The 72,089-nt window shown below is 41.6% G+C and overlaps 1 protein-coding gene and 1 long non-coding RNA gene across 2 annotated transcripts; both read right to left on the bottom strand.

Moving 5' to 3' along the window:
* Positions 1 to 53,326: 53,326 nt before the first annotated feature.
* Positions 53,327 to 57,485, bottom strand: LOC118559341 (NLR family CARD domain-containing protein 3-like). Its single transcript, XM_036130006.1, has 3 exons — positions 56,584 to 57,485; positions 54,888 to 55,027; positions 53,327 to 53,496 (listed from the first exon to the last, which is right to left on the bottom strand). The coding sequence occupies exons 1-3, from the start codon at positions 57,483 to 57,485 to the stop codon at positions 53,327 to 53,329; spliced, it is 1,212 nt and encodes a 403-aa protein (XP_035985899.1).
* Positions 57,486 to 59,083: 1,598 nt separating this feature from the next.
* LOC118559342 lies at positions 59,084 to 61,755 on the bottom strand. The gene is made up of 4 exons (XR_004928796.1): positions 61,727 to 61,755; positions 60,076 to 60,195; positions 59,835 to 59,954; positions 59,084 to 59,428 (listed from the first exon to the last, which is right to left on the bottom strand). It is a non-coding gene; the product is annotated as an uncharacterized LOC118559342 (long non-coding RNA).
* Positions 61,756 to 72,089: the final 10,334 nt, after the last annotated feature.

The raw sequence follows: 72,089 nt of genomic DNA, 5'->3' as shown, positions 1-72,089 counted from the left end.
AGGCAGCCACCACACACCACACAATATATTATATATAGTAATCTATATATAATAGTAATAATGTAATATAGATATAATAGATTATATATAATAGATATATAATATATATATATATAGATAATAGTAGATATATTATATGGAATAATACTATATGTATATATATATATATGTATAGTTACTATAATATATATGTATCATACGTATATTATATAGTATATATATTATACCTCCATATATCTAGCTGATATGTATATACATATATAATATATATAGATATATATAGCTTATATATATTATTGTCTCTATATATAGTATATATAGTATATAGCATACATCTAATAGCTAGTATCTCCTATCTCTATATACATACAGCTATATATATATATATATATATATATGTGTATATATAATATATATATGCGTGTGTGTGTGTATTTATTGCAGCACAGGAGTGAGGCATCTTTTCTGATTCACGTTCACAATACCAGAACTCGACTTTTTTCTGCCACATACAATATGGCGGTGACGTTGACGTGCGAACCTGCGCCCTATGACGCGTCTACGTATATGATGTCTATGATTAGTACATTCAGATTGTAGAATTACATGTGAAACGTTTTAAAACAGCCAGAAAACTGCTTGTTGTTGCAACCAAATCCTGTGGGATTCTGTGAGAGTAAGGTGTAGCAAGATGGTGGCCAGTGACTTCAGTTTTTCGGCAAAATCAGCACTCCAGTGTATAATATAGCTCATGAATTTCCTACACAGAGGCAGCCATTGAATGCATCGTGAGTCTGGGTCAGAGAGCGCAGCATGAGAAACTGCAGAGATCCGGTTCTGCGGCCATAAGTCAACATCTCCATGTTAAGCTGCTTGTCTTTGGACTATAAACAGTAATGTGTGCCGTGGTTTGTCCCCACGATGATCCACAGTGAGTAAGTGAGCTTCAGTCCGAGGTAGAAGACAGAGAAATTTCTAGTGGAAGCTTTTTGGACTGTTTAGCCATAGCAGCTAGCTGATGCTAACAAGCTGACTGACGGACTCTAGACTGCTGTTGGCTAACTCAGCTGGACCTAGGAGCTTGGAGAGTATCGTTATCCAACCGGACAACCAGAGATTTACCCAAAATGCACTCTGAGGATCTCTGGGGACGTTGGAACAGGGGCCGTTTCTCAATATGCGTTCTTGAGCGGTCTTGTGTGCTCGTGACACGTCATCAGCCTCAGCCCGAGAACTGTTCCGATTGCCAAGAACGCCAAAGCGAGAATGCGCCGATTCCCCGGATGTTCTTCTCGCCTCGCCCTCTTTATCGAGCATGCATCAGAGCAGACTTGTGCGTTCTTCAGACTGACCGCTTTCCCAGAATGCACCGCGGCAAGATAATTTTTAGGCTTTTTGTAAAATTAAAAATGTTGTTTTAAAAAAAATGCAATAAGATTTATTGTGGTTTAGTATATAAATAGTTTTGAATGTTAAAGAAATGCTAAAGAACTGTGCGTCTCATGATGTCACAAGTACGCTTCTGTTCCAATACGCCATACGTGCTGCGTGCTCGCGTTCTTGTCAAGTCTGATCTTCCTGTGTTCTCGCCAAGACCGGACTTGACGAGAACGCGAGTCCGTACTCGCGTTCTCGTGAATTGAGAAACGGCCAATGACTAGGAGTTTGTGATGGGTGTGGACACCGCAGGTGGCCTAGTATAGGAGTGGGAGCCGTGACTGTGGGAAGCGAGTTTTTTTCCACTGGAGAGGAGGACTAAAGGGAGCAGAGCGTTTCTTTTAGCATTATTATCCATCGGGACCAAAGTTCCTTTTTAGTTTATTATTTGCTCTTTGAGAGAACCCACCACTGAGTTTAGTCTCCATGTTAACAAGCATAGAAACAGGCCTGCAACGTAGGGTTAGCTTGGGTTTTACCGCCTTTAGCTTTAATTAAAAAGCATTTAAGCAAATATTATTGAACTGGGATCTCAGATTGACACCCTGAGGGGTTTTTATTTTGCTGTTGTATGCAGAGAAGTGCTTGTTACTTGTCTTTATTTAAAGGTCCTAAAGTACATTTATTTTATTCATCTTTTTATTTTCCTAAATAAAGGGGGGGGGGTTATTGTTAACAATTTATAACTTGTGTCAAATGGTGATTTAGTCTGTGGCTTATTATTCCAGTGTTCAGTGTTCAGTGCTAAAATACCATGCATAGATCTGTAGTCCATGTTTGCACTGCAAGTTTGCTGGTTCAAATCCCACAGGCTCCTGCCCTGGGTCCCTGAGCAAGACCCTTAGAGCCAGAATGCTCCGGGGCGCCACCCAGTGGCAGCCCACTGCTCCCTGAGGGACGGGTTAAATGCAGAGGACACATTTCATTGGTTTCCAAAGATGTGCTGAAAAATGCAGATGATTATTATTTAGTCCAAAGCTCTGAGCTGCCCTCAGGTCTTCAGGAAGGCTGATCCACAGCTGAGGGCCGCAGTTGGAGAAAGTCTCCTCATGGTAGGTTTTAGTTCTCACAATGAGCCACCAGACACACAGAGACCCACTGAGAACAACTGAGCCAGTATAATGGAGAACAGCAGCAGAACATGGGACCAATGTTCAGTGATCAGGGACTGAAGGAGCAGAACTTTAACCAGACGCCATGTTTCCTTAGAGAAAAGCCTTCATGCAGGCTGCTGCTTTAGCTTGAAGATGAATCCAGAACAATGTGAGCTGAAACTCTGTTAAATGATCCATGTTTAGAACATTCTGGCTCTGAGAACCACTGTTCTAGCAGAACCCTGAGCCAGACTAGAAGACAGCAGCATTTTAAACAGATGCCAGAGCCATCACACTTAAATATCCAGCAGCAGCAAGTGATCATGGATGTATTTATGTTCAAGGAGAGTTTATTGTTGGCTATTAATCTCCAAGCTCTAGTGCCCCCCAACCCTAAGCCCAGAACATCTTCATCACCAGCCGCCACTGCTGAGAACCACACCTTGATCTGGACCTTCACACGTCATGATAACATGTTCTGGTTCTGCTGGCTTTAACTCTTTAAATCAGTTCTACTGGATCACATATCAGACATCAGTTCATCATGTTTCTGGGACTTTTACATTCAGGGACATTCATTTTCTACATTTTATCATTTATTTGTTCATGTTTCAGTTTTAACCTGCATCCTGGTGGCTTCAGCTCACATCTTTCATTCTTTATTCAGATTGTGGCGCTGCAGTTTGTCAGAGATCAGCTGTGATCATCTGGTATCGGCGCTGAAGTCCAACCCGTCACATCTGACAGAACTGGACCTGAGTGACAACGACCTAAAAGATTGTGGAGTGAAGGAGCTCTGTGGTTTCCTCCAGACTCCCCTCTGCACACTACAGAGACTGAGGTCAGACTCCATGTTTTAGTTCTGATATCTGTGATGTGAAAGTTGTGTTGACACTAAACTGCAGACATCTGGCTGATATTCTACTGATCCACTCTGAGGATCTTCATGGTAAAGTCTGTTTTCTTCTTTACTGCTTTGCTCCACTTAAAGTTTCTTTCTTTTTCTAACTTCCTGTCAGGATTTATTCAATAATCAGCAGAAAACATGAAACAATGAGCTGAATTTCAGTTTAGAGTTGCAGCTTTTATCCAGAACTGAGGAAGAGGAAGAGAGAAGAAATAAAATAGTGATGTTTGATTTATTTGAAGGTTTTTAATCTCTTTAAACCTTCATCAGGTCAGTTTTTCTCCATTTTCTACAAGATGATGTTGAAATAGTTGAATAAGTGGATGTAATTGAGCTGAAAACCAAAGTTCAGATCTTCTATTGTAATAAATCTTTGCTGCAATTGTTCCTGGACTTGGAGCCAGTTTTTAATGTTATCTCTGTGTAACTGAGTCTGAGCCCTGATCTCAGGTCAGAAGCGGACAGCATTGGGACCCCCAGTGTGTAGAAATGCCCCTCATGTGAAGCGGCTCAGAGGGGCTTCAAGCCAGTTTAGAAAAGTGAATTTCAGCTCCTGGAATCTGTCTGACAGGAACAAATCTATAATCCCTGATTGATGCTTCAGCACTTTTAGAAGCTCTGCAAGGATTTTACTGACTAAAACACTCAGACACAACATGTCACAGTAGCAGGTTCTGCTTCTGGGAGCTTCAGCTCCTAAAGTCAGTTTATATGAAATATTCTCCATGACATCATGTTTTTATGGCTGTGGAATCATTAAAATAGTTTACATTTATCTGCATTAATCTCCATCTGTTCATATTTGCTCCACAGTTGCTGCTGACTTGTTTGTTTTCTGTGAAACTTGAATAATTTGGCTGCAGAAGCTGAGTTTGTATTGATGGAGCTGCTGGTGGAGCTGACAGAGGTGAAGAGCTGAAGTCAGCAGGGCTGTCATTTAGAAAGCTTGCTGACACTAAATGGAGCTGAAATGTGCATACGCCACTTTCCACCAGAGGTTAGGATCTCTAAAAATTAACTTAGGGAAAATGTGTGGTCCTCATGCCAGCTCTGACCCAGGCGTACGCTCATTTTGGAGATGGGGAAACTGGAGACGCAGATGGTGAAGTGGTGAATTACAGCTAACCTGCATGAGGATTCCTCTCAGACGTTCACTTTCACTCCATATCAGACTTTAATCATAGATCATCTTGATCAGAAGCATTAAAACCTCATTATTATTCATTCTCCTGCTGGTGACTCTTAAATCCATCTGGGACATTTCAGATAAATCCAAATGCCCATAAGCCATCTTAAATGTTAAATCAAAGTCTGCTAAAATCTTCTCTAAGTTTTCTACCTTCACATTCCTCTCTCCAATGATCACCAGGGTGACGTGTTCCACAGATTATTGTGACGAGGTGAGCAGAAATCACTTTAATTGCTGCAAACAGTCAAACACACTCGTGTGTAATGCTGCTGGCTGAATGCATTGGCACTGCTGGAAGACCATGCAGATGGAGAATTGAGGAAACGCACTTTCAGGGATCAAAGATTTCCAACCAATAATGAGGACTGGCCAATATCCTGCTTCTGACTCCCAGCATGCATTGTGCTGTTCCCCACAGGGGAAAGTTGCTCCACCTCCCTGTGAGAAGCTGAAAGCCAGCTCTCCACCCCCAGAAAGCAGAGAATGAGGCTTTCTGCTCACACCCAGGCAGTGATCACCCTTTTGGGGGGGGGGGGGGGGGGGGGTTAATAATGGTTGGGGAACCTCTCTCCTCTGAATGTGGATCTGAAACCACAGCCACTGGGGAATTTCACCACGGAGCACAGCGTGGTTTACTTTTTAACAACTTCTTTTAACACCTTATTAACAACTTGTTTTAATGTGGACAACATCTGAGCTTTTACCTATGATTTCCACATTTAATAAACGCCTCTCTGGGAAATTTTCCCAACATTTCTTTGCTTTTTCTCTGTGGCTGCCACGTCACCATGATGAAAAAATGGTCAGCTGACACGTTTTCTACACATTAACATTCATGAGGTGCTTTGCATCGAGCGTTTCTGCTTGAATCTGGGCGTGTAGAGGGCAGAACCTGAGCCAGAACCTGCTACCAAATGTATCGCTACAGCTGGGATCTAGAAAGGAAAATGGCTGCTGCTGTGCCTGAGCATGGTTTGATTCATCTGAATATTTTTACCATACTCCATTTTCTTTTTGTTGGCGTTCACTTTTAGTACGGATTCCACTCAAAGATTCTAAATGGGAGCCAGGACTGTAAAAACCGCTAAAGACGTATTAACTATTAAAAGTTCTAATATTGTTGATTGTTGAAGAGCTGAAGTCAGCAGGTCTTTATTGAAGCAGCAGCTTGTTGTCATTAATATTAATGAGAGTTCTTTAACTGGTTCTGTTGGACTGTTAGAACCTGCATCCTGGTGGCTTCAGCTCACATCTTTCATTCTTTATTCAGATTGTGTGAATGCAGGTTGTCGAAGATCAGCTGTAAATATCTGGTATCGGCGCTGAAGTCCAACCCGTCCCATCTGACAGAACTGGACCTGAGGTACAACAACCTGAAGGAGTCAGATGTTCAGCAGCTGCAGGATCTTGTAGAGAGTCCAGACTACAAACTGAAAACTCTGTAAGTAGATGGTTGGAGTGAGTCCAGCTGCTGTCAGCAGAACTGTTCTGAACCCAGTTGGTACCAAAGCAAAGATCCAGTGTTTCCAGTAAAGCTGCAGCTTCTCAGTGGGAGGAGAATGGTGACAGACTTCCTGATTGGACACAAAGACAACAATGAGCCAATCAGAGGAGCCAGCAGCTTGTTGTGTTCCTGTCTTTGTGTCCATCGGTCCGTTCTTCGTACGTCGCTAACTCAGCAGGATTTCATTGTTGACGATTTGGCATGATCTTGGATCGTTTGGTTCTTCGAAAGACATCCTGCACTTGTTGTCATAGCAACATGTGCGCCAGCTTAAGCCTGCTCGAGAGCAGGCTTATTTCATGTAAACAGGATTAGATCGCAGCTGTATAAGCGTTGGAGATAGGGAAGTCTGCCGTAGCCATGTCCATTTTTACGACAGCAACCTGTTGCGGAAGGTGCAAGAATAATTTGCAGAGTTTTTCGAATTAATCACGTATTGCGCAATAGACAGGATCCTTTAGCGCAGCGTGACAGTGTAATTGTAGAGAGATTTTTCTTGGTGGCTGTTATACACAGACAAACACATCATTTAACAGTGGCTTTTAAAGAGGAAAAAGTGATGTTGGAGCCATAAATCTAAAATATTTAAGTTATTTGTATGATAGTTTGCTTTTTATTTTTATCATATTCAGTAAGATTTGTTCGGGCCATTTTATTGTGAAGTTTAGTTTACTTTAAAAGGCTTGCTTCCTGTCGCACCGTATATTGTATTAGAAAAAACTATGGATGGATTTTCTAGACACGGAGCAATACAGTTTTACCGTGTAAACTGTGGATGACTTGGAAAAGGAAGATTTTCATTTTTTATGGATAAAGATTTTTTTGTTAAAATTCCCAGTTTGCACATGTCTTTTACTTCCCATCTCTAAGGAATGACACTGAAATTTGGATCTCTTGACATAACAAGTGTCTTTTTAAAATAAAGTGTAATAATTAAAGGTTACCATTTTGTAGAATATTCTTGTATTTCACTTTTACTTGTCCCCATGTTCTAGTGGGTCCCGTGGAGGCTCTGATATAAAATAACAAAGTAAATATGAGATTATTAAAATGCAAAAATTAATACTGTAGTAAATGATAGAAACATCTACCATGGACAGTGTTTACGCATTAATTTGTCTGCTGCTTTTTGCCAGCTCTCTCTCCTGGCTTTAACAGATTTTGAGGTGTTTTAATTAATGACTCAAATTCAGCATAACTTTCCAAGCTCTTGTTCTGCTTGGGAGATAAACTGTGGGCGTTCTTTGGCCATGCTGATCAGCCAATAGCAGCGTTGCTGATCAATGTTTCTACTATCGATGCATTTCCCCTTTTAAACAAACGCATGAACGCGCAGTTGTCTCAGATAACTCAATCCAGCCATACTAATCGTAAACAACAGGTGTGTTCAAAGAACCCAGTTAGCCGGATCATGATTAGCCGGATGATATCATCTTGGATGTCTCATTTGATCTCGGATGTTTTAAGCAACGTACGAAGAACGGACCCATGTGAAGATGACTGTTGTTGTGTTCATGTCTCCAGGAAATGCAGCTGGATTCCAGCTGACAGCCTTCCACCATGTCTAGAGACAGTGGTCCTCATTCATCAAGCTGTGGAGCATCAGATCTGATCTCGGACTCTTTGTTCTCTCATTTCAACAGCAAACAGCTGATCAGTTTCATCTTAGTCACAGCTCTGAGATCAGTCTGACTGCAGCCTGCAAATCACTGATTTCACAGGCCATCATTACATTTAGTCACCATGTGGTCTTTCTACAGAGCAGAAGCTCTGCTGAAGTCCACTCAGCACATCGGGACATGTGTCCTTCTCTCACTAGTTTCATCCAGATGTGTTCAGGGACAGCCTCCATGTTTCTTAGTCAGCTGATGTTTCAGGAACAGATGAGATGTTCATGTTCAGCTTCCAGAGGCTGAAACACTCACTGATCTCCTCTGTTGCTCTTTCTTCTCTCTGCAGGAGGTGGAGGACACCATCTTGGATGAGGAGAGAAGCTGAGCTGTCCTGATGATCCAGAGGTTGAAGCTGCAGCAGTTTGAGTTTAAAGAGACTCTGACTGGATCCTGATGATGAACTCTGACCTTAGAGATGTTGATCCTGTTTATCTGATCATGTCTGTCATTTAGTGTCTGATATTGTTTGTCTCTGTGGACCAATGAGGATCAAATGAAAACTAAGCTGCATTTAGTGGCTCCATGTAGTTTTGATCTGAATCTGATGAAACTGCAAAGTTTATCATTTTTCTTTCTGCTTCATTTTCAGCCTGTAACCAAGAAATCTGAAATAAAGCTCAACTCTAAAGTTTTCAGGCTGCATCTTTGCTTCATTGTGATGCAGTTTCTGCAGGTTTTTCAGCATATTTTAGATGTTTTCTGCAAATGTTTGGGCAGCTCTGCTCCTTTTATCTGTTGCTGCAAACAGCTCAGTGAGTAAATGATGGTTTCTTCAATCAGAGGATGAAGCTTTTCTTCAGGATTTCACATCAAATATTTTTATTTCCTTCTTTCTGAAGGTAAAATCTAAAAGTGAGTAAAGATAAAGTTTGATCTGCTCCAGCTTCTCCTTTGCTGAGCATGGAAACACTTTCTGCAGCAGCTCAGAGACTTTCAGATCTTATTTGGAGGATTTTCTCTGTTCTTCCCGCAGAACGGTTCTGGTTCTGTTGGATCTGAGGCTCATCATGCAGCTCTGCTCTGCTGAGGTCAGAACATAGATTTTAATCCTGTTTAGGGACTGTGGGGGTAAAACCTTCACCTGCAGCTCCTCATGAAGTCCACTGTTGACGTTGGAGAAGGAAAAGAGATTTTCTCTTTTCATCAGAAATTCAAACATGAATCAATAGACCCCTTGCAACCACATGACTCCGTTACCTAGAACCCCTTGCGTGGCGGCCATATTGGTTGGCACGCCATTTGACGAAATGACGAGTTCTCCACGTATTTTTCTTCTTTAGATAACGTATCACAAGATCGTTTTAAGAGTAAGTTGATGGTTGATGGTATCAGATTGCCAGATCCACACAGCAAAAGCCTGAAGGGACGGAGCGAGTCTGTGAAATGCTGGCCAAGGGTTTCATACCGCGAAACAGCTGCTTTATAAACATGGCAGGCCAGTACGGACAAGAGAGCACGAAAGCCCCTGAAACCACTGGACGGCTGCAATTATTTTATATCAGGAAAAAGGCTCCAGCAAACGCCCGCGATGCCATGAGGGATTAAGCAGGTCAGAAAATGGATGGATGTTCAGACATGTTTGTGTAACAGCACAAAGCAGAGAGGAAGACCCGCCCGGTAGGTTAAAAAAACATCACTCACTACGGATTATTTAGGTGTTTTTGTCTTGTTAAAATGGGTGGGGGTGTCGGCGACATTGCAGCGTAAACACAGAAGGCGCGTGAACGGGCGGAGGGGAGGTGGCGATCGCTACACGGGCCGGAGAGCCGCCGCTGTCTGCTGCTTCAGACAGCGGCGGCTGCTGTAGCGATCGCTACACGGGCCGCTTCTCCGGCCCGTGTAGCGATCGCCACCTCCCCTCCGCGCTATTTAAGTAGCACAATGACTAGAGCAGAATTAAGTTGTATTTACCGGAGATGAAGTGTAGACTGCAAATTCTGTCGTAGTATGATAGCTCCCCCAGTCCATTGGGAGTGTCTGCCTGCGCTCTTTTCATTGAAAATATCCATTTCTTTCTTCTTTCCTCATCCTTTGGTAAACGACAGAAACGTACATCCAACGATTTGGAATGCCTCTGTGTGCAACCAGGAGCACAACAAGTCGTAGGCATTGCTTAGATTCCAAAAATAAACTAACTAAAAGTACGCTCTAAATCACCCGTTTTGTCATGTAGTAGACGGGCTGTCAGGCTAGCGTGCCCACCGAGATGGAGGCGCGCAACCCCGATCACGTGACTGTGACGTCAGATGCCCGTCCGTCCGTTGTCTTCCGCTTATCCGGGGTCGGGTCGCGGGGGTAGCAGCTTCAGTAGGGAGGCCCAGACGTCCCTCTCCCCAGCCACTTGGGCCAGCTCCTCAGGAGGAACCCCAAGGCGTTCCCAGGCCAGCCGGGAGACATAGTCCCTCCAGCGTGTCCTGGGTCTTCCCCTGGGCCTCCTCCCGGTGGGACGTGCCCGGAACACCTCTCCAGGGAGGCGTCCAGGAGGCATCCTGACCAGATGCCCGAGCCACCTCAACTGGCTCCTCTCGACGTGGAGGAGCAGACGTCAGATGCAAGGGGTCTATTCCTTTTTTTCTCATTTCCTGGACATTTCAGACGGACCAGAACCAGAAGCTACTCTACAGAACCTGAATCCTCAGATCGTCTCCCTGTTACATAAATAACTTTAGAACATGAGACAGACGACATCTGGCATCCCAGCAGACGGGCAGAAAGATGGAATATAATTTTTAGATGTGTTGAATTTTAAAGTTAAAGTTGGGTTAAAATAAAGAATTGATATAATTATTTATGCATCAAACAGGGATTACTAGATTTAGTCAGAGCTGAGTTTAAAAGCAGAAGTTTAACAAGTTATCTGGATCCGTTGTTTCAGTTTCTAGCTTTAAAACATCCATTAGAACCAAAGATCAGCAGGTGGTGTCTCACTTGATTCCCACTAAAAATCCCTGAGTGGAAATGAAAAGCTGGACTGTCAGTGTGGTTCAGTCAGAGCAGCTTTAGAGACCATTCATCTGATGGAAGCGTGGGAACCTTACAGGAACATTTCTCTGTTCATTTGTTCTGAAACATTTGTTCTCTGGATGTTTCCTCTGGTTTCCAGCCTTCATTCTGTCTCCATCAGGATAGGAGACCAGCAGGTGGCGCTGCTGAGCAGCTTCAGCTTTCTATGGAGCCACATTAGCGGAACCTTAAATGGATCCAAACTGTTAGGCCAGATCCAGGCGGCCTTCGTGTTCTCTACATGATCTGGGATGAAGAGAAAAGCTTGGAGCACATTGTTGGAAACTGCGGCACAAAGAATGGAGTGAATCATTTCTTCATGTGCAGGTATGTACCTAGAATGAAACATCTGCTACAATTTGGCTAAATAGCTTTAGTCCCAGCAAATAAAAAATAAGCTGAGCCAGCAGTTTATGTCCGTAAACATGAAATGCAGCTACAGCCATGAAGAAACCTTTAGGAAGAGCTTCTCTGGTTTTCTAACCAACACAATACAGTGAGTTATTAATATGAACAGAAATATTGAGTCAAACATTCAGGAAGATGCTCACATGCATCTGTGAGAAAGGTTCCCACGCAGCGTCGTCTATGAAATGCAGATGAATGTTTTTGTCCTGACATCTTTTTAGCAGTTCACCGATGACACATTCTGGATCTGCAAGCCTGTTTCAAGAAGAAAAAACTGATAAATACATGAGAAAATATGAAAAATAACAGAGAATTCAGCATTTCTGGACAGCATCTGAGGGTTTTCCATCTTTAACCACAGGTAATGACTTCTGCTCAGATTAATGAACGCACCTTTCTCCACCAGTTCAACAACATTAATGGTATTTCATGGCGGCAGCAGCTCCAGATCCACCAGTTACGTCACGTTTGCTTTGCTGGTTCTGGATCAGAGTAAATCTGCAGCTTTGAAGTTGCTACAGTCCTGATCAATGGAGAAAACAGAGGTCGTCAGTCAAGCTATTATAACTGGAACAAAATCCAGATTATGTCAAAGAAACTCAGGATCCCAACACTGAACGTCTTTGAATGCAGAAATCAGTTTGTTCTCTATCAGAAACATCATTCAGAGACAATGAGGACAAATGACAGCAATGTCAGCAGAAATATGACAATATTTTCTCCCTTCAGTTGGTTTGGAGCCATCAGCATGTGACAGCAGATCTTCTTCTCCATCTTCATCATCCTCACAAACATGCTGCTACCATCAAGGCCTCTGTCCCACTTCTTCAAGTCTGCAACTATGTGGCCTATGAACTGATGTGGGAAGTGACTATGAAGCTGTGAACTATTACCAAGTCCACATCTGCTCAGAATCTTCCTATTCTTTCCTTCTGAGGCAAAGCAGCAGCTGCGGTGATCTTTGTTCAGCTCCAGGCTGTCAGGCAGGAGTTTGTGGATGAAGAGCTGATGAAGACGCTGGTTGGACTTTGGAGACCAGAGAAGCTCTTTAGTCCATGGAGATCTTTGCTGTATTTTGTTGCTTCCAGGTTAGGGATGAGTCTCTGCCTCCAGCCAAGGAGTTCACATGATCTTTGGTGTCTTGTTCCTGTGTGATGGCAGCATGGAGCAGGATGAAGGGCAGACAGCTGGAGGCTTCATCCGCACTAATCAGAATAATCTGCTTTACTGCCAACCTTTGAGCAACATACCAGCAATATGACTTTGCTTCCACTTTTCTTTCATTCTTCAGACGTTTTCAACAGAAATCTAAAGAATTTGTTGGATTTCTTCTAGTTTTTGTCACATGGAAACTTTTCAGATCATCAAATGAATTTTAATGTCAGACAAACAGAACCTGAGTAGATCCAGAAAGTAGTTTTAAAGTCATTCTTGTATTTCTTCTGCTTCAAGCCTTGGCGGCAGCAGCTGCCATCAAGTGGTTCTGATAACTGCTAATCAGTCTTTTCCATCAGCTGGACCAGTTTGGACCCGCTCTGCTTTGCAGAACTTTTTCATTCAGACACATTGGAGGCTTTTCCAGCATGAACAGCCTGTTTAAGGTCAGGCCACAGCATCTCAGTCAGCTTTAGCTACAGACTTTGACTAGGCCACTCCACAACCTTCATCCCTGGCTTTGCTGCTGAGCTTTGGATCATTGTCCTGCTGCAAAACCTCAGTCAGCTTGAGTCTAAGGTCCAGAACTGCTTGCAGGACTTTCTTCTCCAGGATTTTCTGTCAAAGAGCAGAATTCATGCTTCCTTCAGTTCTAGCAAGTCCTCCAGGTCCAGAAGAAGCAGAAGCACCCAGACCATCACACTGCCACCACCGTGTTTGACTGTAGGCCTGATGTTGTGCTTCTGAAACGCTGTCCTAGTTCTTCAGCAGATGGAACGGAGCCACACCTTCCAGAAAGGTCCAGTTTGTCTCATCAGTCCCAGAATATTTCCCCAAAAGTCTTGATGATCATCCAGATGTTTTTGGCTCTTTGGCTTCTTGTGGCTCAGCAGTGGTTCTGGTCTTGGACCTCTCCCATGGAGGCCATTTTTCCACTTTCTCTCAAATTGTTGAATGCTGACCTCTGACCTTAACTGAGGCAGTGAGTCCTGCAGAGCTTCACATGTTGTTCTGCTTCCTCTGGGACCTCCTGGATGAGTCCTTGTTAAATCTCTCAGTCATTTAGATGTGACTCAGATTTTTATGCTAGATGTGCTTCGTTCCACCGCCTCCTTTTTTACCTCGGCTTTTTTCACCTCATTCCACTATTCAGTTTACAGCATTTTAGGATTCTACATTTCAGACTAAAGACAGCTGACCACATGGACAATTGGCATTTTCTGCTTCAGTTTCATGTGGCAAACCTTTCCAAATGTGCTAAAATTGAAGCTTTTGGCCTCTTTTAATGTTTGCTGTTAAAATGACTGCTATGCTGGTTAAGGCTAGTGTCTGGTGTTCTGGATTAAACCATTGCCTTTCTCCTTGATCTGACTTTCTAACTTTATTCATGTGGATCTGTCTGCTGATTTCTCCATGGATGTCTAGTTTTTACAGGAACCAACAATCTACTAGTCTGCTCAGCTGCTCAGTGCAACTGGAACTGACTCCTTTTTTCTCTTCTCTCTGACTTTAGAGGCAAAAGTGCAGATGAGTGTCTGCTGCAGGACAAACAGGATCACAGTGGAGCAGAAAAGCATTGGTGGTGGCCTTAAATCTTCCTCTCTCTCATCACATCCCAGCTCAAGTCATCCAGACTCCCCTGTGTCCACACCAACTCCACCTTTCCCTGAAAACACTAAGAACACCATGTGGAAGTCTTTGGACCAACAGACGGCATCTAGTCAGGCAAAGAGAAAAGAGCTGAGCTGCTGGCATTCTCTGAAAGATCACTTCATGCAAGTGTGATGTAAAACCTCAGCACCTTCCTCTAACATCTGCAACATCTGCAGAGAACCTTCTGATTGTCTGTCTGCAGCGCAGCTGGACACTGCAAAAAGGCAATTAAAAGGAAGTCAAGTTTTCTAGAAATTAGTGGATTTGTCCTTGATCTGATCAGGTATGTTACACCCTGGCTCGGTGGGTGCAACATAGTGGAAGACAACAAAACATTTAGCATATCAAAAATATGATTTATTACAAAACTAGGGGTTAAAACATACAAAAAGGGGACAAGGAAGTGGTAGAGAGCAGCAGCTGCTCTGGCTCCCAGGCTGGAGAGAGAGCGAGAGGGTGGAGCCAAGGTGAACCTTTAAAGACTCCAATGAGGGTTCAGGGCAAGCTGGAAAACCTGGAACTGGAAGACAGGCTTAGTACAGCTCCATACATAACACCCCCTCCCATAAGCACATTGATCACATCAATCAACATGCAACATAAGCAATGGGCAGCTCACAACCTCGAAAGGGTGTCTGCAAGGACATTATCACGTCCTCGGATGTGGCGGATGTCCAGGGTGAAGCCAGGCTCCATCTCATAAGGCGCTTATTAAGACTTATTAAAAATGAAGACCCAGGAGAAACAATGAGGGCGCAGTTCTTCTCCTTGCCAACAGGAGGACTAATTTATTAGTCGAGGCAACTTCTAGTTTTTCTCGACAGAACCTTATAAAAGAAGATTCAATGCAAGTTCTTTGAATTTTTTGAGGCTAGTCATGGAAAAGCAGCAGATGGTGCTGGGGGAGCCTTAAAAAGAGCAGCTGACAAGATGGTGGCAAAAAGCCGTGACATCCCAGATGCAGAAGAGTTATTCAAAACCTTGTCTGAAGCAAACACAAGAGTTAAACTCTTCTTTGTGAAAAGATGTTGAAGAAGCAATAGAGAAATGCCCAAGATACCGGCTGTTCCTGGAACCATGAGAATCCACCAGGTCATTACTCTGGCTCCAGGAGAACTGATGGTTCTGGATGCAAGTTGCATGAGTTCAATACGTCAGCAGTTTATCTGCAAGTGCTTCAACAGCCAGTGTTTCAGTTTCAGACAGAAGATGGAAATGGCTGCATCACAGCCAGCTGGTGAGGGAAATACAGGAAAACAAAGCAGTGGGAAAGTTCACAGCTGATTGGTAAATGGTGTATTCTCAGATATGATGATGATTTGTATCCAGGTGTCATTCTAAACAAACAAGAGACACGCGTCCATGTCAAATGTATGCATGGTATTGGGTCAAAGCGGTTCTTCTGGCCATATCAGGATGATCTTCACTGGTACCTGTTTGATGAAGTCCTTGAACTTATTCCACCCCCACAAACATTACAAAGCGCCATGTGGAAGTCTTTAAAGAGGTGTGGAACCCACTCACAATATGAACTTATTGAAACAAAAGGAACATTCATGCATATATACAGACACACACACTGATACAGGAACACATGCAAAATCACTTTAACATGGACACAAACACTGATACAGACACATTAAAATCCTTCACTGTCTGATCATTGTTGTTATTAATATTAATATATCAAATTACAAGTGTAACTGTATGTTAGGAATTAGGAAGAGGTTACTTTTAGCACATCTCCCATGAGGCTTTGTTATACCTACACACACACACAGTTCACATTATGTTGCATTTAATCATTTCACTTAATGTTTTACTGTTGGTAATATGCTGTTTTTTTTACATTAGATTAATAAAGCTCAATTCAACAGCAATTTATATCTGGTGTCCTTGCTATAGTTCCAAATTAAATACAGCATAATGCCAACAGAAAGTGCTGTACATTGAAGTAAATATGTAAAATTGTATTTGTCCCTTTAACCCCGTTACCATCTTTAACCCTGTTATGCTAGTCTCAACCCCCTCACACCTACAGTATCATTAAAAAATGTAAATGCTGAAAAAATAATTTAATGCCTGTTGACTTTCATCTAAAATATTAAGAGCTATCATGTGAAATTCATTTTGATTACAATTCTTAGGTTAAAAAACAATTTTGATGAAAAATGACAATAGTGCTTTCCCTGATTAGTCACATTTCAGGAAATAAGAGGACACAAATGTGTGATTTTATGTCATCTTTCAGTTTAAAATGATTTAATTAGTATGGGGGACATTTTATCTATGTGAAAATGTTTATTTCTATCCCGATTTATTTTATGATAATTATCAGAGAGCCTTCAAAGTTTCCATAAGAGGGTTGAGGAATTAGAGCGACAACATCTAGAAATGATGATCAAAACTAAAAGAAAACCAAAGCCTGAGATGAAAGAGTTGTTTTTTCTAAAAGTTAAATATATCCCTAATGTAATAAGATATACATAGAAACAATACTTTTGGATACAAAACGTGAAAATGTGTCCAATTTTACCCATTCTCATAGAATGACTCAAAAACACTACAAAAACAAGCTAAATTATTTATTTTATCAGATTTTTATAAACAACATTTAAATTAAAGCAAAGAGGCAACCTTGACATAATTATCTTTCGTTTTACAAACAAATTGATGAGAAATCCTGAGAATCCGCCTCTGGCATCCTGGTGCTGTTTGCAGGATGACCCCACCAAGATGGCGGCCGTTTTTTATGTGCCTCCTTCTCAACAGCGCAGCCGCGTTGATCTCTTCCGGGTTCTTTGTCCTTGTTTTGCTGTGAGGCCAGAATCGGGAGTGTTGGTGAGGCTGAAAGAGAGCAGCAGCTGCTGCAGGTGATGAAGTCTGGAAAGAAGTCCAGCAGCTGGAGGCACAGCGGAGAAACTGGAGGGAAGCAGGAGCTCAAAGAGCGGCAGGACGCAGCAGAGGAGACACCAATGATGGGGGATGTTTTCCAGCCCAGAGTTCTGCAGGACCCATCAGGTTTGGAGATTTCCTTCTTCATGCTAACTGTGTGGATGGAGCTAAAGTTTAGGAGCCGTTTTCAGCAGCTGATGGATTCCTCCTCTTCATCAGAACTCGTTGCAGAGTTTCCCCCAAAAAACTGGTTAAGCCTGCAGCTCTGCTTGGGAGGTGCTAATGCTAGTTTAGCATGTAGCATAGAGGGCGCTAATGCTAGTTTAGCATGTGGAACATGGGATGCTAATGCTAGTTTAGCATGTAGCAACATTCAACATCAAGTTCTTTTTGTTTGTCTGGCTGGTAAAGTTCCCACAAACAGCATTTTTTGGTTTATCCTGTCTAGAAAAATGGTTGTCTATGGAGGACCAATCCTGCCATAATTTGTGACAAACACACTGACTGTTACACACTATATCAGTGAGGTGAAAATAGAGCAAACCAGTCAAATCTAAAGTTTGTTCTAAAGAAATACCAAGAGTAGAAGATACTGGTAAAATATCAGAGTAAATATTGACCAAGGAAAGAAAAAAATACTTTGATAGTGGAAGTATAAACTCCAGCCATTTACATAACACACGATGACAGAAAGTGCAATATTTGATAATATTCATAATTTTATTTAACAGCGCCTTTCTTGACACTCAATGTCACTTTACAGACAATAAAAAATACAGCTACAGGGAACAGAAAAATGTAAACTAACGGTTATGAAGAGGGACAAGAACAGTGTATTTACAGATAAGCCAGCTGGAACCAGGCCCGTTGCTAGAAGGCAAGCAAACCAAGCAATAGGGGGTTTTCACTGACGTCACTGGCCAACTTCCGGTCCGCCATATTGGGTGGCACACTACTTATCTCTAGTTGTCGTACACGTATTATTGTATTGCGAATGGATAAGTACGCCAGCACGCTAGAGCGACCAGATAAGGACGTATGTCTGAGGAAATAATCCGTGACCGACCATATGGACCCCTATGCCCTCCACGGTGCCTTGTTTAGCACTAATCCAGATGATTGGCCAAATGTAGAGCACGGCGACATAGTGCATTACCTGGTGTTCGGTGAAAACCCTCTGCACACTCTTGAGGAAATGAGAGCTTACAAGGGTCTAGAGGCTCACAACCAGTTCACATCTGGTTATGTACATCAAGGAAATCGCCATCATACGTGGACGGGTGAGTTTTAATAAGATGGTAAAAATGTAAACAATCCGACGCAAATGTGTCGCATGCTTCTGCGGTGGCTGACGGCCGGCGGTGCGCGAAGGCGCTTGGCTGCAGGGCCGATCGACGCCGCTCGCGGCTTTAATTATTTAAGCAGAACAATGACCAGTGCAAAATTAAGTTGTATTTACCGTATTGGCGCCGGTAGGAGCTGCAGATCATAAAGCCAGCAAACAGTGGGAACACAGTAACTCGTTCAAAGGTAAGCTGTGCTCAGACGGGCTCTGGCACATGCTAACCGTTAGTGCTAACAACCACTCACGCATGTAATGTACTTTTAACTAGCTGCTATGTGTTTCAAAGGTTTAGAACACACTCTCATTGACATTGGGATACTGTGGAAAGTTATGTTCGGTCGTCTTACAGCCGCGATCCAAGCGAGCCGACGACTCTTTGTTATCGCTAACAGTTGTTCTCCGTGGTTGCGCCTCCAGGCAGGAAAGCGGTGGAAAATTAATCTGTTTCTATGTTTTTCCCATGGCGATCATGTGTTGCGCTGTTACAGCCCACAATACAGCAACGGTTTACCATGGTTGAAATCAAGTTAAGGTGAAATTAATCAAATTAAAACACGGCTGAGAGAGGGAGTACAGTACGCAGTAGTCATAGGCAGTAGTCTGAGTAGCGGCGGCGGAGGCAGTCAACATGACAGCCGCGGAAAGTAATACGTCATGACGCCCAAGCCCTATTATTAATATATTCTTCTTACATGTTTTAAATACTTAACAGTTAATTACCTGTGACAAAGTGAGCACCGCAGACTCTGGCGTATTCCAGCTTAACACCGTCCAAATCGGACCTGGATATCCGTGTCAGCCATAGGTGACGGCGTTGTTCAGAGAGCTGTTTTGTTTTTTCACACTGATTCACTATTACGGCTGGTAGGCGATAGAAAGAGCATTGTTCTCCACCTCCACCTCCCCATTGTTCACTTCCAATACTGCCTAAGGCGTCATACAATGCAGGTCAACGGTGCAAAACGACTGACACCCAATATGGCGGACGCGCTGAGTAGTCACGTGAGCGTGACGTCACCTAAAAACCCCCTATTGCTTGGGGCCCCGAGCTGGCCAGGGGCCACAAGACAACGACTGGTTAAGAATAAAATGCAACGACAAACTGTGAGCGCCGCTTTGATAGTCAATGCAGTAAAGTGCAACGACACTGTTACCGGCAATACCGGAATCCCCCTCAAGGGGACCCCTCATTAGTCGCTGACAGCAGCCAGCCAGCCAGATTTGTGATCTCTGCTGCGGGAAAATATAAACGCTCTCCAGTCATAATGAAGTGGAGTTTTGCATCCGGAAGCCAAAAAAGAAAGAAGAGAAAGGAAAAGGATGACAGGAAGAAACAAGATAGTGGTAAGTGATAAATTACACTGGATAAAATGGCTCTACTTGTCTTGTACAAATGGTGTAATGTCGCAGCAGGAAGGCTAGCTTAGCAAAAAAATTTTATTATGTTAACTACCTGCCTGATGGCCCATGCTGCTTGTAACAAGTTAGCGCAACTTTTTTTTCGAACGGATGAAATATGGTTACATACTGTAATATGTTTATTATTATCAGAAGCCTCAGTGACAGGTTTTCAAGATTGAACGGTGTTTATGACCTTTATGACTTAATGTTCTCAAAGGACAACATGAAGCAGACAAAGAATGGAAAGCTTCATGAACGATGCAAAAAATTGGAACAAACCCTCCATGACATTGATGCTGATGACTTGGCAATTGAGATCAATTCATCTCCCCACACCTTTTCAGACCATGTAGCTACTTCCCCATTTGACATGCTTAATTACATATACAGTGAGAAGCTACTGGATTTGTACAGTAATTTAAGCATTGCTTTGCATCTGCTCCTGACTCTCCCTGTGTCAGTGGCCTCTGGTGAGAGGAGCTTTTCAGCTTTGAAGCTGATTAAAAAATTACATGAGGTCCACTATGGACCAAGAAAGGCTCACAGGACTGGCACTTATGTCAATTGAGCGTGATGTTCGCCGGTCTTTGGACATGGAGGACATTGTGGTTACCTTTGCTGAAGCCAAGGCTCGCAAACAGCAGTTTTAGATAATTTGCACATGATGGCCTGAAAGGTTAATCTCGTGTGTGTGTGTGTGTGTGTGTGTGTGTACTTGTATTTATGTTGGATTTTTAAATTACTATTACAACCTGCACTTTTTATAGTTTGAACAATGCATCCTTTTTCTGCATAAGATGGCAGTGTTTTTTTTCTCACTTTGTGAGAACTAAAACATTTTAATGTGAGTGTGTGTGTGTGTGTGTGTGTGTGGTTAAGTATGTTGGGTTTAGTTATTGTGCACTTTTTAAAATTTATATTGGATTTTATGGTGTTCAAATGTTCAAAATGTTCAATAATGCACAGTATATATATGTAACAGCCCTATTTGCACTGTCAACATTTTTTATTTATATAAAGTGTGGGTGAACCTAAACTGTATGGTTATGCTGTGGTTCCTGTAGGCTTTGCGTGCTGGGGGGGGGCCTCCATGTCCATTTTGCTTGGGGCCCCCAAATTCCTTGAAACGGCCCTGGCTGGAACAGGTGTGTCTGAGTCTGGTGGTGAACACAGGGTGAGAGTCAATTCAGCGGAGGTCAGGTGGGAGTGAGTTCCAGAGCTGGGGAGCAGAAACGCTGAAGGCTCTGGTCCTCATGGTGACGAGTCGAGCTGGGGGTAAAGTGAGGTGGATGGGGGAGGTGGGGGTGTGAAGGAGGTCTGATAGATATGGAGGAGCAAGGTTATGGATGGCTTTGAAAGTATGCAGAAGGACTTTAAATTGTATTCTGAATTGAACTGGGAGCCAATGGAGCTGCTGAAGGACAGGGTGAAATATGTTGGAAAGAGGGGCTTCTGGTGATCACCACCTTATTTTGGAACGCGGAAGTAACTAAGGGTCCAACTTCCGTTTGTGTGTGCCGCACTTCCGTTTCAGCGCTTACCTCGGCCAAATAACATTAGCTTGACTGAAATGATCAACTGTCGCGGCAACACCGTCAAAAATTGCAGAGCGATCGAAGTGGTAGGTCAGTGCCACAGCCTCAAACTATTCATGACTGAGAGGATGATACAAAGAAGTGGCCACATATAACGTACGAGGACATTTTAACATGTTTTGTGTCACTTGGTGCGGACGACTCTGCAGTGCGACTTTACCGAAGCGAACCTCCACAGTGGAAAAGTTGGATCGGTGTTAATAAATATCAACAAGGATAACCTGGTATTCATGGAGGCGGATGCCCGTTCAAGCCAAAACTAGTCCGACGTTCACTCTGGTGGATTCTGACTGCATCAACCGGCTCTACCAAGACGACCGGAGCGCTCTGGTGCTGCGGCTCCAGGGGAAGTTCTTCAGTCATGCAGCGGCGACTTATGGAAGGTAGGCTATGAATCGTCTGATTCAAAACATCCTAGCTGTTGCCTCGTTGTGATTAGATTGCTGGTCAGTTAATTTTGTAATGTTTGGGATTAAACTGATGTTATAAGTGGACATCTAAACATTCTGCCCACTTCATGTTTTGGCTTGAAATTTTAAATTTTAATGGATAGTTTAAGTTATCACTATAAACTATAATTCATATTTTTATAAAACTATTACACCAAGGACTGCAATATAAAAAGTAACGGTTTCTTTAATTTTGTTTAAAGGTGCAGTTTGCTGTGGCCAAAGGTCTGACTGGATTGTCCTGCACAGATGAGCAGCGCCGTCCCCAAAAGGCTGAATGATGGATGTTTCCTGCACCACAAAGAATTAAATGGCCTACAAATATGCTACAAGTGAAATGTACATAAGATATACTTTATTTCTTTACATGTGCTCCATCAACATCCACTTGATCAAAAATATGAATAAATGCAAATTACATAAGAAAGTGAAATGGATTGCTAAATTTAATAAGACACATTTTAGTTGGACACAGTTTTTGTTTAAGTAAACATTTAAATAGTCAGGAATTAAGGATATACAATACTTAAAGTTATTAAAAATGAAAAAGTAATTCCAAAATGTAAAATCTCAAGTTTTAAATATTCTTTATTTAGCACCTAAAGAGCAGAAATCCAAAACACATTCTTGTGTCTAATAATTCCTCTGGTTTACAGTAGAATATAACTAATCAGGATCTTGTTGACGTAAACTTCTCTGCTTCCTCACGTATGATTTCTCCTGCATGCTCACAGGAGCTGCACAGATTCTAAACATTGTTTCTATTTTATAAACCAACTTCATGGTTACAGTCTGGGAGATTACTGTGAAAACTCTGAGCCTCCTGATAACTCTTTCCACATGTATGTGGACATTTGCAATCCTCCTTGTGGCAGTTACATCCTCATCAGAGGACTGTTCTCCTTTATAAGTGAATGCTGGTAGAACAAGGTTAAATCTGCTCTGAAACAGCAGATCTCCGATGGTAAAGCCTCTGCCTGCCGTCACTTCATCGCCAGGACGAAGATACTCCAGGAACCCAGCCACATGCATTCTTCTTCTTTTCTCCTTGGTGTGATCATCAGAGCCTGTAGTGTCAGCATCTCTATTCATAGGTGACTCTGATTATGGAACGGTCTGGTCTGCTTCTGCATCACAGCGGCTGTCATCTGTCAAACACAAGACCGCAATCAGTTTAGCAAACCGCATAAAATATATCAAGACTACTTAAAACTATGTTAAGACCAAGTTAATAGAGCAGCACCTGTATCGTTACACGTTCAAATATTCATGTCACACATTCCTTCCAGTTTTTACAAACACCTGAACCCTGCCTTTTATGTCTTTTGACAGGCTAAATATATTTAGCTGTAAAATCGTTCATTGGATAACTTTACAAACGGACCTCCATAGACCTACCATCAGGGATGAAACACATCCAGATAATGATTTACAGAGAGAACAAAGCTAAAGACGGTTGTATTAATGTAAAAGCGTATGTTTTATCAGAAGCAGCAGAAACAAATAATTAAGAGTTACAGAGTGCTAATGTAAACATCCGCTTACCTCTCTCCTCTCTTCTTTACGTCTCATGTTAATGTTTTTCATGGAACTTCGCAGCCCAGACACTTTTCTGCCATCGTGTGCTCTTCTGTCGGTCTTTTGTCCACAAAATAAAAGGAATAAACATACGGTGGCTTCGGTGGTTTCTTCAGATTTAAAACTTTTAACCACATGCGAAGGGAGTCCTCCTTCTTCGGCTGAGGGTAAATGAAGTAGGGCGCGTCGTATCCACAGCTCTTGTTACCGGTCGATGATTAAAACACTCCTGCTCCACGTAAACCTTTCTTTTACACCCGTTATTATGACATAATCTAACCGGACAAACGATCCCGGTCTTCTTCGAAGTCATAATGCTGAGTAATTTGAGACGAAGTAGCCTCATGAGCCGCTTATCAGCTAGCTAAACACTGACAGGAAGTGAGCGGGCGGAAGTCTCGCACACACAAACGTCAACTCGCTGCCTCCATGTTTCCGTCAAAAATAAGGTGGATAAAGTACTGAAATCTCAGAGTCATGTAAAAGTATAGGTACCTCTCCAAAATATGACTTTGTTAAAAGTCCAAGTCACTGACTGAAATGTTACTTGAGTTAAAGTCTTAAAGTATCTGAAATGTTACTTGAGTTAAAGTATCTGAAGTGTCTTGTACTTAAGTATGAAAATTACTGTAAAAATCGATGTACTCAAGTAATGTAATGAAAAGTATAAGTAAAAAGTAAAACAAAGCAAATGCAGTTTGAATGACATTTTTTTTTGATTTTGGTAAACCTTGAAAGTCAAATTAACTTAAAATAATATAAACAACCAAGTACAGGAGAAATTTGTGAAGGAGAAATTTAGACCAAGTTTAGACAGAAAATCTCTCTCTCTCTCTCTCTCTCTCTCTCTCTCTCTCTCTCTCTCTCTCTCTCTCTCTCTCTCTCTCTCTCTCTCTCTCTCGCTTTTTTTGTAACGAGTAACTAAGCCAAACATTTTAAATGTATCGGAGTAAGTACAGTAGTGAAGTATTTTTCTTTGTTAATATACAACACTGCTGGTGATGACACAAGCTGCTGAGTTCTGAAGAAGTTGGAGTTTAAGGAGGGATTTATGAGGGAGGCTGAAAAGAAAAGATTTACAATAGTCAAGACGGGAGGTGATAAGGCTGTAGATGAGGATAGAGGCAGTGTGCGTGGTGAGGGAGGAACGGTGGCGGTTAATGTTGCATAAGTAGGAGTATGCAGACCTGCTAATGTTATTTATGTGTGGCTGAAAGGATTGGGAGGAGTCGAGGATGACACCCAGACTCTTGACCTGAGGGGAGGGGGAGACAAAGGAGTTGTTAATGGGTGACCATTGATTTTGGATAGGGTGGATTTGGTGGAAACGAGGAGGAGTTTGATTTTATCACTGTTTAGTTTAAGGAAGTTTAAGGTGAACCAGTCTTTAATTTCAAATAAGCAGTTAGTGAGGGTTTGATTCTGTTCATAACTTTTATGGACAGAATTTCTAGGCGCAGCCAAGGTGTTGAGGGGATCCGTTTTGGTGGCCTTAGGATCCGTTGTGGTGAAGAGAGAGCTGAGCCAAAAGGAGAAGCTCTCGATTTACCAGTCGATCTACGTTCCTACCCTCATCTATGGTCACGAACTTTGGGTCGTGACCGAAAGAACGAGATCCCGGATACAGGCGGCCGTAATGAGTCGAAGACAATGGACGGACGTACAGTTGGTAAAGGACGGGGGGGGGGGGTTGGATAAATAGATCTGGGTGTCATCTGCGTAATAGTGAAAATGAATGTTGAATTTGTGGAAAGTATTGCCAAGGGGAAGGAGGAAGGTGATGCAAATGAGGGGGCCAAGAACTGAGCTTTGAGGGACACCAGTAGTGACAGGGGAAGGGTGGGATGTGAAAGATTTCAGTTGAATAAATTGAGTGTGGTTGGAGAGAAATGAGTGAAATCACTCGAGGGGTATGAGATGCCAAGAGAGGATAATCTATTGATGAGAATGATGTGAGAAGTGGTATCAAAGGCCGCACTAAGATCGATGAAGATGGAGAGGAGTATGAATATGATTGTCTGACAACAACATTAACCATTTAGTCTTTGCCCTACAAATTATGTCGGGGGGGGGGGGCAACGTCTTCTGTCTCTCTGTCCCGATTTTATCAATGTTTCAGTTTCTTCATGTTTTTGTCTCTATCATGTATCTTTGGACATGGTTATATTTTGAAGGCTACCTGACATTCCTCCTTAATATTTCTTGATTGAATGATAATCTCTAACATATGGGATCTGTTTTTGATCAATTCATCAGGTCCATATAGCAACAAACATTTGTTTTCAAGAATGGGCTCTGGAAGGTGGATTTTTGTTTCCACTAAAAAGACTTTTGGTGATTAGCGACAATTAAAGCAAATTATATTTTTAGGATATATGAAAATGAGCATAGAGGCGTTTACTTGTTGACAACTTTGATTATTATTGCAATCAGAGTTTTAATGGTTACTCCCTTACAAGCCAAAGGAAATGTCTCAGTTTATTCAGTTATTAACTCAAAAGAAGATAATAAGGTATCTTTTGGAGACCATTCAAATTCTGATTCAAAATAATCACAAACACCTATGTTATTTAATGAACTGATAATTTGCTGTTACAGTAATTATTCTGCTTAATAAATAGTAGAAAACGCCACTAACTGCTAAATAAAACATGAAAATAAATTTATATTTGTACCAAAACGGGCCTGACGGGCCGGGTGACTATGACAACCTGTGACCTCCGTCCTTGTATGCCGTGCGTACGATGGAGGCTCCAAGATCACAAGCTATCTCACTAGCCTAGCGTGAAAGCGAGTTTTGAATGAAGGGTGGTAACCAGTTGAGAAAAAAAGTCTTAGACCCATGGGCGTAGGTTTGTATAGGGACCATAGGGACATGTCCCTACCAATAATTCGATGTGAATAACACGTTTATAATTTACAATACATCGTTGTTACAGCAGTCGCTTATTTTCCTCTCGCAGCTCCGCTGCTTGGCGGCGGCTGCTGCTGCAGCTCCGTCTGCCAGCCTGCGTGTCCAGTTGGTCTTTCCTGTCGCTTTAACTTAGCAGCGCACGTAACTGTGCTGTGTGCTGTTTAACTCCACTCTCATTGGTTGTTTTCCCTTAAGTCCCGCTTTCTTTCTCCCATGTTGGCTGTTTTCTAGTGCGTGCATGTGCGTGCATGCTTGCAGCATGAAATTTAAATTTAATTCACACTAGAATACTGCGGTTACTACAACGAATATTAGACTACGAAACTATTCCCAATTAAAAAAAAAATTATATTATCCACGCTATAACAGGCGATACAAGCAGGAGAGAGTAGTTTTCATTTGTGGAACTTAAGAAATGTAAGTAACCAACGTTAGCATCTTAAAATAATATTTAATTCTGAAGTATATTACATTTTATCAACAAAAATATTCTGTGTCAGGCAGGAGTTCTGAAGACTGCTGGAAAAATCGACAAGCAAAGAATGTAAGCTTTCAAAAAATCCCTTTAAGGCGGTTCAGATATAAATAGCAGGTGTTATTCGTTTTATAGAGTATAACAATACGAGATGGTGCCTAAACATTGCTATTTTTTTTTTAGAAAGCATAATTAGGGTTCCACATAGTAATGGTGCTATTTAATTGACTATTTCTACTTTTGGAAATAGGATAAAGTACAAACAGAGGAACACATTGGTTTGATTTTACATAGATTTCCACATAGTCCATAAGTAAATTAGTGTCCGGTAAAAATGCTTGAATCTGTCTGTTTATTTTGGATATTATTACATTACGGATAAGATAGTGCTATATTTTCTTATAATAATTGTTAAAAACGATTTTATATTTGAATAAACTTAGGCTCATGCTTAGTGTTGTGATTGTAGATGATGCCACCAAAAATGAAAAGAGACATAAGGAGCTATTTTAACACTCAGACAGTAAATATCATAGGATGATATAAAATATTGATACATTTAATCCTTTAATACTAAAAACACACTTGTATAATAATTACATTAGTAACATTATATGATTATAGGAAACACAGATATCCAGTAATAATGATGCAGGGCAGCTTGGAGGTGAAGCAGCTGGCCCTTCAGTGCTTCAGGTGATGTCTAATTTATTTTAATTACAAATTAAGGAGCAGCTTTTTATTTATATACAATATATATAGTGCTTATAAAATTTGTATTAATGTAGCAAAAAATGCTGCTTTTCTCTTTAAACGAAATGTCCCCTGATGCTCACGTCAAGTATAAAAAAATAGGGGCATGCATATTGCGTAGGACCAATGACATCAAACCAATGAAACTTGAGACCAGTAGTGTCCCTACCAAAGTTGAAATCAAACCTACGCCCATGCTTAGATCAAATGCGGGAAACAGTAGAGGGAGGTATAGAAAAGGATTCTATCTCAGCAAATGGGTGCAGCTCGTTTCTCACCAGACAAAACCTAAACAGCAAAAATCACTTTTTTTTTTTTTACTGAATTTATTTAACAAATAAGCATTCACAAACAAATCATAATAGTAACTGCATCTGATGAATAGGAGAAAGTGTTCACAACTGAGACTCAAAATGACAAGAAAACATTGCCAGACATTTACATTTAATAACCTAATTAAAGAATATCTAGTTCTGGAGGGACATAAGTGCACTTTACAGATATTCTACTGAGGAGGTCTACATGCTATGACAACAAAGTTTATTTCACATAAACCTTACTTGCCAAAATCAGTTAAAATCAAACAAGTTAATTTCATTCAGAGAATTTATTTAAGAAATATAAAAACACACGATGAATAGAAACAAACCAAAGGGGGACATTTAATATGCACATACAGGGACCCATACAATCACTTGGAAAATGGAAAGGTATTGGTTTTAGAAAGGGAAAAAAATAACCATTTAATCATTTACCAGCATTTTTTCCAACTCATCTTAAGGACAGAAAAGCCGATATTAGCCAGTTAGATTTTGTTCTTAAACTGTGACATTAGAGGTCAGAGTAAAAACAACAAGAAATGTACAGACTAACAAGCCCTGATGAATGACAATGTCACTGTGCCGAAAAATACAGAGGCATTCAGGAAGATATTTGGACAAAAACAAAACCAAAGAGCTGGTGGTGCTTAGGTTTTCTACAATAAGGTGTGCAGGAATACATGAAAGATTAACCACGGTTTGCTTTACCACAAGCACAATAATTACTGTAAAAACTCATGCTGGGCATATTGTACAACATTCTCAGCATCATTGCGTCCACTTCCTCTCTGTAGATGCACAATATTCAGGGACTACATGGGGCAATTACTATAAAGTTAGTCATTTTCTCAGTGTGCAGATGAAAAGTATCCAACATTACTGCCAACCAATGCACAGAGCATTCACAAAAGTTGCAGGAAATGCAGCAACATCCCCCACTGATGTGTCCTCTTATCAAAAGCTTTAAGATGAAGAACAGGAAATTACAGGTAACAACACAAGATTTCTGAGACGGATAAATCTTAGAACAAAACCAATTTTTAATGCAAAGAAAGCCTTCAGGCTTATTTTGATTTTAGTAATTTTCTCCACTGTCGAATATGTCGGGAGAGACTTCTGATGTACAGGACTTTTAACCAAACATGGAGGTCAACTTCCAGTTGTAACGAGAGTCGACAAAACAATTATCACACTGCACCTACATGACCTTCATTGGGGAGAACAAAACTGGATTTATAGACCAGTTGACACCTGACGTCAGCGCTACATCCGGGCACGGTGGTTGGCAAAAAACAGAGCTGCTCTCGTCTACTACATTACAAAACGGGTGATTTAGAGCGTACTTTTAGTTTGTTTATTTTATGAATCTAAACAATGCCTACGACTTGTGCTCCCGGTTGCACAGAGAAGCATTCCAAATCCTTGGATGTACGTTTCTGTCGTTTACCGAAGGAGGGAGGAAGGACTAAGAACGGAGAAAGAAATGGATATTTTCAATGAAAAGGGCGCAGGCAGACACTCCCAATGGACTGGGGGAGCCATCATACTACAACAGAATTTGCAGTCTACACTTCATCTCCGGTAAATACAACTTAATTCTGCTCTAGTCATTGTTCTACTTAAATAGCGGCGGAGGGGAGGTGGCGATCGCTACACGGGCCGGAGAAGCGGCTGTTGCTGCTGCCGCTGTCTGGAGCAGCGACGCCCCCGTTCACGGGCGCTAGTACTTCTGTGTTTACGCTGCAATGTCGCCGACACCCCCACCAATTTTAACAAGACAAAAACACCAAAATAATCCGTAGTGAACTATGTTTTTTTTTTTAAACCTACCGGGCGGGCCTTCCTCTCTGCTTTGTGCTGTTGCACAAACATGTCTGAACATCCATCCATCCATTTTCTGACCCGCTTAATCCCTCATGGCGCCGCGGGCGTTGCTGAAGCCTTTTTCCCGATATAAAATAATTGTAGCCGTCCAGTGGTTTCAGGGGCTTTTCGTGCTCCCTCGTCTGTACTGGCCTGCATGTTTATAAGGCAGCTGTATATGTCGTGGTACGGAACACTTGGCCAGCATTTCACAGACTCGCTCCGTCCCTTCAGGCTTTTGCTGTGTGGATCTGGCAATCTGATACCATCAACTTACTCTTGAAACAATCTTGTGATACGTTATCTAAAGAAGAAAAATACGTGGAGAACTCGTCAGTTTCTCTGTTTGCGTCCGCCATTGTGTTCGTCTTTTGCCTACCAGTCCGGCGCGCATGCGCGAAAAAACCCGAATCAAAACAATAACAATGAACTGGTCTATTTGGTGGTCCATATAGTATGCACACCCAACTAATTACTAAAGATGCACGGATCGAATTTTTGCTGCCAATTTCTGATTTCTGTACAGCTTTGACCAACCAATACTAATTTAGCTGGTTCAGATTTAATCAACAACATTTCATGTAATTTTTTAAAGCAAAAATCGCTTGTAATGCATGAACACATTGGAAATATCCAGCACAGTTTAAACAAACTCCCTACTACTACTAACCTGACAACAGCCAGATGCATGCTGAGTGGAGCTAGGCGGAGCGAGATATGCATCTGGCTGTTGTCAGGTTATACTACTACACCTTGAGGTGGGGAACAGAAAATGGTTTGGTTGGTCAGTTTTAGTCTGTAACTGTGTCATGCTGCTCATAAGATAACAGATCTTTTGTCTCTGGGTTCCTAACAAGTCACCTGTTACCTGGCCATTGAATTTTGGTTTCCACACCTGCATCTTTGAGGGTCATTCTATTCTGACAGTTTTGTTCATGGGATTCATTCCTTAGACCACACAGGTAATTGGTAAAATCTCTGATAAATGGATTACTTGGACATACCCAGTGAATGTCCTTAGTTTTGGTACACAAGTCTAAGTTAGGGACCAAATAAAGTTTGGGGTCAGCATTGTGATAGGCTAACATTGAGGGGGTTTGTAGGTGTACATGAGACTGAGGTTGCCAAAAACTGACATTCAATACTGACTTAAGCCTGTACATGTTAGCTCTTTCAGTTATGGGAAGGTTTGATTGTGAAACACTGCTTTATTTCCACACCTAATTCCCTCTTTTCTAAAAGTTGTAAAAACATTGCATTAGTGCTTGTATCTGTCCACTGTTGCCACGGCTACAATAAGATGGGGATGGGGTGGTCAACATGACGCCTTTGGCAGTTTGATCAGTTTCAGTCTCATCTGTTGACATCGTTGTAACATTGTAAAGATCTAGTTGTTCATAAAGCATGTAATGTGTTTCAGTGTTGGCTGCATATGTTAAAGAAGAGGCTCCTGAAGAACAGAGCCATGAGGGGGAGCAGCAGGAGTCAGAGCCCCTCCACATAAAGGAGGAACAGGAGGAACCCGGGGTCCATCAGGAAGGAGAGCAGCTCCTTGTGAAGGAGGAGACTGATAGCAGGTTTCCATTAACTGCTGCTCCTATCAACAGTAAGGATTGGTTTACTTTGTTTCTGTGTCCTGTGTTGCAGCTAAAGCCCAAAACTCACTGGATTCATTAGCATCCAATCAGACAAAATTATAAAGATTAACCTATGTTACTGTCATTAAAATGTTATTAAAATGCAAAACACAATAAGATTAATTTATGTGATAATGTAGGAAATTTTATACATAGCCCGAATCCACATTGCATACATCTAATCCTACCAGAAAGATAGTAATTTAGAGGCACACACATTGAAGAGGTGAATAAGTGATTTAAACTGATTGGTAATCAGGTAATTATTTTAGTGCAACATTGTCAGAAAAATATGAGAATGTTAACACTAATATTTATAAATATATCTATATCCCCTTTGTAATCCAGGGAGGAAAAACCAGCATCTTTTCATATGTTATACATCTGCAGTGTGAAAAAGGAGCAGGTCTCCTCTCTGCTTTCTTTGCTCTGACTGCATGCAGGTTTTTCAACAAATATTATGTCATATTCAGATGATAGGGTTAACAGTAGTGTTTCTTTGGGTTCATGCACATATAGGAGTGAAGGGTAATGAAATGGCTGATAAGAAAGCTAAAGAGTCGATTAACCGATGTAAGAGTGATATAGGAACTAACATGAGTAAGTCAGAGGTTAAAAGTGTTATTATAAGAAAGATCCAAGAAAAATGGCAAAAACAGTGGGAAGAAGAAATAAAAGAAAGATGGCTTTACAGAATACAAAGGAAGGTTGGGGTTGGAAGGAGCAGAATACAGGAAAGCATAATAACTACACTACAGTTGGGACTTAATTCAACATTACAGTTAATGGGAATACATGAAACAGGAAGATGTGACATCTGTGGAGAAACTGAAACAATATAACATATAATGTATACCTGTAGGAAATATCAAAGACAAAGAATACAATTGATAAGGAGTCTTGAAAAAGAAAAAGAGCAGTATAGTCTTACAAACATTTTAAGGAAAATTACTTTCAGATTACTCTATAAATTGGTCTAAATCTACAGTACTGCCAATTAACTGCTCTTTACAAATCCCCCTAGATTTACAACTGCAATCAGGAAGTATTTAATATTTGGGTATTACTGTGTCGTCTAAATTGGGGGATTTACAAAAACGTAACCACATCCCTCTTTTGAAAAGATAGAAGCGGATCTTGAAAGATGGAAATTGCTTCCAATTTCACTTATGGGTACAATTGCTTCAATTAAAAAAAATATTGGAAATTTCGAAGAAAGTTTTGAAATTTCTTTGGAAATATAAATCACCCCTCCCCCACCCCGTATCAGCTTAAAGACGCTATAGAGGACTAAAGATAGAGGGGAACTAGATCTGCCCTAACTTCCATCACTGCTGCTTTGCAAATAGGCTGCAATACGTTTTTAAATGGATAAAACATAATCCCTTAGATGAGCCCTGGATAGACACAGAACAAAAAATATGTAATAATATCATGATTTCAGATTTACAGTTTATTAGCTCAAATATAAAACGGCATACATGCTTTAAAAATATTAACATCAGTTCTGACAGCATGGTGGGAGTTTCTTAAAATGAAGGAGTCATCACTTATCCCATGCAGTCGTACTCCCATCTGGTATAATTCTGACATATTACAAAAAATAATATGACAAACTTTCTATACTGCAAGTATAAATGCATTGAATACCTGGAACATGTATTTGAAGGAACTGAGTTTATCACGTTCAATAAATTAAATATACAATATGGTATTATTAAAAAGTAAATTCTTAGAATATCAACAAATTAAATCTATAATTAGAAATAAATTTAAGTATGTTAAAAGTGGTTTACAAATTCCAACAAATATATTAGAGTTCCTAGATCTAAACTCCTCAAAACTACTGTGTAAATTATACAGGACACTGACTAAACTAGATGATTCAATATCTCTTCCTATTATGAAATGGGAAGAGGATTTATCAGTCAGCTTTGAACAAAACATTTAGACTCAGATATGTCTAAGAACTTTCAAAATGACTAGAAACCCAAATTTACAACTAATACAATATAAAATCCTTCAGAGTACACTATACAGGTCAAAGATTATTCAAAATGGGTTTTGCACAATCTAATATCTGTCCACAGTGCACAGGCAATAATCCTGATATGTATATTCATGCGTTATCATTATATGCACCTGTTCAGAGCTTCTGGGTCCAGATATGTAAGGACTTGTCAAAGTGCCTTAGTTGTAAAATTTCACCTTCCTCCTCAGTTTCCTTGCTGGGTAACTTTGATAAAAGCACTTTGGAGGAAAAAATCAACTTGCATGGTTTTCACTGCCTTGTGAGATGTAAACAGTTATTTTGTAGCTACCGATTAGCAAAATATACCGATTCCTGGATTGTGATTACAAACAGAAAAAACGGCTGATGACGCCATGAACGCAGAGCAGGAAAAAAAACATTGACTTACCGTTCTATCAACTCGGCCCGTTTTCCAGTCTTTCTAAGCCCTCGACACTCAAGCCATCGTTTGAGCTGAACGTTGGTATGTTGTTCCACAGTTCTACCAGTAAACGGGGCGCCTGGAGATCCTCTTGTGATAGTTTAACAGCTAAAAAGTTGGTCATATCGTTGTATCTGCTGCATGTGTAATGGCTGGTTGCTACGTGTGCTCTCAACCTGTTAGTCCTACCTTAGCGGCAAGGGCCGTTGCTCATGAGATGGTGACGTCACGTGCGCGGAACACTATTGGCATGCTTCATCTGCATTCTACTCACAGCGCTGCTTATGTGCCTCGTTGTTTGCAGTGGGTGGGATAAAAGCCCCATTTACACTACCCTCGTTAAACCGATCCAGCTTGGATCAATTAACCGTGCCAAGCTTGGTTCTGACGACCGTTTACACATCACCCTAGCATGGTTCCTCGCCTCCTAGTGACAATCTACGGTACTACTGCTCTCTGGGATTGAAGGAGGGACTCAAGCAAATCAAAGTGGCAGCGCTTGTAACATTCAGGAAGTTATGCTAGGTTATAAACGTGATACTTGTGTTGCTAACCTGGCTTGTTTTGAAGGTTTTGGGCTGGAAAAGTAGCTTTAAATGGCCTAACATTTTCACATAATTTGGTGAGTTTTTAGAAGGAAATTAATCAGAAAATGACATCAAAATACTGTAGTCGTCATGTTGTGGCATAATAGTCAAAACTTCTACATTTAAATAAAATGACATCACCTTGCGCTCATTTTATTACTGTATTTTCTGGACTATAAAGGACACTTAAAGCCCTTAAGTTTTCTCAGAAATTGAAGGTGTACCTTATAATCCGTTGTGCTGTATGTCTGGACATGGACATATTAGGCACATTGGACAAACCCTAAAACTTTGTTTTAAAGCATGGCTGAAAAGGTCAATATTGTGTCATCAGCACTTTAAGGTGAAAAAGGTAGCTCTACAAAGAAATTAATTCTTGTAGGGTTTATAACAGTCATGCCATTTTATTCTGTGTTTTACTGTTCTGCATGTTCTTTCAAAGAAGTTAATCCAACAAAATTTCCTATATATATATTTATTACAATGTGCCTCAGTTTAGACTTAGATCAAAATATTTTCTAATCTGCATAATGTGATTCAATGTTTCCTGCAGATGTTAAGCAGAAGCTGATTGTTAAAGAAGCTTCTTTAGACCACAGACCTTGTGACGACCTGCATGACCCAAAGCCCCCCCACATCAGGGAGGAACAGAAGGGAGTCTACATCAGTCTGCCAGGAGAGCAGCTCAATGGGAAGGAGGGGATTAATGCCATTAGGTTTCCAGTCTCTGCTCCTCCCATAAAGAGTCTGGATGATGAACAGTCTCTGCTGCTCTCACAGCTTTATCCAGACCAAATTAAAGGCAAAGAGCTTCCAGAAGAGAATGATGAGAAAGAGTCCATCAGGATACAAGATCATGGAGATTCTTACATTTCTACAGAGGCTGACGACACTGAGGAGGAGGATGAAGAGGACAGTGATGTAGAGCACCCTCTGTCTGAGCTGAAACACTTGTCAGACTCTAGATATAAGAAATGTTCTATAGAGAAGAAAAATGTGGAGTCGTGTAGGAAAGGCCACACAGGAGTGAAGCTTAGCTGCAAAGACTGTGGCAAAGCATTTATGGGAAAATCAGCTTTAAACAGACATATGAGAATCCATACAGGTGAGAAGCCTTTCTGTTGTGATCTATGTGGAAAAAGCTTTACCCAGAAATCACATTTAAACAGACACATGAGAATCCACGCAGGACATAAGCCTTTCTGTTGTGATCTATGTGGACAAAGATTTAGTCAAAAAGGACATTTATACACACACATGAGAATCCATACAGGACAGAAGCCTTTTTGTTGTGATCTATGTGGACAAAGATTTAGCGAGAAAGGAAATTTAAACAGACACATCAGAAACCATACAGGACAGAAGTCTTTCTGTTGTGATCTATGTGGACAAAGCTTTAGTCAAAAAGGAAATTTATACACACACATGAGAATCCATACAGGACAGAAGCCTTTCTGTTGTGATCTATGTGGACAAAGCTTTAGTCAAAAAGGAAATTTATATACACACATGAGAATCCATACAGGACAGAAGCCTTTCTGTTGTGGTCTATGTGGAAAAAGATTTAGCAGAAAATCTGACTTAAGGACACACACGAGAATCCATACAGGACAGAAGCCTTTCTGTTGCGATCTATGTGGAAAAAGATTTAGCAGAAAATCTGACTTAAGGACACACACGAGAATCCATACAGGACAGAAGCCTTTCTGTTGTGATCTATGTGGACAAATATTTAGCGAGAAAGGAACTTTAAACACACACATGAGAATCCATACAGGACAGAAGCCTTTCTGTTGTGATCTATGTGGACAAAGATTTAGTCGAAAAGGAAATTTAAACACACACATGAGAATTCATACAGGAAAGAAACCTTTCTGTTGTAATCTTTGTGGACTAAGCTTTAGCCTCAAACATCATTTAAACACACACATGAGAGTCCATACAGGACAGAAGCCTTTTTGTTGTGATCTATGTGGACAAAGATTTAGTCAAAAAGGAAATTTTTACACACACATGAGAATCCATACAGGACAGAAGCCTTTCTGTTGTGATCTATGTGGACAAAGATTTAGTCGAAAAGGACATTTAAAACATCACATGTTAATCCACACAGGACAGAAGCCTTTCTGTTGTGATCTATGTGGACAAAGCTTTAGCCTCAAACAAAACTTAGAGACACACATGAGAATCCATACAGGACAGAAGCCTTTCTGTTGTGATCTATGTGGACAAAGCTTTAGCCATAAACATCACTTAAACGAACACATGAGAATCCATACAGGACAGAAGCCGTTCTGTTGCGACCTATGTGGACAAACCTTTAGCCGCAAACATCATTTAAACAGACACATGAGAATCCATACAGGACAGAAGCTTTTCTGTTGTGATCTATGTGAGGAAACATTTAGCCAAAAATCACATTTAAAAATGCATATGAGAATCCACACAGGACAGAAGCCTTTCTCTTGTGACCTATGTGGACAAAGATTTAGTCTAAAAGGAATTTTAAACACACACATGAGAATCCATACAGGACCCAAGCCCTCACGAGAAGATTTCGAGAAGTCCTCTCAAAATCCGAAATAATTGTTGTTGATCGCAGCGGTGTACAACAGTTCCTATTGAATTAGCTTGTAGAGTGCATTGCCTTGCTGTACAGAGATGTAGTGTCGGGCGGACATTATTGTGCCCAAATATGGGCAATAATGGCCGCCTCCACACACAGTGATTGAGAAAGCAATTTATGCTTTTATTTTCTTATTAACGCTAAATTCATTAAATCGCCACGGACGTATTAGTTTTAGGTAAAGCTAATGATCCGCTGATTTTTCCTTGTGGACCGGACTCTTTTAAACACACACATGAGATTCCATATAGGATAGAAGTCTTTCTGTTGTGATCTATGTGGACAAAAATTTAGTCAAAAAGGAAATTTAAACACACACATGAGAATCCATATAGGACAGATGCCTTTCTGTTGTGATGTATGTGGACAAAAAATTTGCAGCAAATCTAATTTACACAGACACATGAAAAACAATGCAATAAAAGACAAGGCAATTTCATTTGTATAGCACGTGTATACCACGTAGGAAAATAAAAATGTAAATAAATTTAAATTAATGATGTTTCAGTTAAAAGTTTAACCAGAACAATCAAAATCAATCCTAAGCGACTTGGTTTATAATCTTGATTTAAAAGAACTCAGGCTTTTAAGTACTTTTTACAGTCTTCTGGAAGTTTGTTCTCGATGGGTAGAATATAGGAAGTTAGCTTGTTACAACAAGTTGTAAAGTCCTTTGGGGTCGTCGTACTAGTTAAAGTGCTGTACAAGTACAAGCCAATTACCGGATTAGGTTTGAATCAGAAGGACTTAGTGGTCTGGAGGGTTTATACGCTGATAACAAGTCTGTGATGTATTTAGATGCTTTCAGGGATTTTATAGACTAACACATTTATTTTAAAGCCTATTTTTCGAGATACAGGGAGGCAGTTTAAGGACTTTACGACCAGGTTGATGTTCCCTACTTTCTTAGTCTTAGCGAGGATGCAGGTAGCAGCGTTCTAGATCAACTGCAGTTATCTGATTGACTTTGTTGGTGGACCTGTGAAAACTCCGTTTCAGTTATTGATTTGACTAAAATTAAATGCATGGCTTATTTTTTTCATAACCTGTTGAGACATCAGTCCTTTAATCTTGGAAATGTTCCTTCAGGTGATGGAAGGCAGACTTTGTAATTGTGTTTAGATGGCTTTGGAGGTTCTAGTGCAATGGCGCTCAAACTGGGTCCCCAGACCCCGGGAAACTGTTATATCGGGCCTGGAGAGGCACTGCTGAGGATGCGTCGTGGCTGAGCCAAGTATCACAATGGACACATATTTAACGTCAGCCTCATTAAGTAAGGTTAAAGCCAAATCAGCTAAAATTAGAAAGTATGACAACAATTACATCGAGTTTGGCTTTATGGACAATAGGGATGGGAGACCAAAATGTGCTGCCGATTTTTTTTTTGGGGCCTATTCTTGAAAACAATACTTATTTTTATTTCTTTACATGATTTACATGATTGATGAGAAATGTTAGTTTTATCAAATATTGCAACACTAAAAATAATCAAACAAAACGTTAACAATGGATATTAAATGGAGGGAGCAGCGAAGTACTAATTTTAGATGTATTTATGTTTATTTTTAACAACATGCATAATTTCTGATGTGTTTAACTATAAAAAGGCTGTTTAAAAATAGTATCAGCCTGAGGAATTTTCCCGTTGCTAAAGAGTACCTGGCCACGAAAACTTTGAGAACCCGTGCATTAGTGCACCCAGATTTTGGGCCTTGTCCAAAATCTGGAAGCAACAAGCTGTGTGCAAAAACTTTTTACTTCTGTTTTGTTTTTATTCAACTGAAGGATATTCTGCCACATCCATGCATTGATTTCACCATATGATCAGCCTTCATTCTCCCTGTTTCCACAATTTCCAACTAATTTGAGTTTGTTTTTATGGTTATAACGAGCGTTATTTACACAAGGGTTTAATACATTGATGGGATATTGATGTTTGTTTTCCGCTCTGCTTCTTATAACCAAAATACGACTTGAAGCCTTTTAAAATTGGCTCCAAAAGTCAGCTACCCTAATCGTATTAGCTTCCAGATAACATTCGTTCTTCCCGGATACGCAAATATGGTTTGTTTCAAACATACGTTTTGTTTGTTTTCGCTCCACCATCGTTCGATAGTGCAGTGAGCATTATTACCGCATTAATATGGAAGATTATTGTCAATGGTGTTTTTGTGTAACTTTAGCATTAGCCCATTTAGCGTCCGATCGCTACAGCGACCCCTAGCTTCCCAGAGGAATAATGGCATTAACAAAATAGAGCATTCCATAGTTAATGATTTCTCTGAGAAAATAATTTTTTAAAATGTGATTTTATGAAATAATGTTTAACTCTGGATATGCAGTGTAGATGAGTCAAAACATATTCACTGAATTATGATGATGAGGATCAACCATTTAATGTGTTTTTGTTTCTTTTAAGTGTACATCAATCCTTAGCTTCTTTTTTAATTTCATTTTGCTTAGTAGTTTTAGTTAAGTTTCACTAGCCTAGTAGAGAGGATTTGTTGATTGAAATAGTGTTAATTCAGATAAACAGCATTCTATAGTGATGTTCTCTGGATGTTCACTTTATTCCTGTTAATAAATTCTTGAACTTGAAGAGAAGATGTCACTCATTCATTCTATATGTGTGCAGAGCTTGCTGTTGAATGAACGCTAGTGCTCGAATCATTCCTTTCAACTACTGCCATGAAATCAGCTGTTTGGGCTGATATTCACCGAACAATAACTAAGATAGAGAGTTATTTTTTAAAACATTTAAATTAACCTAAAACGGTGTGTAAAAGCACAACATGCAGGTGAAAAAACGGCAACCTCCATGGATGAAAAATAAGATTTTACATATCACGAACAGCAATTTTTAAGTTAATCGGAAAATTACAACACATTTAGGCCAACATGTTCAACTAATCTTGGATCCCTTTAAAGACGCGGTTGCTTGTGAAGTCCCTTTGGCTGACTTAGTCAGTGGAAATGATACTTTCAAAGACACTCAGACACTCTTTTTAAGCTGCCAATACATTTTCAATAGGCTTGAGATCAGGGCATTGTGATGGGCACTCCAAAACACTGACCTTGTTATCCATAAACCACTTTTTCAGCAGCTTGACTGTATGCATTATTGTCCATTTGAAAGACCCATTTGTGCCCAAGCGTCAACTTTGTTGCTGCTGTCTTGAGACATTGCTTCAGAATTTCTACATAATGTTCATTATCATGATGCCATCTATTTTGTTAAATGCACCAGTGCCTCCTGCAGCAGAATAACCCCACAACATCATGATACCAACCCATATTTCACAGTTGGGTTGGTGTTCTCGGGCTTGAAAGCTTCCCCCTTTTGTCTCCAGATGTAATAATGGTCCTTAAGGCCAACCAGTTAAATTTTAGTTTCATCAGACCACAGGACATATCTCCTAAAATGTGTTTGCAAACTTTAATCTGACTTTTATGCGTTTCTTCCTGCCAGAGTAGCCTTTTAAGCCCATGTCAGTACAGTACTTGTTTTACTGTGGATAATGAGACACTCTGACTAGCTTCAGCCACATCTTCACAAGGTCTTTTGTTCTTTGGTTGGTGTTCACATTTCAGACCAATATACGTTTGTGTCTGGGACACAAAACTGGTCTCCTTCCTAAGTGTTATGATGGCAGGACAGTCCCATGGTGTTTATACTTGCATATAATTGTTTGAACAGATGATTGTAGCACCTTCAGACATTTAGAAATTAAACCCAAGGATGAGCCAGACTTGTGCAAGTCCATAATTCTCATCCTGATATCTTGGCTGATTTCTTTTGACCGTCCCATTAGAAAACATCATTTAGATAAGAACTTTTTAGTCAAAGTAGGAATGTTGTCTGAATAATGCAGTCAGTAAGGAAGGAAGTAGGAAAGGAGCCTATATGCTTCCTATCATAGTTCCTTTAGCATAGGGATGTCATGATGTCCCTTACCCACACTAAGGAGCTATAAGGAATCACACAATCCTTTGCATGACATGACCTATAAGCACAGCCCACCTCACAGAAATTAACAAAAATGTCCGCAGAGAACAGAGCGTGTGGTAGTAAGTAGCGCCATTTACCCTTTCACATATTACAGCAGTTGTTGGTCATCCATGTGGTTAAGAGGCCTTTGGCCATATCTGCCTTTGTTGTCTGCTGCAAATAAGATCTGTTAGATATTGTAACAGTGTAACAGCAAAGTTTTAAATCAAAGGAAGTGATACAACAGCTAGCTGTGATGTGATGAAATACAATGTATAAATATGTTAACCGTGAAAATTAAATGGGGTACCGCGAACAAGCTATTTTTAGAAACGTAACGTCACGATGACGTCACATCACGTGGTATGCAGTGGGGCAAACTCCGGAAACTCGCCGCTGTTTTGCTTTAAAAGAGACGTGCGTTAGCCTAGGTTTTACTCGTTAAAACAACTGCTTTTTCCAAATCTAAGACCATGGTTTATAAACATTGTTGCTATGGAACGTGCAACAGCGACTCGAGGTACGCTGATCGGCCGCATATGAAGGATGAATTTTCATTACTTTCCCGAAATTCAAGAGTGCCAAGGAGAAATGTGTGCGCTTGGTACACCGGTGCGGTCGGCCTACATATGTAGCAAGCATTTTGTCTGAGGAAAGGGCACAACCGAAGAACATCCTGACCCAATTCCAGCGACATCAAGTCAAGGTAAGAGTATTTTGGTGACTGACATGTTAATAAAGAAGCGCCTGCTACCATGATCGCATATAGGCTATCATGGTAGCAGGCGCTAACATGATACCCTGCTACCAGGATAGCCTACTCAAAAACATTTCAAATGAGACAAACATTAAACAAATACCGATTTCTGGACGGTGATTAGAAACAAAAAAAAAAAACGGCCGACGCCGCCATGATCGCCGCGCAGGAAAAAAAAAACAAAGCTTACCGTTCATCAACTCGGCCCTTTTTCCAGTCTTTTTAAGCACTCGACACTCAAGCCATCGTTTGAGCTGAAGGTTGGTGTGTTCTTCGACAGTGCGACCAGTAAACTGTGCGCCTGGGACACCTTCTTGGGAAAGTTTAATGGCTGCAAAGTCGGTCATATCGCTGGTTCTGTTGCGCTTGTAATAGCTGGGTACTCCGTGCGTTCTTCATCTGTGTGCCCTACCTAAACGGCAAAAGGGGCGTTGCTCTTGAGACGGTGACGTCACGTGCGCGGTACCCCATTAAGTCTTTGTTGTAAAAATGTTTTATTTTGCATGTGTGTATAGACCATATTCTGTTAAAAACAAAAACCAATTCACATAATTAAAACAAATAAAATAAAATCATCATCAGTATGTCAACTCTGTTTAAGAAGACAATAAGCAATTGGACTGGTTTACTGTTAGAACACTGCAAAAACTCATCATCTAAAAACAAGTTAAAAATTCTAGGTATTAGTCTGAATCTTAAAATTAAGTAAAATAATCTGCCAGTTCAGTAAGACAACTGCACTAGGAAAGATTCTTGAAAAAAGAAAAAGGAAAAAATATCCAGGTTTTAGACAAGTGAGAAATGTCTTTAAAGATGTCCAAGTACTTTAGTAAGTCAATTAAATTCTAGACTTCACTGGTAATACTTTCAGTTTTCATTCTCTATCACTATTATTGAAAAGATATTAAAACCAGGGCAACTAACTAAGATGAATCTATATATAATCTATATATAGTTCACAAGTTCAGCTACAACGATTACATACCTCACCCCGGTTGTAACCACACATATAATTCAATGACATTACTTTATCATTCCACAATTCACATGTGGACTAATTTGTTGGTACCCCTTTAATGTAAGAAAAACACACAATGGTCACAGAAATAACTCAAATCTGACAAAACTAATAATAAATAAAAATTCTATGAAAATGAACAAATGAAACTAAGTTATGCTTACAACCATGCTTCAACAGAATGATTTAAAAAAATAAACTGGAAACAGGCCTGGAATAATATGATGGTACCCATAACTTAAAATCTTGTTGAGCAAACTTTTGAGGCAATCACTGCAATCAAACAATTCCTGTAAGTGTCAACGAGACTTCTGCACCTGTCAGCAGGTATTCTGGCCCACTCATGAGCAGACTGCGCCTGTTGTCTCAGCTTTGAAGGATGCTTTTTCCAGATGGTATGTTGCAGCTCCTTCCAAAGATGCTCAATAGGATTTAGGTTGGAGCTCATTGAAGGCCACTTCAGAATAGTCCAATGTTTACTTCTCAGTCATTCAGTGTTTATTTGTTAAAAAAAGTTTGAAATTTCATTCCACTTCATGATTGTGTCCCACTGGTTGTTGATTCTTCATAAATAATTACAGTTTTATATTTTTGTTTGAAGCCTGAAATGTGGCAAAAGGTCAAAAAGTTCAAGGGGGCCAAATACTTAAGCAAGGCACTGTAAGTTAGAATCATTGTGTGCAGAATTTAACATTAGCACTACAGCTAATGTTCCACCAACAAATTATGAAATAAATTATGATGCAGAGTATGAATGTTTTGTAAATGGAGGTTTTGAGGGCAGTGAAGAAATTAATGTGGACAACACCAGTGTAAAATGTAATGTAACATTGGTGTTTTCTTGGTTTAAACATGCCAATGTGTTTGTTAGAAAGCCTGTATGGTTTGAAAACCCACAGTTTCTAGCAGAGGATTGTCAATACATAACTATTACCACTCCCACTTTTTTCTTTTTAGGAGACCAAACATACCCAGTAGCAGATACTTATTGGATGTGTGGGGATGGGATGTTAACGAATACCTTACCTCTTAGATGGATAGGACTGTGTCAATAACTTTAGTGTATGAAGGTGTAAAAGAACCGGCTGAAATTGAAACTGGAAAAACAAGGTCTTGTCAGAGTTTAGGCGATCACCCACTAAAAGGAGGAGTTTATTTAGATCTCATAGGTCAGCCAAGAAGAATTCCAGATGAATTTAAGGCTCAACAAGAAATTAAAGCAGTTTTGAGTCTATTCTACCCTGGACTACAGTTGACAAAAACATTGAGTTGATAAATTATGTTTACTATAATCAACAGAGGGTGATAAATTTTACTGTTGAAGGGGTTCATGTCTATGGGGGATCAACTGCATGAAACGAGTAGAATGGTAATGCAAAACAGACAAACCTTAGATTGGATTTTAGCGAGCAAGGGGGGAGTTTTTCACAGGTTTGGTAGTCAGTGCTGTACATACATTCCTATGAATACAGCTCCAAAAGGTCCATTCAGCGCAGTGATGGTTAAAATCATGAAACTAGAAGCTGAATTAAAGCCGCAAGCGGCATCGAGCGGCCCTCGCAGCCAAGCGCCGCTCCGGCCTTGGCCACTGCTGGGATTTGCGCACCGCCGGCCGCCTGCCACCGCAGATGCTGTCACGCATTTTGCCCGCCCGTCCACTGGGAGATTCACACGAACATGTTCGGCAGCGCTCCCCCACGACTCACAGAAAATCTGGTGCAGATCGCTCCATGCAGCGAGGAGATACAGCCGTTGAATAATGATAATGCATTTGGCCAACGGACCGGACTAAATCGTTCGGCGGGCCGAATTCGTCCCGCGGGCCATAGCTTTGACACCCCTGGTTTAAACATTAGTATACCAATTTAATCAAAGGTATCTTACTAGCTGTTAATCCAGCTTAATGTGAACAAAACCATTTTAGTTTTTTAAAGTTACTTGCTATTTCATGTGTTTAAGGGTTTTGTTTCTTGCATTAAGACAGCTTTTATGAAAGTTTGACATCTAAATTGGTGGATACATACCTAAAAGTAATGTAAAAGTAACACTTTAGCAATTGGACTATTGCTAAAGGAACACTTTAGCAATATCGCGGGGGTAGCAGCTTTATAAAGGAGGCCCAGACGTCCCTCTCCCCAGCCACTTGGGCCAGTTCCTCCGGGGGAATCCCAAGGCGTTCCCAGGCCAGTCGAGAGACATAGTCCCTCCAGCGTGTCCTGGGTCTTCCCCTGGGCCTCCTCCCGGTGGGACGTGCCCGGAACACCTCACCAGGGAGGCGTCCAGGAGGCATCCTAACCAGATGCGCGAGCCACCTCAACTGGCTCCTCTCGACATGAAGGAGCAGTGGCTCTACTCTGAGTACTCCCCGGATGACTGAGCTCCTCACCTTATCTCTAAGGGAGAGCTCACACACACTATGGAGAAAACTCATTTCGGCCGCTTGTATCCGGGATCTCGTTATTTCGGTCACGACCCAAAGCTCGTGACCATAGATGAGGGTAGGAACGTAGATCGACTGGTAAATCATGAGCTTTGCCTTTTGGCTCAGCTCTCTCTTCACCACAACGGACCGGTACAGCGCCCGCTTCACAGCAGACGCCGCACCAATCCGCCTGTTGATCTCCCGCTCCATCTTCCCCTCATTCGTGAACAAGACCCCAAGATACTTGAACTTCTCCACTAGAAGCTGGCTCTTGGGACTTTCCTTTTTTAAAAAGCTTATAGTTAGAGTGGCTCATGTTACCCTGAGCTACCTCTATAGTTATGCTGCTATAGGTTTAGGCTACTGCAGGACATCAGGGTCTATTGTTCTTCAATTTTGAATGACTGTTGTAATTTCAGCTTTTAACTTTTCGATTTTTCTTTTTTCTTCATAGTAGGCACACCTGATCTGGCGTTCTGTTAGCTGTGGCATCATCCAGGGAAGACAGATCACCCGCTACTACCATCTAATGTAGAACTTCTGTGCTTTTTTGTCTGTCTTGTTGTGTCTCTGCTCTGTCTTCTGTAACCCCCAGTCTGTCGAGGCAGATGACCGTTCATACTGAGCCCGGTTCTGCTGGAGGTTTTTCCTTCCCGTTAATGGGGAGTTTTTTTTCCCGCTGTCGCTTCATGCTTGCTCAGTAGGTAGGATTGCTGCAAAGCCATGGACAATGAAGACGACTCTCCCTGTGGCTCTACGCTTCTTCAAGAGAGAATGCTACTTGTCAAGACTTTGATGCAATGAACTGGTTCCCTTATATAGGAATTTTTTGACCAATGTGTATAATCTGACCCAATCTGTATAATCTGATTGACTTTGACTTTGTAAAGTGCCTTGAGATGACATATTTCATGAATTGGTGCTATATAAATAACATTGAATTGCATCGTCTCTTCAGACCAAGTAAACTATCACATTTAATGAGACAGTTATCTCATTTTAAAGATATAATCATCTAACGTTATTACTCTTAGCAAGTTAAAGCTCCATAAAAATTTTAGACCAGCTTTTAGTTCCACTCTTTTATTATGCACATCTAGGCTACCTATAAATATAAAGTATGGCATGCCAAAAAACATTTTCAACAAAAGGCAATTTTAGTAATTGCCTTGCAATTTTATATCTAAGCATTAAAAATGATATTTCACAAATTTTCACAGCAAGATGGAAATAACGACTATCCAACATTTTAAGATTTTGTAAAAACTTTTTTCGTTTTTTACCTACCTTTTGTAATTAATACTTGTTTCTACTTCTCCAAAATTATACTTCAAGAAAACTATTGTGCTGTCCTGGGGCCATATGCAGCTAGACAGCTAGGACAAAAGTTCCCCACACAAAGCTTCCTTTTCTTGCATTCTCTGAATAACCTTTGTTCCCAAATCTGGCTTTAAACATTCTTTTTGTGAAAAGACGAATATTTTTCCAAGGCAGGAGCGTGTAGAACAAATTCAACTTCAACATTAGCAGTTTCCCTAGCTTCATCGCTGAAAAGCAGCTTTTAACCTGAGCAAAATACGTCAAAGATCTTTTTTTAAGGTGAGAGCACTCACTATGTCACGTAATTTCAGGGGCGTGCATACATAGACACTAGGTGGTGCTAAAGCACTAGGAAGTTTGCCCTTTATCAACGAAAATGCCCTTTTGAAACTCGTTTTTTTTTTTTTTTTTATTATTATTAATATTCAGGGCAGTCAAAAGTAGCCGGTCAACGGCGGCAAATCGCCGTCTATAGCAGCTCTTGCCGATATTTGCAAGAGTGTCTGGCTGCAGACCTCACGTTTCAGTCGCTTCCGCCTTCGTTCTCAGTCATGTCCGTTTGCAGCCTTCAAGCTTCATCCTGGGTTGCTTCCGCTTCCTTCTTCTTCTCTGTTGTCAATGGAAACGCGCAGATAATTGTAAACAAATCTGAAGAAATTCACTAAATAATGCTTCTAAATAATGCTTCTGTGTAAATGTTTTAAATAGCGTTTGTTTGGCGGGGATTAATAAAGTGATAAATACATAAAAAATGTTTATGAACATATGTTACCGCGGTTTCCACCGTTTATTTTTGCATGTTGCATGTTTTTGCAGGTATTATTATTGCATTATTTGCAATACTGTACCTTAACTTCAATGTGCAATTACTTTCCACTGCACTTTAATTTAGAGAGCTTCTGCCAAACTTTATTTCTTAAACTGCTATACTGCACATTTTAGCCTAACTTATGTATATCTATCATTAAAAATCATGTTTATAGATATAGTAATAGTCATGCGTATATACATTCTTAGTAAATATTGACCTGTAAACTCTGTTATAATAACAACCATCTAAATATTATGTCCATTGTACATATCTGCTAAAATTCTATTTTTATGGTGATATCCACCTGAATATTATACTCATATACTCATATACATATCCAGCTGTGAATCTGTTCACATTACTCGTTATTCTTATATTAAAGTCATAGTACAAATCTATCTGTAAATTATGTTTGTAATAGTATTCATCTCCATATTTATTCGTACATATCCATGTACTGCACTCCAAAGATCTTTCAGATCTTTGGAGGATTTTCTCTGTTCTTCCTGCAGAGCGGTTCTGGTTCTGTTGGATCTGAGGCTCATCATGCAGCTCTGCTCTGCTGAGGTCAGAACATAGATTTTAATTCTCTTTAGGGACTGTGGGGGTAAAACCTTCACCTGCAGCTCCTCATGAAGTCCACTGTGGACGTTGGAGAAGGAAAAGAGATTTTCTCTTTTCATCAGAAATTCAAACATGAATCATTTCCTTTTTTATGGGCATTTAGATTTATCTGATGGATTTAAGAGTCACCAGCAGCAGAATGAATAATACTGAGGTTTTAATGCTTCTGATCAAGATGATCTCTGATTAAAGTCTGATATGGAGTGAAAGTGAACGTCTGAGAGGAATCCTCATGCAGGTTGGCTTTAATTCATTACTTCACCATCTGCGTCTCCAGTTTCCCCGTCTCCAAAATGAGCGTACGCCTGGGTCAGAGCTGGAATTTTCCCCTAAATTCATTTTTAAAGATCCTAAGTTCTGGTAGAAAGTGGCGTAAGCACATTTCAGCTCCATTTAGTGTCAGCAAGCTTTCTAAATGACAGCCCTGCTGACTTCAGCTCTTCACCTCTGTCAGCTCCACCAGCAGCTACATCAATACAAACTCAGCTTCTGCAGCCAAATTATTCAAGTTTCACAGAAAACAAACAAGTCAGCAGCAACTGTGGAGCAAATATGAACAAATGGAGATTAATGCAGATAAATGAACTATTTTAATGATTCCACAGCCATAAAAACATGATGTCATGGAGAATATTTCATGTAAACTGACTTTAGGAGCTGAAGCTCCCAGAAGCAGAACCTGCTACTGTGACATGTTGTGTGTGTTTTAGTCAGTAAAATCCTTGCAGAGCTTATAACAGTGCTGAAGCATCAATCAGGGATTATAGATTTGTTCCTGTCAGACAGATTCCAGGAGCTGAAATTCACTTTTCTAAACTGCTTGAATCCCCTCTGAGCCGCTTCACATGAGGGGCATTTCTACACACTTGTTGGTCCCAATGCTGTCCGCTTCTGACCTGAGATCAGGGCTCAGACTCAGTTACACAGAGACAACATTAAAAACTGGCTCCAAGTCCAGGAACAAACTCAGTAAAGATTTATTAAAATAGAAGATCTGAACTTTGCTTTTCAGCTGAATTACATCCACTTATTCAATTATTTTAAAATCGTCCTGTAGAAAATGGAGAAAAACTGACCTGATAAACGTTTAAAGAGATTAAAAACCTTCAAATAAATGAAACATTAGTATTTTATTCTTCCTCAGTTCTGGATAAAAGCTGCAACTCTAAACTGAAATTCAGCTCATTGTTTCATGTTTTCTGCTGATTATTAAATATATCCTGACAGGAAGTTAGAAAAAGAAAGAAACTTTAACTGGAGCAAAGCCGTGAACAAGAAAGCAGACTTTACCATGAAGATCCTCAGTGTGGATCAGTAGAATATCAGCCAGATGTCTGCAGTTTAGTGTCAACACAACTTTCACATCACAAATATCAGAACTAAAACATGGAGTCTGACCTCAGTGTCTGTAGTTTGCAGAGGGGAGTCTGGAGGAAACCACAGAGCTCCTTCACTCCACCATCTTTCAGGTCGATTCCGCTCAGGTCCAGTTCTGTCAGATTGGACGGGTTGGACTTCAGCGCCGATGCCAGATGATCACAGCTGATCTCTGACAAACTGCAGTCTATCTGAATAAATAATCAAAGATGTGAGCTGAAGCCACCAGGATGCAGGTTAAAACTGAAACATGAACAAATATATGATAAAATGTAGAAAATGAATGTCCCTGAATGTAAAAGTCCCAGAAACATGATGAACTGATGTCTGATATGTGATCCAGTAGAACTGATTTAAAGAGTTAAAGCCAGCAGAACCAGAACATGTTATCATGACGTGTGAAAGGTCCGGATCAAGGTGTGGTTCTCAGCAGTGGCGGCTGGTGATATAGATGTTCTGGGCTTAGGGTTGGGGGGGCACTAGAGCTTGGAGATTAGCAGCCAACAATAAACTCTACTTGAACATAAATCCATCCATGATCACTTGCTGCTGCTGGATATTTAAGTCTGATGGCTCTGGCGTCTGTTTAAAATGCTGCTGTCTTCTAGTCTAGCTCAGGGTTCTGCTAGAACAGTGGTTCTCAGAGCCAGAATGTTCTAAACATGGATCATTTAACAGAGTTTCAGCTCACACTGTTCTGGATTCATCTTCAAGCTAAAGCAGCAGCCTGCATGGAGGCTTTTTTCTAAGGAAACATGGCGTCTGTTTAAAGTTCTGCTCCTTCAGTCCCTGATCACTGAACATTGGTCCCATGTTCTGCTGCTGGGCTCACATGTTCTCCATCATACTGGCTCAGTTGTTCTCAGTGGGTCTCTGTGTGTCTGGTGGCTCATTGTGAGAACTAAAACCTACCATGAGGAGACTTTCTCCACCTGTGGCCCTCAGCTGTGGATCAGCCTTCCTGAAGACCTGAGGGCAGCTCAGAGCTTTGGACTAAATAAGAATCATCTGCATTTTTCAGCACATCTTTGGAAACCAATGAAATGTGTCCTCTGCATTTAAGCCGTCCCTCAGGGAGCAGTGGGCTGCCACTGGGTGGCGCCCCGGAGCATTCGGGCTCTAAGGGTCTTGCTCAGGGACCCAGGGCAGCAGCCTGTAGGATTTGAACCAGCAAACTTGCAATGCAAACGAGGACTACAGATCTATGCATGGTATTAGGTTTTAGCACTAAATACTGAACACTGGAATAATGAGGCACAGACTAAATCACCATTTGACACAAGTTATAAAGTGTTAACACCCCCCCCCCCTTTATTTAGGAAAATAGAAAGGTGAATAAAATAAATGTACTTTAGGACCTTTAAATAAAGACAAGTAACAAGCACTTCTCTGCATACAACAGCAAAATAAAAACCCTCAGGGTATCAATCTGTGATCCCAGTACAATAATATTTGCTTAAATGCTTATTACTTAAAGGGGAAGTCCGGTCAACAAGGAAAAATCAGGGTATCATTAGCTATAACTAAAACTAATACGTTTGTGGTTATTTAATGAACTTATCTTTAATCAATAAGAAAATAAAAACATAAATTGTCATCTGAATCACTGTGTATGGGGGCTGACATTACTGCCCATATTTGGGCAGTAAGGGGCGTTTGACATCACATCCTGGGGCTTGGAAAAGCGGAAGCGGCGACAGCATTTCTCTCCGCTTTCCATGCAAAGTCAATAGGAGCAGTTCTACACAGCTGCGATCATCAATAATTTTTTCGGATTTCTAGAGGACTTCACTGCTGACATTCCCAAGAGCTTTTTGCTGAAGCAACAATGCCCACGTGCATGGCCATCGGATGTTCCAACACAACTGGTAAAAGTAGAAAAAACATTGCTTATTTCAACTTTCTGATTCATGAGCCACCGGGCTCGTTGCTGGATTGCCAACTTGAAGAGAGCAGATTTGCCATCTAACTCCTGGCCAGAGAGAAAACATGTCATATGCAGCGACCATTTTGAAGAAGAATGTTTTGAACATGACATGAGAGCGAGGATTTTCGCTAAGTTATTTTTTATTTTATAATTTTTTATTTAGAATTTGCGGGGATGGTCACCGAGCAGAGGGGCGGAGGGATACCGCATGTGATGTGGTATCCCTCCGCCCCAGCATGTGCTGGAACGCTCTTATATTTTAATATTTATACAATAATGACCACCTGCCCTACTAGAGGGCAAATATATAACTTAAGTCACTTCAGCGATCTCTCCTCCGCTGTGTGTGTGTGTGTGCGCTCCGCTGCAGCGTGCAGCGCCGTGCTGCGGCGGAGCGCGCGCACACACACACACACACACACACACACACGCATGTATACATATATACTGTAGGACCCGACTGAGTTTGCACTGGAAATAGGTACGCTGGATTCCGTCAAAAGTCCGGTTTCTGTCAAGAAACTCTTCTAAAAAAATCCATATCGCTATCAGATGATGATAGCTCCACAGAACTCTCATCACTGTCACTTAGTACTTCATCACTCTCTGCTTCGTACAGAGCACCAGTCGTCGACATGTTGGAAAATAGTGCGCCGTGACAAACAGAGCATTGAAACTTGCTCAACTGCGGGTCCGCCGAGTGACGTCAAAAAATGGGAGGTGACAGTAATATTCTTGACCAAGATGGATTCCTCCACATAAACATGATTAAATGAAAATTATTCATAATTAAAAAAACGTATAATTTTTTGCACAGTATGTAGTAGTTTTGTATTTAAAGTACTTTCAGTGGTTTGAATTCTGATTTTGACCGGACTTCTCCTTTAAAGCTAAAGCCGGTAGAACCCAAGCTAACCCTACGTTGCAGGCCTGTTTCTATGCTTGTGAACATGGAGACCAAACTCAGTGGTGGCTTCTCTCAAAGAGCAAATAATAAACTAAAAAGGAACCTTGGTCCAGATGAATAATAACACTAACAGAAACGCTCTGCTCTGTGACTACTGTGAGGGACAGAGCCAACCAGACCCGATGGACTCTTTTCCTGGTTTGATCCTGGATCCTGGTTTCCTGGAGCAAAGTGGACCTCTGCTCCCTTTAGTCCTCCTCTCCAGTGGTAAAAACTCGCCTCCCACAGTCACGGCTCCTACTGCCGCACTTTATCCAACCTACTGCATATTTGTTAAATTTCAACTGCCTTCTGTTAAACCACTGCTGCACTTTATCCGGAAATCAAATTTAAATTTATCCTAGGAATTACTGCAAACTATTACTGCATTTTAATCCTGTACTGAAATGCACTGCAACATATCATGTAGCGTTACTGCAATTCTTCTGAGCTGTATGAAAAAACGAAATTTCGTTCTGTATGCACTCTGTGCATACAAAATGACAATAAAGAAAATCTAAGTCTAAGTCTTCTTTATTTCTTTGAGCATTCCTTACTTCTGACTCCAGGCACAGAACCGCATCCATCGTATTTCTCCCTTTACCAAAACCACTTTGAAAAGGACAGAATAAATGTTTACTTTCTAGAAAAGATGATATTCTGTTACAATTCTCTCCATTGTTATCCCTAATTGAGATGTAAGAGTTATAGGCCTATAGTTTGGAGGCTCTGCTGCATTTTTACCTGCTTCAACACAGGAATTATAACTGCTGCTATTTCTATGCTGCAGGAATAATCCCCATCTCCCACATCAGATTAAACAGTTTTAAAATAACAGTCAGGGTTCTATCATTTAAATGTTTAAGCATTATAGAACAAACTGCATCTTTCCTGGTGTCTTCCTAACTAGAGCTTGTGTGTCTTTGCCCTGGATGAGCAAAGGCGTCCACTCCTAGAGGAGGATCCTCCTTCAGGCTCAGGGAGAACCACAGCGGAAACTGAGCGTTCTCTGGTGAGGAGAACAGGTCCACTGCTGGCCTGCAGAACCTGCTCCAGATCTGAGAGATCAGGTGGTGATGGAGGGTCCAGTCTCCCTCTGGACATGATGTGGGCTCCTCTGTTCAGGACAGCGGGGATGTAAACTGCTCTGATGGAGAGCAGATTGGTGCGTTTCCAGCACAGCAGCCGTCTGGCCACCTTCAGCAGCTGAGCCACGCCCCCTTTATGCCGCTGCTGTGACCCTGTTGTCGGTGTGGATCAGAAGCTGCTGGTCCCGCAGCAGAGGAGCAAAATGCTGAGTCAGCTTCAGCACCTTTATGTGGAGAGACATGTGGTCTGGCCACTTCTCTGCCACTACCTGGGACAGACACGTTCCTCCCAGCCTGACAGCGTCTGTGAACACCGGGACGTGTGACGTAGGTCTGCTGAGGGGAACTCCCTCTGACTCAGTTTTGCCAAATTAGGCAGGCTTCCAACCAATTAGGCTTTTGAACACAAAAGCCTAAGTTTTATTCCAATTAGCTGGAACAAAAATAGCTTATGGGCAGATTGTAAAAATTTTGGGAAGCTTTAACCTCACCAGGTCGATTTAAAGTAAGGAGCCAACAGAGCATCCGGGCTTATGGGGCTCCCAGCATCTCCTTTTTCACATCCTGGGAGGAGGAGGATGGAGGAGAACAGCTGGAGCCAGATGTTCCTCTGGATCATGGTCTGCCAGGCAGAAATGGTCTGCAGACAAATAGAAATGATGATTCTTCAGTTTTTCTTTGGTTTCCTTCTTGGTGCTCAAAGTTGTTGGGTTCTTGCTGAACGGTACAGCTGAGTCCAGAGAGAGTCTGCTCAGTGGAGCTTTTTACTTTTCAATATTGTGCTGTAGTTTTAATAGCCACACTGTTGGGTTCTGGTTCTGTCTGATTGAGCTGTCAGTCTGAAGAGGACAGTTCCTCTCTGAGCTGCACCAACAGAACAGCAGTTTCAGGACAAAGCTGAGGTGCTGGAGCCTGCTGGTGCCGTCCATCCCACCATTTTCCAACAGGCTTATCCCTGCTGGGGTCCTGAGGGCTGCTGGTGTCTATCTGCAGCTGTCAGTGGCTGAGAGGCGGGCTTCACCTGGACAGGTAACACAGAGACAGACAGGACAACCAACCATTCACACACACACTCACACCTAAGGAGAATTTAGAGAGGCCAGTTAAGCTAACAGTCATGTTTTAGGACTGTGGGAGGAAGCCGGAGTACCCAGAGAGAACCCACGCATGCACAGGGAGAACATGCAACCTGCTGGTGCCGTCGCTTTTGATTTAGTTTACATTTTCTCTCTTTGTTCTTTTCAGGCATTCATTTTTTAGATAATGCTGTTTTACTATTTTTATTTTACTGTTTATGTGTATGAATGTGATCCTGGCACTACTCTGGAGGAACAAAAATTAATGTTTCATGTAAAGATGTGACAAAGAAATGAAAAATAAAGCTAAATGATCTGATCTTATCTAAATCTTTCCCAAATCAAATTAAAACATCTCCACCAATAATTCACATAATTTGACTTATTTTCCTAATTTTTGTTCTTCAGTCCAAAACATTTTAAGTGTGAAATGTTCAATACTGAAAATATCAAATAAGAAAATAAATAATTGACAAGGCAAAACATTTGGACAGCAGGTTGTCTGTAAAGAAAAAATGTCAGAACAAAATTATTAATTAAAATAAGTTTTAAAGTAGCAGTAAAGATAAAACCTACATCAGCTTCTTTACTCTACAGAATGGAGTCTCCAGGATCTTACAGAGACGCTTCATCTCAGAGTCTCCAAAGGTTCTCCCTCCATAGATATGATCTATTTCCAGGTCAGTCAGGGAAGGGTTGGACTTCAGAGCTGAGGCCACAACTTCACATTCAGTCGGTGAGAGCCTACAGCCCACTAGTCTGTGATGAGAGAAAGAATCAGATCAGTTGTAGTTAAATCAGACTAATAAACACTGACAGATTAAAAGATGATGACTAAACAGTGATGTAATCATCAGATGAACATCTGCTCTTCACATCAATGTCCTGTTTGACCCACACAGAGAATCTCTTCAGTCTCTTCAGGTCTTGGTTCTACTGCAGAGCTGCTGTGTCTCTGCTTTGGTTAAAAGCTTCATTTAACCACAAAGATGAAGAAAGATCATCTAGAGTAAAACAACAGAACTGACTAAATCTATCTGGATGTCCATGGTAGCATTTGGCCATCTCCTTTATGTAAATTACTACTAGATTATCTCTAGACATATGTGAGTCTAGTGATAATACACTATGGTTGTTTTGGCTTTATCTCACTTCCAAATCATCTCTAACTATACATACAAGTGGCGCCTCTTCCTTTTACTGGAAGTGACCAAACTGGGTAAAATTACTGGTAGTGTATCAAAAAGAAAACAGGAGGCTCCAGTTTTCATTTAGTAAAGAGAGTCATGACTTAATGTAACAGATAATGGCGTTACGTTACTTCCACTAGAACACAGTGTGTTACTACAACTGCATCAATAAAGCAGCTTTTCCTCAGAGCATGCTCTCCGCTGCAGAAGTTTACCAGTGGCTGACTTAGTTTAGCACTTTACTTCTTCAGTGGTATAATAGCTGAAGTACATTCTACCTGCTGCTGTCTGCAGTGGAGGGAGCCCTATTTCATTTACTACAAAGTCTGTTTTAGCTTGATATATTGCTGCAAGAGAAGATTTTGTTACAACCATTTATAGCTGGTTGCAGCTTGTTAATGTGCAATAATTATCAAGTTCAAAAACATTTGGTATATTTTATTGTTCAACAGGCTGCTGCTGCTTATCCTTTAGCCCTGCAAACCACCCTTCCACCCCTCCACCCCCACCACTTTGCCCCAACCAAGAGACACAAGGGTTGAAGATGTCAGTGACAGTCGTAGACACTGGGAGACAAACATAGTTGTGGACTGTTTCAGAGAACAATGAAAGCTAACCTATTACTTAGAGGTTAGGAACTGAACAGCAGACAAACCAAAGCTGTTCAACCATGCAGCTCATCTGGGCTGTCTTTCACACAATGTTTCTGATCTTCTCTGATTTATTTCGTTTTTACAAAGAAGTCATTTAGGGACCAGATTACCATCACCAGTGGACCAGAAGTGGCCCACAGACCATCAGTTCAATAGCCCTGACCCAAAGAGTGACTTTCTAAAGAGGTGAATTGTGGGTAACAGCCCAATGAGAGAAGAGCTGTTTAAAGTTTAAAATGTGTCTCTGGATGATTAAATCTTTCTAAAAGATCAAAATCTCTAAATACCAAAAGCTGCAGCAGAGCTGACCTGAATGAGCTGAAGATTTAGAAATCTGATGGTTGAAATAGTCCAAAGTATGAAGGAAGTAGTTAAAGGTCCAAAAACGTCCAGAACCGACTGAATAATGAAGAATAAACAGGACGGCAATAATGCTGAATCAGCATCACTCAGTGAAGATATCTGGACTCACCGAGCCTTTCTGCAGTTCCTCACAGCTGGAACCAGTCTCTGTTGTCCTGATTCTGATGTGTTGTACTTCTCCAGGTCCAACTCATCCAGAAACTCCTCTGACATCTGCAGTATGTAGGCCAGAGCTGAACACTGGAACAAAGAGAGCTCCTCTGATCTGTTCTCTGATTTCAGGAACTGTTGGATCTCCTGATAAACTGAGAGGTTCTTCATCTCCATCAGACAGTGGAAGATCTTGATGCTTCTGTCAGGAGAAATATAATCAGTGTTCATCTCCTTCAGGTTGGTGATGACTCTCTGGATGGTTCCTGGACTGTTCTCTGTCTGACCCAGCAGGCCTCCTAAGAGTCTCTGGTTGGACTCCACAGAGAGGCCATGAAGGAAGCGAGCAAACAGGTCCAGGTGGCCATTTTCACTGCTGAGGGATTTATCCATGATTCTCCTCAGGAACTCATCCAGAGATGTTTTACTGTATTTATCTCCCAGGAAGTTCTTCACCACCTGTGTGTTCCTGCTGGTGAAGCAGTGGAACATGTAGACTGCAGCCAGAAACTCCTGAATGCTCAGATGAACAAAGCAGTAGACTGCTTTCTGCAAGATCATGCTCTCTCTCTTGAAGATCTCTGTACAAACTCCTGAGTACACCGAGGCCTCTGTGACATCCAGATCACACTGCTGCAGGTCTTCTTGGTAGAACATGATGTTTCCTTTCTCCAGATGTTCCAACGCTAGCCTCCCCAGCTTCAGGAGAACTTCCCTGTCAGCCTCCATCAGCTCCTGTGGACTCCTCCCATGTCCTTCATGGTACTTGTTCTTCTTCCTCCTGGTCTGGACCAGCAGGAAGTGAGAGTACATGTCAGTCATGGTCTTGGGCAGCTCTCCTCTCTGCTCTGTGGTCAACATGTTCCCCAGAACCGTAGCAGTGATCCAGCAGAAGACTGGGATTCCACACATGATGTGGAGGCTCCTGGAGGTCTTGATGTGGGAGATGATTCTGCTGGACAGCTCCTCATCACTGAACCTCCTCCTGAAGTACTCCTCCTTCTGGGTGTCGCTGAAGCCTCGTACCTCTGTTACCCTGGCAACACATGAAGGAGGGATCTGATTGGCCGCTGCAGGTCTGGAGGTGATCCAGACATGAGCCGAGGTAAGCAGGTTCCCCTTGATGAGGTTTGTCAGCAGAACGTCGACTGATGACTTCTGTGTGACGTCAGATGACTTCTGCTTGAAGTCCAGAGAAAGTCTGCTTTCATCCAGGCCGTCAAAGATGAAGAGAAGTTTGTGGGCAGCCAGCTGCTCTGCTGGGAGCTTCTGGATGGTTGGATGGAAAACATGGAGCAGCGTGAGAAGACTGTGCTGCTCACCTCTGATCAGGTTCAGCTCCCTGAATGACAGCAGAACCACCACACGGACATCTTGGTTCTCCAAGCCCTCGGCCCAGTCCAGAGTGAACTTCTGCACTGAGAAGGTTTTTCCAACACCAGCGACGCCGTTGGTCAGAACCATTCTGATGGCTCCATGTTGGTCAGGTGAAGCTTTAAAGATGTCGTGGCACCTGATTGGAGAGTCATGGAGGTTCTGGATCCTGGAAGCTCTCTCCAGCTGCTTCACCTCATGTTGGGTATTAACCTCTTCACTCTGTCCCTCTGTGATGTAGAGATCAGTGGAGATCCTGTTGAGGAGGGTTCTACTTCCTGGTTCATCACTTCCTTCAGTCACACGTTCACATCTCCTCCTCAGACTGATCTGATGTTCCTCTAGAACCTCCTGCAGACCAACATCTGCTGCAACAGAGAGGAAGAGACAACTGAAGGAAAAACCTGATTTAATGGTGAAGTTGAAGCAGAAACATCTGGAACATCAGGAGGTGTCATCATTAGAAGGTCTCTTAGTTCACATGATGTGATGCTAACCAATGGGATCCATCCTTAGAAGCAGAACCTTGTTAGATGTTCAGACAGCAGAGTTCTACCTCTGCTTTGTGGCCAGTATCTGTTCACTGTCAGGATCTGATTCACAAAGCAGATCAGATGAAGAAATGCTGACAGAAACATGCAGCAGCTTTTAGCAACATAAACTCTTTAGCATCAGGTCACCATCGTCCTCATTTCTCTGCTTCTATCTGACCTTCTCCCACAAACACAGCAGCTACAGAAGAGGCAGAGAAACAGAAAATGGTTCCTGGCAGCATTTTCAGCCTTAATGAAGGAAATCTGGAGGAAATGCTCTAATCTGCCAGAGAAACAGCTCCTTGGATCAGGTAGTGTTCACATTTCAGATGCTTTTCTCCCTCAGAGACTGGATTGGATGTTTTTAGAGAATAATTAGAGATTAGAAATGACATGGGACTGATTTGGTCCTTTAGAAGTAAACAGCAGATAGAAATAGTCCATGTTTCTACAAATATATCTGCTGTAATCTGGGATCTATTGTCAGAGGAAATAAAGGTTTCTGTCTCTCAGACTTTCCTTCCCTCTTTCTGTAAAGCAGCAGTGCAGCAGGTTGTTTTCGCCATCTTTTTGTTTCCATCAAAATGAGCTGCAGCTTTAAGGAGATGTTCAGTTTTAATGCATTTAGCACAAAGGGCTGAAAACAGAACCACCTCAAAGCAAACCCAATAGGTTGTTGGGTTGAACACAGACGTTACATTTAGAGCAGCTGGAAATCCAGAGATTCAGGGCAAATAATCGATCCCAGAAAGACTTTAAACACTTAGATTCCCAAATGCCAACTAAAGACGAGGAATTAGTCCAACAGAGACGATAGAAGGAAGTTCTGATTGGAGATGTTCAGTCTCACCTGGAGCACAGCTGCTCTGATTGGCTGCCAGCAGTCCAGGTCCTGGTCTGAAGAAGCAAAACAAAAGTAATCACACCCCTTCTCCTTCCTTTAGATCTTAACATAAATGGTCTTCCCAATTCATGCTTTATTTACGAGGTTATAAAACTCTAAGGTCCATTTTTAAACAAATTAATGAATATGCTTCTAAACATATATTTACACATTTACATGCCAACAATTCTCCCTACAGCCAATGTGACTAAGACCATTGTACATGTGTGTATAACCAGGCCCAATGTTTCTGCAGTGAATACTACTGGTTTATTGACTAACAGCTGATGATTATGGAGCTGTAAGTTAAGTTAAAGTTTTAAACTAATTTACTTTCACTTTATAAACTGAAGACTGAGTAAATATTATGTTTTATATCTCTGTGGAATCACAAGGATCAGTTAGAAACTGGGTTCTTACTCTGAGTCTGAGGGTTCAGGTTCTTCAATGAAGTCTGGAGGTGTATCTTTGGACCAGTCACTCCTGATAGACAGACAGCTGGATCCTGGAGGTTCTGCTCTCTGTCTGTGGTTCTGACCTCTGAAACACCAACATGTTGTTATTCAGATCACATCAATCAGTGAGAAACTCTGATAAAAACCAGAGAAGAAGCTCTGAACACAAACTGCTGCAGAGAAGCACAAGCTTTAAAGGTTCTTACTCTGAGGGTCCAGGTTCTCTGAAGTCTGGAGGGAAATCTTTGGAGCAGTCACTCCTCATAGACGGACAGCTGGATCCTGGAGGTTCTGCTCTGTTCTCCATCTCCTGGACTTCAGTCAGCCTCAGAGAGAAACCAGAACCAGTCAGTTCCCAGTGATCAGGTCCAATAAAAGTCCTGTAAAGCAGAAAGCTTACTCCATCTGGATTTACCTACGTACGGTTTAATACATCTGACGTTTTCTTTGTGCCACAACTTTCTAATTGCCAACTTTAACATATCTTCACTCTTTTGTTCATGAGATGCAACCAAGCTGTCAGCTTCTGTGGCCACTTGTGCTGCTGAGCAGGAGTCTGCTTCATTTTAAAGCTCCACTAAGCAGCTTCCAGGATAAGATAAGGAACCAAGCGGGCTCCCTGCAGGCAAACCTGGAGAAACAGCTTTTTCCCTGAGCAGGATGGAGGCTCACCTTAGCTCAACAAGGTTTGTGGAAGAGATCAATCAGAGGTCATTTTATTTAGAAATTAAAACATTACTAAATTATGCCACATTCAGTAAAACTGAGCGTTGTGTTGCACTTTGTAGACGGACCCTAAGGCCAGTCAGGCTATCGACTGCACATTTATAAGTTTATTTCAAGAGTGATCAAAACATTAAATAATAAACCTTCTCTATAACTTATGGCAAAACTGATTCTTTATGAAGTTACCAGTGGCTTTCTATCATTTTTCACACTTAAGACCTTTTTCCATTACAAGCCCCAGACTTTGGTTTAACCCAGGAAACCAAAGTGTGGGGCTTTGAGTTTTCATGTTTCCATTTAGTAGAGTCCAGTTATGTAAAACGGGTGATGACGTCTGAGGAGGTTGTAAGGATAACTGACAGTCATTTTAATTAATAGTGGTAATTATTTCTTCTCACCCATTCATCACCACAGCTGCGTTTTATCATTGGCTAGAAAGAAAAACAATTTGACCAGCGACCGGTTAGGCCTGAAACAGAGACTCCTCCCGTTCCCTGGTGTGACTGACTTTAGCTTAAAGTTGGTACCACTGGAAAAGCAGTATTAATTCACTCAGACCATTAATCTGCACAGTAGAGTGGGTGGCCTGCAGCCCTGTGGCCCGGTCCGTTTCAGAGAGCCAGAGGTGAACCTCCTCAGGGCCTTTCCTCGTCTCTTTAGCCTCCAGCCTGTCAGCCTCTGTGCAGGACTGCAGCCTCTTCTCACTGCAAGCAGGGCGCCTGCAGCTGCAAGGGGCGCCAGTTACTCAGAAAAGTGATATAATAGATGATGGGAAACCACTACGTGGCACAGATTAGTATTATTCTCTTCTTTAACTACTTCTGCTGCCCCTATGGGTCAGTGAAAAAAATGCTGCCCCAGGCAGTGCCAGAAAAAGGCTACTGACCACAGGACGCCCATCTGTGGTTAGTAAATAGTAAAAGAGTTCACAGTGTACCAACTTATGCAGGTTTACCATGTGTGGACGATGCAGGCTGAAGGCAGGAAGCGCAGTTCCTGTATCCACAGAGCATGACCTGCAGTGTGGATGCACATCAGGAGACAGACTGGCCTACAGCAGGGCTGTAGTGACCTGAAGAAATGCACCTTAAGAGTCAAAGAAGGGAGAAATTTAGAAAAAAATGATGTTACCTTTAATTCTGACACAGTTTCTTCTTTTTGTTCTTCAGAGACTATGGAGCCTGAGCTTCTCTTCCTGCTATGAGTAAACAGGAGAAACAGTAAGTGCTCAGCTTGCCCCTCCCAGACCCATTTACAGGAAATCAGATGGTTTGTCAGTTCTAAAGTCCTTACACTGGCTCCCTGTATCTCAGAGAATAGACTTTAAAATACTTCTGTTAGTCTATAAATCCCTAAATGGCTTAGCTCCTAAATACATCACAGACTTGTTATCAGTGTATCAACCATCCAGACCACTAAGGTCTTCTGGCTCCAGCCTACTCTGCATACCCAGAACCAGAACCAAACATGGAGAAGCAGCATTTAGTTCCTATGCTCCACTTATCTGGAACAAACTTCCAGAAAACTGTAAAGATGCGGAAAGCCTTAGTTCCTTTAAATCAAGATTAAAAACACATTTGTTTAAAATTGCCTTTAACTGTCCTAGTTAACTGAATCACCACTTTTTTGTTCTATTTTCTATCTATATTTTATTCCTACTTGCTTTTATTCTGTTTTATTTTGCTATATTTTAATCATGTAAAGCACTTTGCATTGTCTTTGTACTGAATTGTGCTATATAAATAAATTTGCCTTGCCTTGCCTTGTCTGATGGTTTGGACCATAGACATAATATAAGTAGACAACCCATTGGACACTGCCGGCCGCTAGGCTGACGTGCCTACAGGGTGGCCATCTTGGGTCAGACCACAGATCAGACAGCTACTATCAAAATGAATAGGAGGCAGCTCAGATCTAATTTTAATCACATGATCACATGATCTCTCTTTCTTCCAATATATATATATATATATATATATATATATATATATATATATATATATATATATATATATATATATATATATATATATATATATATATATGACACCGATCTACAGACGACAGCACTTATCTACATAGTATCAAAACTATATACAGACAAGTAAGAGCAAAGGTGGTCCGTCAAGCGCTAAAAGCACGGAACTCAGCCTTCAAGTCTGGAGACAAGGAGGCCCTAAGGACAGCGAGAGCCAACCTGAACTGTGCCATCAGGCTAGCGAAGCGGAACCACAGCCAGAAAATCCAGGAGCTTTTTCACGACGCCAGCAACACCAGGAGCATGTGGAAAGGCATCCGGGCGATCACTGAATACAACACGCCCTCCCCCCCGGTGGGTGAAGTTGATGCTGACTTCCTCAATGGACTAAATAACTTCTTTGGGAGGTTTGAGGCACTAAACAGCACTCCAGCAGTGAAAGCTGTTCCCCATCAGGAAGAGGAGGTCCTCTGCCTTGACACTGCCGACGTGTGGAAGACTCTGAGGAGAGTCAACCCGCGAAAGGCCCCAAGCCCCGACAACATACCTGGGCGGGTGTTCAAGGAGTGTGCAGGTCAGCTGGCTGGTGTCCTCACAGACATTTTTAACACCTCGCTGGACCAAGCCACAGTGCCAGCATGCTTCAAGTCTGCCTCCATCATTCCGGTGCCAAAGAAACCTCAAGTCACCTGTTTCAACGACTACCGGCCTGTTGCACTGACTCCCATCATGATGAAGTGCTTTGAAAGGCTGATAAAGGAACACATCGTCTCCCCCCAACACTCGACCCGTTCCAGTTTGCCTACCGACGGAACCGCTCCACTGAGGACGCCATCTCCTCTGCTCTTCACCTGAGCCTGGCACACCTGGAGGAGAAGAACACGCACGTGCGGATGCTGTTCCTGGACTTCAGTTCAGCGTTCAACACCATCATCCCACAACATCTGGTGGGAAAACTGGAGCATCTGGGCTTCAACACACCCCTTCGCAACTGGCTGCTGGACTTCCTAACCAACAGACCTCAATCAGTCCGGGTCGGACAGAACACCTCTGATGTCATCACCCTCAGCACGGGCTCCCCTCAGGGCTGCGTCCTGAGCCCCCTGCTGTTCACTCTGATGACACACGACTGCGTCCCCAGGTTCACCACCAATCACATCGTGAAGTTTGCAGACGACACAACGGTGGTGGGCCTGATCAGAGAAGACAACGACCAGGACTACAGAGAGGAGGTGGAGCAGCTGGTGGGCTGGTGCAGAGACAACAGCCTGGTCCTGAACGTGGAGAAGACGAAGGAGATCATCGTGGACTTCAGGAAGAACCGGCCTCACCACGCTCCACTGCTCATCAATAGCTCAGCTGTGGAGGTGGTCAGCAGCACCAAGATCCTGGGGGTGCACATCACGGACAACCTCAGCTGGACTGTGAACACCATGTCACTGGTGAAGAGGGCACAGAAGCGACTGTACTTTCTGCGGAGGATGAGGAGAGCCCGCCTGCCCTCGCCCATCCTCACGACCTTCTACAGAAGCACCATAGAGAGTATTCTGACCAGCTGTCTCTCTGTGTGGTGTGGAGGCTGCAGTGCCTCCGACTGGAAGAACGTGAGGAGAGTGGTGAGGACAGCAGAATGGATCATCGGGGCTCCTCTTCCCTCCATAAAAGACATTTCATCTCAGCGCTCTGTGTCCCGAGCCCGTAACATCAGGGACCCCTCACACCCCCACAATGGACTGTTCTCCCTGCTGCCCTCTGGGAAGAGGTTCCGCAGCATCCGTTGCAGGTCCACCAGGTTATGCAAAAGCTTTTTCCCTGCTGCCATCAGACTGTTGAACAGCTGAAGTATAAAACGGACTGTGTACCACACTCGACTCGCTGATTTGCACATTTGTATCGTAACCTTCAATATCGCTGCTGCACTTTATCCGGAAACGTACTGAAAAACTGTTTACAATGCAACTGTCTACTGTTAAATCACTGCTGCACCTTACTGCATATTTGTTTACACTGTTTACATTGTTTTACATTTCAACTGCCTACTGTTCACTGCTGCACTTTATCCGGAAGTCAATTGAAAGTTATCCTGTAACTGACTGCGATTTACCACTGCATTTTTCTTATCCTGTACTGTAAATTCACTGCAAGGTATCCTGTAGAGTTACTGCAATCCTTCTGAGCTGTATGAAAAACGAAATTTCGTTCTGTATGCACTCTGTGCATACAAAATGACAATAAAGAAAGTCTAAGTCTAAGTCTAAGGTGCTCATAACAACCTTTAAAAATGATATAATACAAACGGCGATCTGGAGAAAAAAAATCAACAAAAACCCTAATAACGCATCTTAGAATCAAATACATTACAAAATCATAGCAAAACCAAAATAACTGTATAAATAACTCCCCCCCCCCCCATAAATGATTACTATCCAGTAATTTAAGACAATTTTGTTTGTTTTTGGTGTTTAATGTAGTTTTCTCTGCTTCCATCCCTGCTACCCATTAGCACATATTGTGTTTATGCTGAAAAAACTGTAACTGTAAAGCATGGGGATTATCTATCATAAAATCTTACTTATGGAAGGTAATTCCCCAGGATCTGGTTCCTAGTGTCCTTTTATTTGAGAGGTGTCTGGCTGCAGACCTCACGTTTCAGTCGCTTCCGCCTTCGTTCTCAGTCGCGTCCGTTTGCAGCCTTCCAGCTTCGTCCTGGGTTGCTTCCGCTTCCTTCTTCTTCTCTGTAGTCATTGGAAACGCGCAGATAATTGTAAACAAATCTGAAGAAATTCACTAAATAATGCTTCTAAATAATGCTTCTGTGTAAATGTTTTAAATAGCGTTTGTTTGGCGGGGATTAATAAAGTGATAAATAAAAAAAAAAATGTTTATGAACATATTATGTTACCGCGGTTTCCACCGTTTATTTTTGCATGTTGCATGTCTAAATAATGCTTCTGTGTAAATGTTTTAAATAGCGTTTGTTTGGCGGGGATTAATAAAGTGATAAATAAATAAAAAATGTTTATGAACATATTATGTTCCCGCGGTTTCCACTGTTTATTTTTGCATGTTGCATGTTTTTGCAGGTATTATTATTGCATTATTTGCAATACTGTACCTTAACTTCAATGTGCAATTACTTTCCACTGCACTTTAATTTGTAGAGCTTCTGCCAAACTTTATTTCTTAAACTGCTATACTGCACATTTTAGCCTAACTTATGTATATCTATCGTTAAAAATCATGTTTATAGATATAGTAATAGTCATGCGTATATACATTCTTAGTAAATATTGACCTGTAAACTCTTATAATAACAACCATCTAAATATTATGTTCATTGTACATATCTGCTAAAATTCTATTTTTATGGTGATATCCACCTGAATATTATACTCAGTACATATCCAGCTGTGAATCTGTTCACATTACTAGTTATTCTTATATTAAACTCATAGTACAAATCTATCTGTAAATTCTGTTTAAAATAGTATTCATCTCCAGCCTGACAAAAGTCTTCAATCCCTCCTGATTGTGTTTAGTCTGAGAGAGAGAGCCAAGGCTGAGGAGCACAGAGAGCGCTAGGCAGAAAGGAAAGCTGCAGGCTTCAGTCGGGGAGTGGCTCTTGAAGGCTGCCTCTAGTCAGCCACATCTAGAAGAGAACATTTCTCTGTCTGCTTAGAGCACATTGAACATCTTCCACAGACTGCTGCTCTTCTCCCTGCAAGGATCCAAGAAATGCTGAGTCATCAAGACCAGCCATCTCCTCCTCCTTCTAAATTCACAATAGTCCTTGATTTCCATCAACATGTCCATAAAGTCACGTCTTCACCTTCAAACGTCCTTCATCCTCTGAGCTGGGAGCAAGCAGAGCTAAGCTTCTGGTCTGAGCATCAAGTGTTGGAGGACAGAAAGCTGCTAAAAGCAGCAAAGTTCCAGCAGAAAATAAAGCCCCCATAGTGAGAAAGTTTCCTTTAGAGCTGCTCTCCACAAGCTGCTGAAGCCAAAGTGTCTGCAGATATTTAGCAGCTAGAAGCTGCAGCCGTAGAACAGGATCCTAAAGAAGCACTTTGCAGATTTTCCTGCTTTCATTTCTAATCATCAGAGGATGGAACAAGTGGCTGCTTTGCCTCTTTTTTCCTGCCTTTTTCCCTCTGCAAGGTGTGCAGCTGCAAAGTTAGTGAGAAGTGCTTTTCTAACTATTGCAGAGTCTGTTTTCTCTTCTGCTGGGGAGTCCAGAGTGCAGCGTGTGAGCAGCAGAAGCAGAAGCTTCCCCTCGTCTCTCATGGTGGCGCATTAATGCACATGAGCAGCAAGAGTGGAAAAAAGTGGATGAAAACTCTTCTTTCTCCCAGAATGCCGTCTACAAAGTAGCTAAAAGTAGCTGAGCTCCTGCTTCTGCTTCTGCTTTGATTCTGATGGCTTGTGGAGCCCTTCAAAGCTAAACATGATATCTGGCTTTAAAGTTCATGGCTTGAGATGGAAAATTGTGGCTGTGCTGCTCTGCTGGCCACCCGGACTCCTGCTGCTGCTGCTCTTTTCTTCTTTTCACTTTCTTTGAGGCCTTTTTGCAGCTGCTCTTCTGCACTCATTGTCTTTGTGTGTTTTTGCTCCACTACGGCTTTCTGGGAACAAAGACTGATTCTTCAAACTTCTGCATGCTAAAGGCTCCAACTTTTCCACATGCAGAAGGTGACTTTCTACTTCAGCGCAGCATTTGCAGCGTTCTCAGTCAAGATGTGAGTCCAGACTCAGCGCACATCTGATCCTTGTTCAGCTTTGCAGATGAAAAAGTTAAAGGCCAAGCGAGCAGCAGCACAGAAGTCACTGCTAGAAAGTGGCTTCTAGTCACCAAGCTGCAGTGGGCTTCCTGAGCCCACCCGCTCCAGGGTGCCACTCCTCCAGAAAGAAGCGCCTGGAAGCCAAAGGTCTTTAAAGGAAACTCTGCTAGGACTGTAAACTTGTAAAGTGCAGTAGTGGCCCATTGTCTGCTTCTGAAGCTTCTGCTTTAATGAGCCAAACATGGAGCACGCTACCTTGATCCACAACACAAGCATGGCTGCTGCTTCTTCTCTGGCTTCTGCTGCTTTCTGCTGGGCTCTGATGACTGCAGCTCTGTCATGTCCTCACAGTCTGATCTCTAAATGATCAACAATGACAAGCGCTCGGCTCTTTGGCCAAATCTCCATCTGGCTTCATGTTGAGCTGCTGGAAGTGGGCTAGAAAAGCTGAAGGATGGAAACATTTCTCAGAGCCTCCCTCCATGTTGCTTTGCTGGCCATTCTACAAGCTGCCAGCTTGCAGCTTCCTCTGACTCCCACCAGCAGAGATTTCTAGTTGCTGCATTAAAGATGGACTTTTCTCTGACATTAGGGCTGCTAGAGCTGCAGCTCTTCTCTTCCTAAAATACAGCAGCAAATTCTGCTGCTAGCAAAGTTTTCACAGCCTCAAAGCTGAGCACATTCATTTTCTCTGGCTTTTCATCCACACATCAGCTGCTCAACATCCATCAGCTGCTGCAGAGTCCTGCTAGCAAACTGACTTCCACTACAGGCCCCTACAGGCTAAAGTATTCACACCCCATTAAAGTCCTTTTAGCAGCTGACCACCACAAACTCTGCTGATTTTACTGCCATTTGATTTGGCAGATCAACACAAAGCAGCACATCCAGGCTCATTAGTGGAAACTTTTCTTCCTCAATGACTCCATCTAATAAAAGTCAAGATGAAATGTGCTGCAGATTTCTTTGAAGACTCATTAGTTTGAAACAATCCAAGAAGAAAAGCTTCGATTTTCTCCATTGCTGCATCAGAGCAAATGTTCTTCAGCTTTAACAGCTTTGAATCAACTTTAAAGCTGAAAACTAAAGAGATCACCAAGAAGTTAGTTGATGTGTTTGTGGACTGAAAGCCAGCAGATCAGATTCCTCCTGTAAAGCCTTTAGAACGGCAGCAGAAAGAGATTCTCCAAAACTTTCCCACCTAGAAACAAACAACTAGTTTCCTTTTGCTCCACTTCACCATGATGAGTTACTTTGTCTCCATGTGTCTCCTAAAATGGCCAGAAAAGCCAATAAGGCCACGGTTAGGGCTGCAGTTAGATGTGGGGGAGCATCAGGGAGAAAAGGCTCAGAAGGTCATAAATTAGGCTCAGAAATGATGGATTTGATCTGGGCCAGATTTTGAATCCATCAAGCTGTCAATTCAAAGTTGACAGAAAGGACTTGCTGTATTTTGTTGCCTCCAGGTTAGGGATGAGTCTCTGCCTCCAGCCAAGGAGTTCACATGATCTTTGGTGTCTTGTTCCTGTGTGATGGCAGCATGGAGCAGGATGAAGGGTAGACAGCTGGAGGCTTCATCCGCACTAATCAGAATCATCTGCTTTACTGACAACCTTTGAGCAACAAACCAGCAATCTGACTTTGCTTCCACTTTGCTCTCAGTCTTCAGACGTTTTCAACAGAAATCTAAAGAATTTGTTGGATTTCTTCTAGTTTTTGTCACATGGAAACTTTTCAGATCATCAAATGAATTTTAATGTCAGACAAACAGAACCTGAGTAGATCCAGAAAGTCGTTTTAAAGTCGTTCTTGTATTTCTTCTGCTTCAAGCCTTGGCGGCAGCAGCTGCCATCAAGTGGTTCTGATAACTGCTAATCAGTCTTTTCCATCAGCTGGACCAGTTTGGACCCGCTCTGCTTTGCAGAACTTTTTCATTCAGACACATTGGAGGCTTTTCCAGCATGAATAGCCTGTTTAAGGTCAGGCCACAGCATCTCAGTCAGCTTTAGCTCCAGACTTTGACTAGGCCACTCCACAACCTTCATCCCTGGCTTTGCTGCTGAGCTTTGGATCATTGTCCTGCTGCAGAACCTCAGTCAGCTTGAGTCTAAGGTCCAGAACTGCTTGCAGGACTTTCTTCTCCAGGATTTTCTGTCAAAGAGCAGAATTCATGTTTCCTTCAGTTCTAGCAAGTCCTCCAGGTCCAGAAGAAGCAGAAGCACCCAGACCATCACACTGCCACCACCGTGTTTGACTGTAGGCCTGATGTTGTGCTTCTGAAATGCTGTCCTAGTTCTTCAGCAGATGGAACGGACCCACACCTTCCAGAAAGGTCCAGTTTGTCTCATCAGTCCCAGAATATTTCCCCAAAAGTCTTGATGATCATCCAGATGTTTTTGGCTCTTTAGCTTCTTGTGGCTCAGCAGTGGTTCTGGTCTTGGACCTCTCCCATGGAGGCCATTTTTCCACTTTCTCTCTAATTGTTGAATGCTGACCTCTGACCTTAACTGAGGCAGTGAGTCCTGCAGAGCTTCACATGTTGTTCTGCTTCCTCTGGGACCTCCTGGATGAGTCCTTGTTAAATCTCTCAGTCATTTAGATGTGACTCAGATTTTGATGCTAGATGTGCTTCGTTCCACCGCCTCCTTTTTTACCTCGGCTTTTTTCACTTCATTCCACTATTCAGTTTACAGCATTTTAGGATTCTACATTTCAGACTAAAGACAGCTGACCACATGTACAATTGGCATTTTCTGCTTCAGTTTCATGTGGCAAACCTTTCCAAATGTGCTAAAATTGAAGCTTTTGGCCTCTTTTAATGTTTGCTGTTAAAATGACTGCTATGCTGGTTAAGGCTAGTGTCTGGTGTTCTGGATTAAACCATTGCCTTTCTCCTTGATCTGACTTTCTAACTTTATTCATGTGGATCTGTCTGCTGATTTCTCCATGGATGTCTAGTTTTTACAGGAACCAACAATCTACTAATCTGCTCAGCTGCTCAGTGCAACTGGAACTGACTCCTTTTTTCTCTTCTCTCTGACTTTAGAGCCAAAAGTGCAGATGAGTGTCTCTCCCAGGTTCACCTGCTGCTTCCTGTCAGACAGGAAGTCTGTGATCCACCTGCAGGTGGAGTCAGGCACATTCAGCTGGGAGAGCTTCTCCTGAAGCAGAGCTGGGATGATGGTGTCTGCAGCCTGTGCACAAAATAAACCAGTTAATTTTTTACCTTAAGTGGAGGTCAGCGTGGTTCTGGCCAGCCAGGCCACTAATGGACCGAGCTGCAGGACTACAGGGTAGCAAACACTCCCTACATGGTACCATCTCAGACCTGCTATGGTAGATTGGACAGTTCCAGATTTAGTAAGGCTATGAAAAAGACAGCCTGACCTTTTACTGATGCCAAGTTTGAATCCTGTTTGTATTAACAACAGAACATCTTCCTAACAATGTCAATGGAAAAGGAGCAGATGGTGCTGGGGGAGCCTTAAAAAGAGCAGCTGACAAGATGGTGGCAAAAGGCCGTGACATCCCAGATGCAGAAGAGTTATTCAGGACCTTGTCTGAAGCAAACACAAGAGTTAAACTCTTCTTTGTGAAAAGATGTTGAAGAAGCAATGGAGAAATGCCAAAGATACCGGCTGTTCCTGGAACCATGAGAATCCACCAGGTCATTACTCTGGCTCCAGGAGAACTGATGCTTCTGGATGCAAGTTGCATGAGTTCAACACGTCAGCAGTTTATCTGCAAGTGCTTCAACAGCCAGTGTTTCAGTTTCAGACAGAAGATGGAAATGGCTGCATCATCTGCATGATGACGATTTGTATCCAGGTATCATTCTAAACATACAAGAGACACGTGTCCAGGTCAAATGTATACATGGTATTGGGTCAAAGCGGTTCTTCTGGCCATATCAGGATGATCTTCACTGGTACCTGTTTGATGAAGTCCTTGAACTTATTCCACTCCCACAAACGTTACAAAGCGCCATGTGGAAGTCTTTAAAGAGGTGTGGAACCGACTCACAATATGAACTTATTGAAACAAAAGGCACATTCATGCATATATACAGACACACACACTGATACAGGAACACATGCAAAATCACTTTAACATGGACACAAACACAAACACTGATACAGACACATTAAAATCCTTCACTGTCTGATCATTGTTGTTATTAATATATCAAATTACAAGTGTAACTGTATGTTAGGAATTAGGAGGATGTTACTTTTAGCACATCTCCCATGAGGCTTTGTTATACCTACACACACAGTTCACATTATGTTGCATTTAATCATTTCACTTATTGTTTTACTGTTGGTAATATGCTGGTTTTTACTTTAGATTAATAAAGCTCAATTTAACAGCAATTTATATCTGGTGTCCTTGCTATGGTTCCAAATTAAATACAGTATAATGCCAACGGAAAGTGCTGTACATTGAAGTAAATATGTAAAATTGTATTTGTCCCTTTAACCCCGTTACCATCTTCAACCCTGTTATGCTGGTCTCAACCCCGTCACACCTACAATTTCATTAAAAAAAATAAATTTAAATGTTGAAAAAATTATTTAATGTCTGTTGACTTTTATCCAAGATATTAAAAGCTATGATATAAAATTTATTTTGATTACAATTCTTAGGTTAAAAAACATTTTTGATGAAAAATAACAAGAGTGCTTTCCCTGATTAGTCACATTTCAGGAAATAAGAGGACACAAATGTGTGATTTTAT

The sequence above is a fragment of the Fundulus heteroclitus genome, unplaced genomic scaffold (genome assembly GCF_011125445.2).
Source record: "Fundulus heteroclitus isolate FHET01 unplaced genomic scaffold, MU-UCD_Fhet_4.1 scaffold_278, whole genome shotgun sequence".
Taxonomy (NCBI): domain Eukaryota; kingdom Metazoa; phylum Chordata; class Actinopteri; order Cyprinodontiformes; family Fundulidae; genus Fundulus; species Fundulus heteroclitus.
This window is presented reverse-complemented; position numbering and strand designations above follow the sequence as displayed.

Excerpts from the sequence above, each read along its gene's own strand:
- LOC118559341 (XM_036130006.1), bottom strand. The coding sequence starts at position 57,485 with ATGTTGACCACAGAGCAGAGAGGAGAGCTGCCCAAGACCATGACTGAC. Across the intron at positions 55,028-56,583 it reads AGGAACTGCAGAAAGGCTCG|ACTAGTGGGCTGTAGGCTCT; the intron begins GTGAGTCCAGAT and ends CTCTCATCACAG. Across the intron at positions 53,497-54,887 it reads CTCTGAGATGAAGCGTCTCT|ACGCTGTCAGGCTGGGAGGA; the intron begins GTAAGATCCTGG and ends CGGTGTTCACAG.